General features: G+C 34.9%; 8 protein-coding genes across 12 annotated transcripts; 4 read left to right on the top strand and 4 right to left on the bottom strand.

The window, feature by feature from the left end:
• Nucleotides 1-7,711: 7,711 nt before the first annotated feature.
• Nucleotides 7,712-10,226, bottom strand: LOC147282284 (putative receptor protein kinase ZmPK1). Its single transcript, XM_086248593.1, has one exon. It carries the CDS (start codon nt 10,217-10,219, stop codon nt 7,823-7,825), a length of 2,397 nt encoding a protein of 798 aa, XP_086104719.1. The 5' UTR covers nt 10,220-10,226; the 3' UTR covers nt 7,712-7,822.
• Nucleotides 10,227-27,809: 17,583 nt separating this feature from the next.
• WCRKC1 (WCRKC thioredoxin 1) lies at nt 27,810-29,325 on the top strand. 2 transcript variants are annotated; one of them, XM_086247845.1, is made up of 5 exons: nt 27,810-28,376; nt 28,535-28,609; nt 28,852-28,921; nt 29,030-29,047; nt 29,139-29,325. In XM_086247845.1, exons 1-5 carry the CDS (start codon nt 28,072-28,074, stop codon nt 29,235-29,237), a joined length of 567 nt encoding a protein of 188 aa, XP_086103971.1. In that variant the 5' UTR covers nt 27,810-28,071; the 3' UTR covers nt 29,238-29,325. The 2 variants fall into 2 exon arrangements, with proteins under 2 accessions (XP_086103971.1, XP_086103972.1); XM_086247846.1 differs by having other exon boundaries at nt 27,811-28,376; nt 28,855-28,921.
• A 2,618-nt stretch (nt 29,326-31,943) lies between these two features.
• Nucleotides 31,944-33,544, bottom strand: LOC147282282 (Aha1 domain-containing protein). The gene is made up of 3 exons (XM_086247876.1): nt 32,469-33,544; nt 32,303-32,382; nt 31,944-32,177 (listed from the first exon to the last, which is right to left on the bottom strand). Exons 1-3 carry the CDS (start codon nt 33,345-33,347, stop codon nt 32,084-32,086), a joined length of 1,053 nt encoding a protein of 350 aa, XP_086104002.1. The 5' UTR covers nt 33,348-33,544; the 3' UTR covers nt 31,944-32,083.
• An 858-nt stretch (nt 33,545-34,402) lies between these two features.
• On the bottom strand, nt 34,403-38,030 carry LOC147282281 (DNA-3-methyladenine glycosylase (MAG)). Its single transcript, XM_086248832.1, has 6 exons — nt 37,713-38,030; nt 36,965-37,036; nt 36,727-36,850; nt 35,510-35,580; nt 35,039-35,096; nt 34,403-34,958 (listed from the first exon to the last, which is right to left on the bottom strand). Exons 1-6 carry the CDS (start codon nt 38,028-38,030, stop codon nt 34,795-34,797), a joined length of 807 nt encoding a protein of 268 aa, XP_086104958.1. The 3' UTR covers nt 34,403-34,794.
• Nucleotides 38,031-41,239: 3,209 nt separating this feature from the next.
• On the bottom strand, nt 41,240-44,857 carry SPC98 (spindle pole body component 98). The gene is made up of 3 exons (XM_086247207.1): nt 42,498-44,857; nt 41,949-42,383; nt 41,240-41,842 (listed from the first exon to the last, which is right to left on the bottom strand). The coding sequence occupies exons 1-2, from the start codon at nt 44,771-44,773 to the stop codon at nt 42,098-42,100; spliced, it is 2,562 nt and encodes an 853-aa protein (XP_086103333.1). The 5' UTR covers nt 44,774-44,857; the 3' UTR covers nt 41,240-41,842; nt 41,949-42,097.
• A 3,347-nt stretch (nt 44,858-48,204) lies between these two features.
• LOC147282279 (uncharacterized) lies at nt 48,205-50,486 on the top strand. Its single transcript, XM_086245946.1, has 2 exons — nt 48,205-48,348; nt 48,715-50,486. Exon 2 carries the CDS (start codon nt 48,753-48,755, stop codon nt 50,484-50,486), a length of 1,734 nt encoding a protein of 577 aa, XP_086102072.1. The 5' UTR covers nt 48,205-48,348; nt 48,715-48,752.
• A 5,367-nt stretch (nt 50,487-55,853) lies between these two features.
• Nucleotides 55,854-60,597, top strand: LOC147282278 (Protein with RING/U-box and TRAF-like domain). Its single transcript, XM_086249362.1, has 4 exons — nt 55,854-55,996; nt 57,553-57,855; nt 59,260-59,646; nt 59,826-60,597. Exons 2-4 carry the CDS (start codon nt 57,706-57,708, stop codon nt 60,144-60,146), a joined length of 858 nt encoding a protein of 285 aa, XP_086105488.1. The 5' UTR covers nt 55,854-55,996; nt 57,553-57,705; the 3' UTR covers nt 60,147-60,597.
• A 3,065-nt stretch (nt 60,598-63,662) lies between these two features.
• Nucleotides 63,663-66,228, top strand: LOC147282277 (Protein kinase superfamily protein). Of its 4 annotated transcripts, none has more exons than XM_086249361.1 (7): nt 63,663-63,759; nt 64,186-64,433; nt 64,519-64,645; nt 64,738-65,011; nt 65,357-65,489; nt 65,588-65,674; nt 66,100-66,228. In XM_086249361.1, exons 1-7 carry the CDS (start codon nt 63,663-63,665, stop codon nt 66,226-66,228), a joined length of 1,095 nt encoding a protein of 364 aa, XP_086105487.1. The 4 variants fall into 4 exon arrangements, with proteins under 4 accessions (XP_086105487.1, XP_086105485.1, XP_086105486.1 ...); XM_086249359.1 differs by having other exon boundaries at nt 64,174-64,433; XM_086249360.1 differs by having other exon boundaries at nt 63,663-63,761; nt 64,182-64,433.
• The last annotated feature ends 4,932 nt before the right edge of the window (nt 66,229-71,160 follow it).

The following is a 71,160-nucleotide window of genomic DNA, read 5'->3' as shown; positions in this document are numbered from 1 at the left end:
CATATTAGATAAATCAGAAAAAAAAAAAAAAAAACCATCTTATTGTGATACATTGAATTATTAGACGAGAGCAGTTCAAATCATTGAACTCCAATACTAAGTAAGCTTAATGATGTGTCCCTTTTTTTATCTTAGGATGGGGGATCGATTCAAACTTTGGACCTATATAATTGAGAGAGAGAAATACCACTTGACGTACTAATAGAAAGTTGGTGACATGTCCCTTATTTTAACTAAAATAAAAAATCCCTTAGTATAAGATCCTTGTATATATTATAATACATAGAAGTGGTCATCTAAATGATTTAATATATTTGAGGGACAAATGAGGGACATCCAGCCCTTGGATTAACACATCAGATGAAATTAATAAACATTAAAGTGAATCTAGCCCTTAGATACATTGTTCCTCGAATTAAATTCATTAGGTGAACATTTCTCTATAATATAAAATTAGAAAATTGAAAAAAAAAAAAATATACAAAGATACCAAGCAACCATTGAAAGGTCAAATTCTAATGGCTTAAAATGTTTACATTAAAATTTGATAAACTTTGCTAGCATGATGCAATGTGATTACATTTTTTCTTATACGGATGCATGTGTTACCTAATATCACGAGAGAAATTGACCATTTTTTTTTTTTTTTTGAAATTTAAGAAATTGACCATTAGAGATAACTTAAAAAAATAAATTATAAGAACGTTTCTATTCTCATTCTCTTATAAGTCCTCTCTTCTCATCTGAATCACGTTTAATAAAATGTTTAGCTAGAGTTTATTTTTTTTACATAAAATTACTTATAAGGATAAAAATAAAACAAAAACAAAATCCGACCATGGCAACAATTGACATAGATTGGTGAAAATAAAAGTATTCAACCTCAGAGAAACAAATAGAAGCACTCAAATTATAATTTACAGCTGAATACAAAATATTATAGTTAACATCAACACTTAAATACTAACTACTTTTTAGTTTAGTGATATTTCTTTTTTCAATATTAAAAGAGGTCTCAAGCTCAAATTCTTAAAAAAAAAAAAAAAAAATCAGCATTTAATTAATCCAACGACAATATTTCCAGTCAATTCTTTCAATTTTTTCTTTTTCATTTGTTCTTTTCAACATATACGTAAGGATATTCTAAAATATGAAGATGAAACATATATATACTTTAATATTCTCTATCAACTAGACTATATAAAAGGTTTAAATTAAACTTTATAGTCTACCTGGCCTCCACCTTTAAAAACAACAAAACATTTAAGTTTGAGATATGGTGAAAGCTATGGATGAATTCCTTGTGAGAATAATAACGGTGATGATTCTGGGATTAACAGTTGGTATCCAAGCTTTAGTGCAAGCTACTGATGCTCCTAACTCTCCTTGTCTTCCTCACCAAGTTTGCCCTCGCCATTTTTCTCCCTCTTCATTGGATGGATTTAAATTCGGTGGTTTCAAACAATCTGCAAAGATTTCTTTTTGTCTTGTAAGTTGTCCCCTTCGATGCCATCTAAGGATGAAAGTGAGTATTCGTGAGTACTTGTATTGTCTTGATAGGTGAGATATTGTTTGCATGAAGTTAATTTATCAGCCAAGATTCTACAGTACTTCGTATAAATATTCTTACTTTACTATCTTAATTTGATTGTGGACATAAATATGCCTACAAGTCTACAACACATATATAGGAGTGTTCATACACATAATATTAGGTATTTTGATAGATTATGTGAGATGGAAAATATAAATTCAGTAGATTTATATAGTATGAACTTGCATAATATAGGATAAAAAACTTGCATAATAAAGTTGCCTCTCCGAGCTCAAAAATGGAACATTCAAATGTGAGATCTCTCTCTATCACTCGATCTCTCTAGTATATGGGTTATAATAATAAAAGTGTTGGGTAAGAAGGAGGTCTAGTGTATTGGAAATCTCTTATTTACAGCTATCTTACTTATACTCAATGATAAATTCTTACAATATATTTCGACTTGACAGATGTACTACAATGTGCATTTTGTGGAAGATTAAATGAAAATCTGCTGCAACAAGCGCAAGGAAGAACTATTGCTAGCCACTCAACATTTTCCAATAAATACTTCACTTGTACTCGGAATACATCAACAAAAATTGATATGTATAAAATATTTTGTAATATTGATGAATTTTGCTTTAAATTCTTAGATTTATGATATGCCACATAACTGTATTGTCTTGTTATTGTAGATCTGTCTGTACTGGGCCTAAAAAGATATATAGTTAACACCGTTTTATCTTATTAATCTTATTAATCAATTAGCTGTAGAGTGCTACTATATATAAATATTAATTTCATATTATATTTGTATATATAGTTTTGTATTAAAATGATGTGTACATGTATTGTGTTGGGGTCTGTAAGTCTGTTATAATAAATTTATGAAATAATGACATGATATTAGCATTTCTATTCTAAAAGATCTGTAATCAATCCTGCATGAAAAATAAAAGTTGAGAGATGGTAGTTTTTCGACGAGAAAAAAAAGGAAGAGAGAGATGGTAATTGTTTTACAACATCCTCACTATTCCCGGTAAGTTGTTAAAATAAACATTTTGTTACTTTTTGTGAAATTTATTGTGATTTCATCTTAGGTTCCAAATCAAAATAGTGCTTTTATTATTTTAAAAGCGCTTTTGCCCTCCCAGAAGTAGTCAAATGAATCCTTAAAAACTAATACAAAGTTAACAAATCTAAGTTGAGCATTGCTTGCACAAATACAAATATGACATGAACCACTAATACATATCTATTAATATGTATTGTATGAGTCATATTTATAATTATAATTTTTTTTAAAACCTATTTTTCTTTGTAATCCTTGTTAAGAACAATACTTGGGTCACCCCTTGGGGGTACCTCAAGGTCACACAATCCCCCTAAATTTTAATTTCAGCAATATCGGCGCATAATCGGAACCGTTCACTTTTTAGACAACATATTAAAGATCATCTCTGAAAAAAAAAAATCAAATCAATCGGAAATCGTTTGATTATATAAATATTGTCAATTAAATAGAAAAAATAGATGATTTTCAATTACAGAGTGATTATTTTACCAAACCGTTGATTTTTTCTATTTAATTGACAACATAATCAAAAGATTTCCGATTGATTTGATTTTTTGCAGAAATGATCTTTAATATGTTATCTAAAAAGTGAACGATTCCGATTATGCGTCGACATTGCAGAAATCAAAATTTAGGGTGATGGGGTACCAGCAGCCACCCATCGTCCTATCCCCACCAGCAGCATCCCATCCTCGCACTACTGCCCCTCCATCTCGTCACTTCACCGTCGACGGATACTACCAGCAGCATTCTCTCTCTCTCTCTCTCTCTCTCTCTCTCTCTCTCTCTCTCTCTCTCTCTCCTTCACTCTCTTTCTCAATTTGCAGAACCACCGGAACAAGGGTGGCGCGACCTTGCCGACGGAAATATTGAACATGAAATTATAAAAATGTTAATTATAATATTATGGTTACATAAAATTATTAAAAATGACAAAAAAATTTATTTAAATGATTAGAAAACACATTACTCACAAACACCTTTTTTTTTTTTACTAATTAACAGTTGTGGTCCATAAGATTTGATAGAGCCTTTTCCCACAAAGAGAAGACTGAGTGCCACTAAACCAAATATTCATTCCGCCTCACAAACATCTTCGATATAAAAAATAAAGAAACAAGAATTAGCAGCTCAATAAAAAAAATGATAATAGAGAGCAGCCACACTTAATCCAGACTTTGGAATCCCAATCAAACTTTTTTTTTTTATTCTAACATTTCAACCAACTCTTTATTTAAAGGAAAAATTAGTGCAAAAAAATTTGACATTTACACAATTTTGCAGTTGAGGATGCCATATTTAATTTTTTTAAATTAAGCAGTCCTCTTTGGTTTAAGGTTCAATCAAAGACTCTTGTACACTTCCGACTTAATAGACGTTTAAAATGCATCACGTGTCTTCCATGTGCCCTCACAGCAGGGTATTTTTCGTCTTTTCACATGCCATTTACACTTCAAAACCCAAAAAAAAAACAGACTTCAAATCCTCCAAAATTGCTACAGCCATGCATATCAGGAATAGAAAAGCAAAAAGTCTGTGACTTTCACAGTGAATCTTTTCGATTCCACAGAGTGAGTTTGAAATCAGAGGGGCTGCTCATTGCGACGTTGAATCAGCATGGTTATCAATGATAGGCAACAATATTATTGTAAAGCTTTTGTCTGGCTGCTGGGTGATTGTCAATATTTCTTTATTGACAATGTGGGGTGAGTGTCTCGGGTCATGTTCTTGTAGCTTTACTGCGTTTTTGGCATTTGTCCCTTTAGTATTTCCAACTTACGTTCTTGGTGGGTCAAATAATTAGTGTAAATGTGGATTCGGTTGGTGTGGATTAAAGCCTGATTGTACTTTGTTTACATAAATAGTCTGCAGATTTTCCTTAGGGACTAATGAATTACTAAATTAAATGTCACGTTCTCAACTACAAAATTGTATAAATGTCAAGTTCTTTTGCTCTAATTTTTCCTTATTTAAACCAATTAAAATTACATAGGCATAATTTATATACGAAAACAAAATATATTACCTTAAAATTCTCTATCATTTAGACTATATAAAAGGTTTAAAGTTTACGAGTATATATCCAACTTTAAAACAACAAACATTTCAAGAGATAATGAAAGCTATGGATGCATTTTATTTGAGAATACTAATGGTGATAATATTTAATTTGGCGTTAGCGGTTCATATCCAAGCTTTAGTACGTACAAGCAAATGATGCTCCTAATTAATTCCTCATGTACGTGCTCCTCCTCAAATTTGTCCTCACCCATTTTCTTCATCTTCATTGGATGGATTTAAATTCGGTCATTTCAAAAGATCTGAATCACTAGTTCAGAAGACACTGATAATTTGATACAGAATTACTGAAAGAAATTTAGTAGAGCTATACCTGCAAATCCAGATATCTAAGGAGAAGCACTTTTCGAATCCCCACACTCTTGGCAGCCGCTAACATATCAGAGGGCAGACTAGCCCCTCGAGCATTTACCTCTTCCATAACCTCTTCAAATTTCATAATTGGCCCAAATTCTTCTTCTTCTTTATCATCCCCATCCCCTCCACCACTCCCACCTCCTCCTCCTCCTCCTCCTCCTCCTCCTCCTCCTCCTCCTCCACCATTTGTGTATTTCCCATTATCACCACTACCATCAAACATATTCCCGTCATTACCATCATCTTTGGTTTTTGATCCATACTCATTCTCCAAAATCCTAGTTCCCTTTCCTACAACAGCATCACCTACCTCATTTGAAACCGTTACTGCGCCTAACCCAGATTGTGATTCAGCCTGAGGCTGCTGAAGAAATCTAGGCATCCATCCCAAAACCAATTGGCAATGAGAGGAGTAGCTCAAACCCTTATAAGTCACTAGCAAGGCCCTCACATCTTCAATGTGCGATTTCTCTCAACACGCCCCCGCACGTGTGGCGTCATTTAAGCCTAACACGTGGACAATTTATATTGGGTGACGTGGGAGTACGTGTGGCCGTTAGGCGCATCACGTGGATAACTTGCTCTGATACCATGAAGAAATCTAGGCATCCATCCCAAAACCAATTGGCAATGAGAGGAGTAGCTCAAACCCTTATAAGTCACTAGCAAGGCCCTCACATCTTCAATGTGCGATTTCTCTCAACAGCTGCGACATACACATGATCACAAAATTCCGGTCTTTCTTCATGGAAATTGAATTCAGCCCATGTCTAAAGCTACTGTTCCTACAGAATACTTGCAAAGCTACCTCCTTTGCACCATTCCTAAACCTTACGCTATCAAAAATCAAATTCTGACTACCCATCTTCCTCAAAGCGACCTCGTTCCGCAAGGTTACAGCATTTGATATTCCAAAGCTCGAAGAACAACCCGCCATATTGCCTTTCAAGATCTCAAAAATTTCTCAGTAGATAATACAAACTCAGAGAAGTCGACGAATTATTACGCAATTGCCACCAACACAAATCCCTTAGCAAGCCATCCAATCAAATCAAATACAAAATAAATTTACACATGTAGTCAAAACTGATTAAAACCATAAATCTACAGAAGATGAAGCACCAATCAAAGTAATCAGTAATCACTCAACTAAAGAATGAGAAGTACAACTCTTGTGAAGTTCATACCTTTTGCAGATAAAGTTTGGTTACAGTGGGTGAACTCTGAGGCGAGAGATACTTGTGCGGGAAAACGGAGGAAAGTGAGGGGAAGTAAGTGAAAGGTAGCTTGTTTGGATGGCGAGAAAGTTGGAGGTAAAGTGCGGTGAGGCTTTTGGTATTCGATTCTGAAATGATTGCTGGAATGTGTTGGGGAGTAAGTGAGGGAGTGACTGAGGGAGGCGGAGACGCGAAAAAACGACGTTGAGTTTTTTGCTCTTTTTTTTTTTTTTTTTTTAATGGACTAAAACACGTTTCCTTGTTTTTTAATAGATACGAAACATGCCATTAGTAACGGATGTAAGTGTACACACTTCTCTCTCATCAGTCGTCCTAACGAGATAGATATATAAGTGTATATATGGATAGGTAAACTTTTTCTTAGTGTAACATGTGTATGCAAATCTCTCACAATCATTGATTTTCGTATTGGATTTTCATCTTTTCACACATGAGATTTCCCAAAGCCCAGCTGATTCATCTAGACTGTATAATCTTAAGATGCCATCAATCAATAATGATATCATTACTAAAGATTAATGAATCAAATTCAGCCAAACTCATATGTTCTGCAAAAACAGAAAAACCCAAATCCAAAAGCAGGGTTTTCCGCAAACACCAACCTGTAAGCACTGAATTCCCAGAAGAAGACCCATGCATCCACACCACCAACGCCTTTGCTTGTTCACTGGGCTGTCTTATATGTCTGTTGTGCTCTTCATTCTTCTTGCTTGATATTCTACCCCACCAAAAAGTCAATGCAATTCATATTAAGCTAATAAATCTAAAATTTAACGGTTTTTTTAGAGGCCAAATGAAGGCCTTTTGAATTTAGTATACAAAAACCCCGGCCAAAAAAATTTACTAAAAATTTCATTGGGAGAATTGTGGAATTTGAGAAGGAATTGTCAAGAATAATGCTATACTTACCACATTTCTTATACCACATTCTCATACCATCTCACGTGTCATTACTTTATTGGACAGAGTTTTTCTTTTTCTTTTTGGGTTTTTCTTTTTATTTTTGAGTATCCAATGTATGAATGCCATGTAAGTTGCCACATAAGGTGGTATGAAATTATGGTATAAAAATGTGGTATATCTAGCAGTACTGGTCAAAGGTGAAGAATAAAAAGCTTTAAACTAGGGCAACTGCACAAAACCCCCCATTTTCAGGCAAGCTCAACCATGGAAGAGCAGGGTTTAAAAAAAAACAAATCAATTTTAATTTTTTCTAATTAAAAGGCTAGTTGGCCTATTTCTTAAATTTATGAATATTTGTATATGTATTATTTTTTCGCAATATTTTGATTATAACTGAGTAATAATAACCAAGGGTTGTAATGGAATGACACTAATAACCCAATAACACTACGAAAACTTAAAACTTCTTATTGGAATCTTCTTATTGGAATCACAATTTTATTCAGCTGAAATGCAGGGATCGTTATAACTGATTACATTTTGTTTGAACTTGGAAATATATAAAATGTACATACTACATATTATCTACTACACATTTAGATTCTAGATTTATTCTGGTGTTCATCTACGCCTTTACTCATCATTTTCAAGTAGAAGTTCCACAACCTTACTCATGGCAGGCCTTGCAGTGTGATCTTCTTGTGCACACAAGAGAGCAACTTTCATCAATCTTTCAAGCTTCTTCTTATTGAATTCATGCTCATGGTGTAGTCTAGGATCAATTACTTCCTCGAGCCCTTCTTTTCTGATCTTTTCAGTCACACATTGTACCAATTGGTTGCATTCATTGTACTCTTGTGCAGCAGCTGAAAGCATAATAGAAGCACTCTTTCCATTCAGCAGTTCCAACAAAACAATCCCATAGCTGTAGACATCTGCCTTTGCATCAATTTTCAGGTTCATCATCCACTCTGGGGCCATATAACCTCTGGTACCCCGCGCCCTCGAAAACCCAGTGCCATGCATGTCCTTGATGCCATGGATATCTCTGAATAGCTTTGACATACCAAAGTCTGCCACCTTAGGTTCAAGAAGGTCATCTAATAGTATGTTTTGAGGCTTTACATCACAGTGAAGTACCCATTCCAGGCACTCCTCATGTAAATATGACAAGCCCTTTGCAGTGCCTAGTGCAATATTATATCTCTGCTCCAATCCTAATTCCAGATCTGAGAACAAGATTCTATCCAAGGAACCATTCTGCAGGTACTCATACACCAGCAGCTTATGCTCATTCTCAGCACAGAAACCCCACATTTTAACCAAGTTCCGGTGATTGATAGTCCCTATCACACTCACCTCTGCCCAAAATTCTGCATCTCCTTGCAAGACGCCTTCTAGCCTCTTCACAGCTACAACCCTTCCATCATCCAGAACCCCTTTATAGACAGTTCCAAATCCCCCTTTTCCTGCCTCCTGTTTGAAGTTGTTGGTTGCTCTTTTTAGTTCTGCATAGGTGAAACGTTTGAATACCATGGCTAAAGCCATGTAACCCATACTCGCCAATTCCTCATGATCCTGCTTTCGGAACACATACCACCATGTCAAACCGATGCAGATTGCTTCAATTATTGCGAAGGAACTTACAAATCCAATCAGGTATTCCATGTACCGATTTTTATTGTTCTTTTCCACTTCAGGATCACTAATTCTAAGGGTAACTTGCGCTTCTGAACAGTTCAAATCATATGTTTCTAGCTTCCTTAGGTCTTCAGAATCGCTTAGATAAAAACCTTTTGGGATCTTAATATGAATGATGCTGAGAATATTCGGCATATGAAATCCATTAAGGAGAAGACTTTTGGGAAAGCATTGTCCTCTTCCGTCCAGTGCATATCCAAATCCTTTGCATTTTGAATCTTTTAGGCATGAGTTTCTGCATTCTTCAAAAGAAATTCCAGACTTATAGGTCTCCAAGTCATATCCATAGTAATCTGTGTAAGGAAGCTGCATGAAGTCCAACTTGTTTGTATCAGCGGTCAAATTGAAGGGAGGTGAGCAGCCTTTGGACCAGTCTGAAGGATCGGTTAGGGAGAAACCAGAAGGGCAGGTGCAAGTAGGTTGTGGTTTGTAAGTGCAAACACCATATTCACCACACAAGCCTTGAACCAGGCAAGCATCAACACCATCAGGCAACCATGAGACTCCCCAAAGCCCAGTTGATTCATTTAGACTGTACAATCTTAAGATACCATCATAATCCATTGTTAACCGGCGCTTTGGACCAACCCCATAATCAGATGCATTGAACTCCAATAGGTCACTCGATAAAAATCTTCCAACCTCATTCAAAACAGCTACTCTAGAGCTATTGTAAGGTGTTCTGCCATAAACGAAAACAGTTGAATCTGTAGTCGGCCAATAAACACTCGAAAGTAGAGGGCCATTGTAGACGAGATATAACACACTATTATCATCGAATTTGAAATTATAGTATCCAGATAAGTATGTACCTTGACTTCTCATGGACACCAAGGTTGTGTTCTTGACAAGTCTCTGTGATGGTAGAAGTGTATCTGTGGGGAAATCAAAACTCTTCCAGATGACCCTCTTTGCTTGGTTGATCAGCACCAAATTTCCCGTTTCAAGAAGCTTAGCCTCGGTGCCTGCATTAGAGAAAGTGTTGGTTGACCATACAGTTGAACCAACCCCATCAGTCAAGATCAGATTGCCATTTCTGTGGAAGGTTAGCCTGGACCCTCTTACACTAACTGGCCTATCTCTGTTAGCCATCCAGACAACTGTTTTATTGACAGAATTGGTGAACCATATTGAATAACAAGAGGCATTGGTGCCAACCTTGTAAAATCCACTGGAGAAAGTTCCATTTGGTGAAACCAACAAGTCACTCTCCTCCTCAACTCTCAAGGAACTCCCCTGCCTTAAGCTTTGCAAACCCAGTAACCGTGCTTGACTCCCAGCCAACATGGCTGCAAACAGCAAAAGAATAAGAAATCTAGGATCTTCCATAGTGGTGTTTTAAAAATGATTTAGGCCCGAAGTTGGTCTTGGGCAATCTGGACTATTAGGTTGTTTATATGCCAGGAAAATGAAATTATGCAGAATCTTCTTCAATGTTTTTGTTTGACTATTACACAGAATCTTCCTCAAATAGGCAAGTCAAAATTTTAACATTTTAGATTAAACATCTTGGACCTAGACCAAACTAGGATTTTTCTTCTTTTTAAAATGCCTTAATATTTTTATTTCCATGGATAATTACAAATCTTTGAGATTCAATGACTCAGTCGTCACGACTGCCGGCTAAACATTAAAAATGCTTTGAAAATGGAAACATAAAAATTAAAAAATGTGAGGGAAGCAATAGTATCCCCATTTTCATTCCTTCCATATTTTTAATAAGAATTTAGGACCCGTGTCCATTGGTTTTGAAGACCTGATCTAATTAATTTATAGGTTGTCATTCTCAACCCAGTTTCTTTTTCAATCTGGAGGAAGTTGCGCAAGTTGTATATCTAATAATTTCAAGTCAATTTAATCAACTTATAAACTGCAACTTGAACACTTGATGTTTGGACAGTAAGAAAATGTACAAAACATGCATGCACAAATCACACACACGTAACTGACTTTTTAGACAAAAGAATTACAGATGCAGTCCAAGTTCAATTTTGCCACTTAATCGGTCTTTATGATCGTTATTCTAAGCAGGGGATTAACATCTTAATCCCCCTACTTAGAACCCAAATTAGAAGCTAACCACAACCGCCAGTCAAACCACTTGACCTTTTAAAACCAACCACCTAAATTAAGATTTCTAAACAAGAATCCAGATTCCAGAGTATATCAAACTTTAAAATAACACTACGATGAGCAAAGGGCTTACAGTGGGTGTCGCAACAGAGGCCTGTGAAACTCGAGTTTGGGTTGTGGGTGGTCAAATCCAACAATTTGCTTTTGGCTTGGGTTTAGGACTGAGTCAAAACCCATTGGTCAAAATGGGAAGAAAAAGGAACGAAAATAAGGTGAAAATGGCCGAGAGAGAGAGAGAGAGAGACTGAAAGAGGGTGAGCGACAAGCGAGAGAGGGAGGAGGGGTGTTCGTCGTTCGGAAAGTCGGAAACTTTGAAAAATAACCAAGTTTTTTTTGTTGGTGCTAAGCTCCACTTTTGTCTTCTAAATTGTTCCATCCGATGCAAGCGTAGGATCGATATTCAAAGAGAGTTATCATTTATTCTTGTATTGTATTGAGTTGTGTAACTTGTGTTCGATTAATTGTCGTTGGAAATCATCTAGATACCTACATGCATAAACTATTAATTGTATGAAGGTTGTTGGCAAAAATAGTACTACATGCAGTTGGTGTAACATAATATAGTTGTATTCATAAGTCATAACATAATATTGTGTATTTTGTAATTTTAAAGAGATGCATACCATACTAGCTCTAAGCCATCAAATAAAAGTGCAATGATTAAATGATGTAGACCTAAGTAAATAAAATGGTACAGTTCCTATAAATTAATTAAGTAATTAATGGTTGTTAATCTACCATTACAAAGCATGGTAAACATATGTCTTATTTATGGTATATATATGTCTTAGGTGCAACTTGTGCATATATATGTCTCTTTCATATTTCAGTCAAAATCCAATCAAACATAAGGGTTTAGTCTAAAGTACGTGTAGTCAAATTTGGACTATTCTTGGGAGACTTCCATCCGGTCCTTTAATTTTACAATTTAGTACTGACTAAAGCCTTATGATTTTTAAAATTCTAACTAAAGTCCAATAATATTATAACCATTCAATGTTACATAATATATTGATCCATTAGTTTATATTTTTTTTCACATATACTAGGCGCTGAGCGCTTGACGGCCATTTTTGAGTATTCGGTAGTGTATTTTTACTTCTTCCTCAAGTGTTGGTTTGTCGGCTTTATATTAGGTTTTAACTTTTTAGATTGTGGACTCCGCATAAAATCCAAGAGTTAAAACCTAACATACTACTTCTACAAACCTCATTCTATACCCTAAAAAGGTATGAGGTGAACTCATATCTTATACCCTCAAAAAATAAAAAAATAATGACATATATCTTTTACAAGGCAATGGTCAAAGGACTTTTGCCAAAATCTTAGAGTTAAAACCTAACATACAGTCTCCACAAACCTCATTTTATAGCTTAGGAGGGTATAAAGTGAACTCATACCCTATACCCTCAAAAAAATAAAAAAATAATGACATTTTTCTTTGACAAAGCAATGATCAAAATACTTTATTTAGAAAAAAAAAAGTATATGATTTTTTTTCAAATAAGAAATATTATAAGAACTAAACTCTACTTTTTTTTATTATTTTTTAAATCATGCTTGGCCCGCTTGGACTTTGAACCTGTCAAGTCCAAGCCCTTGCAGCTCGGATATAGTCCATTATTAGTCATGGTTGGTGTGGGTGAAAAATTCTCATGACACACGATGTCCATCCGATGCATGTACAGCATACTTCCCATGCACCGTACCATAGTCAATCAAGACCACACTCTCTCATGCATAACACAAATGAATCCTTCCACTAATGCCACAATCAGCTGAAGTTGAGGGCCAAGTTATCTAATTTCCTCTCACAAGACAAAGCGGCACAAATGGAGAAAGTGGCAGAGAAACTAACGGGAGGAAGTGGTTGGAGTCCAACCCTTGAGAATCTGTAAAGATTATATGATCTTCATTTCAAGGAGAAATTATTATGTATAACCGATATATTAACGCGTGGTATAATCAGTCTATGTGTTATAATATGAGTGGATGTTATTAATTATATACCCTACTAATATAAATACATCATCTAATAATATCCTTACATGTTAGATTGGTTATACCACATTGCGGTATATCAGTTATACCCTATAATTTTTCTAGTTCAAGGTACGGAAAGTCATTCCCGGCCTACAATTCGATTTTTGATCTATATATCTTGAACACAATCTGCCTAAGGCATCATAGAGTCTTTTTGTTGGTACAACCTTTCGCTCTCATTGTCGGCGATAAAAAAAATAGTGTCCCGCTTCTCAAAATCATCATAAAGAGTTGATGTTGGCAAATTTTCTTTTGAGGAGAAATTTGGCATCAACAGCCATGATTGAAGCATGGAAGAAGATATGCCATAAAGGTATATAAATATATATATATATAGCCTCCTTCTATTGAGGTATACCTCAACTTATTTATGTTGAGGTATACCTTGTTAGGGCTCACACGAGCCGTTTTGTGTCGATCTGAACCATTCATTTTTTACATTTCCATTGATAGATCATCCTTGCAAAAAATTAGTCAAATTGCAAATCATTTGTCTATCTAACTTTGATCAAATAAATGGATGAACCAAATATTTTAGATGAAACCGTCCATTTGTTTTATCAAAGTTAGATAGGCAAATGATTTCCGATTTGACTAATTTTTTGCAAAGATGATCTATCAATGAAGATGATCTTTGCGAACAGTTCAAATCGACACACAACGACTTGTGTGTGCCCCAAAAAGATTATACCTCAACATAAATAAGTTGAGGTATACCTCAATAGAAGGAGCATGTGTATATATATATAAGAATGTTTTAAAACTAACTAGTTAGAAAGTTAATACAAAGTTAATCACCCTGTTAGGCCCACCGCACAATGTAATCTCAAAATTCAAACCGTCTATTTTTTAGGCCATACTTCAAAGATAATCTCTGTAAAAAATCTCCAAAATCGGAAGTCATTTAGCCATTTAATTATGATCACAATTATTTATATGCTTTTATCGAAAACAGTGATCGTTCATTTATTTGATCACAATTAGATGACTGAATGATTTATGATGTAATTGATTTTTTGCAATGATGATCTATAAAGTAGGGTTTAAAAATGGACGGTTCGGATTTTGAGATTAGTTATGTGGTGGGCCTAAAAACATGGTTAGCTTCATATTAACTTTCTAACCAGTTAGCTTTAGAGCACTCCTCATATATATATATATATATAAATTTCAAAATAGGTATTTTTTTTATAATAAAAAAATGGGATCGTATATTTCAATGCAATTTAATGATTCGAATCGTTTACTTTTTAAGTCTCTATCTATTCAAGATCACCCTTACAAAAATTATAAGTGAAAGATTACATTGGTATTAAAAAAAAAAAAAAAAATTTTGAGATTGACAATATAGTGACCCTAACTGAGAGGCAAGGACAACATGTACATTGAAAGGCCAAATTTTAATTGCTTAAAATATCTACAAAAAATTTGGATAATATTGTGTTACATTACCATGACATCAATATGATTACTTTGAATAAAACTTAAGAAAAAAACTATAAAAAATTCTATTGCACTTCCAAATCCTCGATCGATCTTTTCTTATCCCAATCTCTTTGAATAAAATTTCAAATTATAAGTTTACCCTTACATAAAATTATTTAAAATGACAAGAACATTATTTGAAAGGGGGAAAAAAAGAAAAAAAAAAAAAAAAAAAAGGTTTTTGACCATGATAGTGATGTATTAATTGTTGAGAGAAATCCCACATTGAAGATGCGAGGGCCTTGTTAGTGGCTTATAAGGATTTGAGCTACTCTTCCCATAACCAATTGGTTTTAGGATGGATGCCTAGATTTCTTCATGGCATCAGAGCAGGTTATCCACGTGATGGGCCTAATGGCCACACGTGCTCTCATGTCACCCAATATAAATTGTCCACGTGTTAGGCTTAAATGACGTCATACGTGCGGGGGCGTGTTGAGAGAAATCTCACATTGAAAATGTGAGGGCCTTGCTAGTGGCTTATAAGGGTTTGAGCTACTCCTCCTATGACCAATTAGTTTTAGGATGAATGCCTAGGTTTCTTAACAGTTACAGTCAACATGCAGAGTTGTTTTGGCTCTTGCCATAATTATGATTAAAATGTAGGAGCACTGTGTGTGTATTTTTTTTTTTTTTTTTAATTTTAGTGATGGTTGAATTAAAAGCAAGTGGGTGAGATCTGAGTTAATGACGGACGAAAATATATAGAAGCACTCAAATTATAATTAGCAGCTGAATATCTGGCAAAAAAATAATAATTAACAGTAAAAAAAAATTGTAACTAACAGCAGCCACACTACATCCAAAGTCAATAATCCCAATCAAACTTCTTATTTTTTATTTGTTTTATTCTAGAATTTCAACCAACTCTTTATTTAACCAAATAGAATTACGTAGGCATAAATTAAATATGCAAGCAAAATATATTACCTTAAAATTATCTATCGATCAACTAGACTTATAAAAGGTTTAAAGTTTATGAGTATATATCCAACTTTAAAAAAGAAAATATTTCAAGAGTGGATGAAAGCTATGGATGCATTTCATTTGAGAATACTAATGGTGATAATATTGCTGGGGTTAACAGTTCTTATCCAAGCTCTAGGACAATCAAATGATGCTCCTAATTTTCCTTGTGTTCCTCCTCAAATTTGTGCTCACCCTTTTTCTTCATTTTCATTGGATGGATTTAAATTCGGTCGTTTCAAAAGATCTGCTAAGCTTCCCTTTTGTCTTCTAAATTGTCCCATTCGATGCAAGCGTAGGATGAAAGAGAGTTATCATGTATTCGTGTATTGTGTTGAGTTATGTTCGATTGATTGTCGTTGGAAAGCATCTGGGATCGATCACCTACATGCATAAACTATTGATTATATGAAGCTTGTTGGCAAAGATAGAACTATATTTGGTATAATATTCCTACTCCACTATCTTAGTTTCCTTGTGAGGTATATAATTGTATGTATTCATAACATAATATTAGGTATTTTGTAATTTTAATGAGATGCATACCATAATAACTCTGAGCCATCAGATACAAGTGCAATGATTAAAATGATGTAGACTTAATTCCTATTATTCAATGTTTATTAATCTAACGTTCCAAAGCATGATATATATATGTCATATTAGAAAAACTTAGAGCAAAGAAATTCTTACGCGTATTTGATGTATATGTTTCTTTTACAATAATTGATCATATGATCAACCAGCGCTAGAGAAGTAAAAGAGAAAAGAGTGTTTACACTTGCTGCAGACAAACATTAATTTGTCCTAAAGTGCATCTAGTGGTTTACATTGTATATGTCCATAACACCCATGTATACTTTCTTGCATCTTATCCTTAGTAGGTATAACGTACTTTCAATATGGATATTGGTTTTTAATCTAGCTTTTATTTTCTAATCACATGCACCTATCACACACACACACACACACACACACACACACATATATATATATATATATATATCTAACATTCTCATTTTGCTATATGGGTAACTTTTTCTTTAGAGTAAATTTTATTTTTGGTCCATGTGTTTTAAGCCGAAAACACATTTGGTTCATGTACTTAAAAAACTGCCAATGTAGCATGTCTTTTAATTTCAATAATTTTAAAAACGCAGAGATCAAATGTGTTTTAAGGTCAAACCACAAAGACCAACATCATTTTTTACCCTACTTTTCTTTAATGTCCACCATAAAATATTGTAAAACCTCCTATTTACAATTAGTATATATACATCCCATAATAAATTCTTACAGTTTATTTCTGCTAGACAGACTTGAACCATCTGGAAGATATATTATACGAAAATCTGCCATAGTGAGTGAAAGAACTACTAGCTAGTAGTGAACATTTGCAAGAAGACTTCACATGTAATTTGAATAGATTGATATGAATAAAATATTTTGTATAAAGCTTTAAATTCTATAAGCAATGGCGTGATATATATATACATAATTGTTTTAGTCTGTAAGATTATTGTATATCCTACTATATATCGATCTTATTTTACTACAAGTGTGGATGTTGTACGTTGTGGTTCAGAAAAAAGGAAATACCAAATAAAACACTATCAATTAAGCATTTATTTGGTAAAATTTTTAGTTTATCTATGGTATTCATCACGTGTATCTTTAGTATTCAATATTCATATATTTGGTCTTCATTATTTGTACCTTTAGCGCGTACATTACATTCCGTCAATATTTTTAGGCTCAATTACAAAATGCACCCACCAATTATAAGAGGTATTTCAAATTGGTTTATGAACAAAAAAAAGTTTCAAATTAGTACACTAACTAATGAAAAGTTACAAAATAACACATATGTTACAAATTCCGTCAATAAGGGCGTTAAATGCTAGTGTAGACATTGCTAATATGAATTTTTTGAATAATGTGAACATTAAATTTACACCACATGGATTAATGATAACAAGTTTAAGGGTTTAAAAGTTTTTGTAGTTTTTTTTTTAAGTTTTTTTTTTTTATCAGTATGACATTATAAATCCATGTATAGCAAATTTGGTGTCCACATTATTAAAAAAATTCACATCATCGTTGCCCAAAGTGGCATTTAACTGTCTTTCTTGATGGAATTCATAACAAATGTGTTATTTTGTAACTTTTTATTAGTTAGTGTACTAATTTGAAACATTTTTTTGTTCATGAACCAATTTGAAATATCCCCCATAGTTGGTGGTTGCATTTGTAATTGAGCCATTTTTATTAAATCATAAGGTTATTTTTGACAAAAATTAATCAATATATATAGAGTTTTTATAAGAGTGGTTTTTTTTTTTTTTTTTTAAGTTCAAACCAAAAAAAACTATGATCGACCGGCCCACCTATAAAAACACGGTGACAGGCTGGTCCACTTTAATGAGCCGAGCGCTCGGTACTTTCATCGAGCACTCGGTATCATCCACTAAGCACTCGACACTGTCTACTGAGCGCTTGATAATTGTGCACTGTCAGGCAGTGGCAATGATTGCCACTGTGCGACAGTACGTAGCTATTTGAATTGCAAAAAACACTTGTGTTATAGTACTGTTATTAATTGCCATTGTCGCACAATGGCGATTTGCCCAGTTCAAAAAAGAAAAAAATCCCCCACCGAGCACTCGATACCACTTAGCGCAAAAAATACGGAACAGACATAATGTGAGTTTTATTTGTATATATAAAGTGGACCTACTTATCATTGAAACTTTTTAAGTAGGTTTGTTTATCATTGAGGGCTGTAAAATTGACTTTTGAATAATTGACTTTTTTAAAAAACGCTAAAAAAAGTTATAAATAACTTTTATTTTTATAAAAAATACTTATTTTACACTTTAAATTAATTAAGAAAAATTAAAGACTAAAAGAATAAAAGGAATAATAGTTAAGAATAATAACAGACCCCCACCATCCAGCCCCTTCCTCTTATTCCTAGTTGCCTAAGACCGTCGTGCTTCATGTGCATTATTGGTCATGGTTCCCATGCATGATCGAAGCATGAAAGAAGAGATGCTGAAAAAGTATATATGATAATGTATATATACATATACATAGAAAAATTTCAAAAGAAAACTTTTTTTTGATAATATCAAAATGCTACCGCATGGTCCGCATATCTCCATGCAATTCAATGATTCAACCCATTTATTTTTTAAGTCTGTTAAAAATTATCCTTACAAAAATTGAAACAAAATTATAAGTGAAAAGTCACTTTGGCATTTAAAACAATAAAAAACTGGCAATACAGTGACCCTTGCTAAGAGGCAAGGACTACAACATGTACATTGAAAGGTCAAATTTTAAATGCTTAAAATATCTTTTTTTGTTCGGAAAATGCTTAAATATCTACATTAAAATTTGGATAAAATTGTTTTACATTACAATGACGTCAATATAATTACTTTGAATAAAATTTAAGAAAATAAACTATGAAAAATTCTATTTGCACTCCCTAGTCCTTTCTCCTCATCTCAAGCAGTCAAGCTATTTGAATAAAATTTAAATTTTAAGTTTATCCTTACATAAAATTATTTAAAATGACACATGCAAATATTATTTGAAAGGAAAAAAAGAAAAAAGATCGATTTTTTTTTTTACCATGCATGGCAGTGATGTATTGAGAAGGTAGCAAGTTAGCAACGGTTACAGTCGACATGCAGAGTTGTCTTGGCTATTGCCATAATTAGGATTAATAAGATTTAGGAATATTTTGTTAATATTGGATTTAGGTGTTTGTGAGTAATGTCTCTTTTTTTCTTTTTTCATTTTAGTGATGGATGAGTTAAAAGCAAGTGGGTGAGATATGAGTAAATGATGGATGGATATATATAGAAGCACTCAAATTATAATTAACAGCTGAATCTGACCAAAACAAAATGTAATTAAAAGCTGAATAAACAAAATAATAATTAACGTACAGCGGCCAAGTAATCCAAAGTCAATATTTCCAATCAAACTTCTTCTTTTTCTTTTGTTTTATTCTAGCATTTCAACCAATTTTTTATTTAAACAATTTTTTATTTAAACTAATTAATATTACATATGCATAAATTAAATATGCGAACAAAATATATTACCTTAAAATTCTCTATCAATTACTAGGCTATATAAAGGATTAAAGTTTACAAGTATATATCGAACTTTAAAACAACAAACAGTTCAAGAGATTATATTGAAAGCTATGGATGCATTTCATCTGAGAATACTACCGGTGGTAATATTTCTGGGATTAATGGTTCATATCCAAACTTTAGTGCAAGCAAATGATGGTCATAATTCTCCATGTGTTCCTCCTCAAGTTTGTCCTCCCCTCGATCTTTCTCTTCTTCTTCTTTTGATGGATTTAATTTTCATCGTTTCAAAAGATCTGCCAAGCTTCCTTGTCATTTTCTAAGTTGTCTCAACCGATGCAAGCGAACGGTCAAAAATATTATTCAAGTACTCACTTTTTGTAAAGACTTGTGTTTGATTGTTTGCCGCTGGAAAACAGCTAATCACCGACATGCATAAATTATTGATGGTATGAAGTTTGTTCACAAAGATAGTACTATTTTTGGTATTAATATTCCTACTCTACTATATATATATATATATATATATATATATATAAGAATGCTCTAAAATTAACTAGTTAGTAAGTTAATACAAAACTAACTACCATGTTAGGCCCACCGCACAATGTAATCTCAAAATCCGAACCGTCTATTTTTTAGGCCCTATTTCAAAGATCATCTATGTAAAAAATCTCCAAATTCGGAAATCATTTAGGGGGGTGTCCCCAACTTAGATTTCATTGAATTTTAAAAGTCCAATGAAATCTAAGTGTCCTCAACTTAGATTTTAATAGATTCCAATGAACTTTAGGTGTCCTCAACTCAGATTTTAATGGATTCCAATGAAATCCAGGTGTTCTCAAAAAGTCATGGATTTCATTAAGTGAAGGATTTTAATGAATTTGGATGGATTTAGATGGATTTGAATGCATTTTTTACACATAACAAATTCCATGAGAATTCCACCCAATTCCTTTGGATTTTGATAGATTCTATGGATTTTAAAATCCATTAAACTCCTTTGAAATCTGAGTTGGGGACACCCCCCTTAGTCATTTGATTATAACAACAACTATTTATATGCTTTTATCGAAAACACTAATCGTCTATTTATTTGATCTCAATTAGATGACTAAATGATTTCCGATTTAGTTGATTTTTTGTAATGATGATCTTTGAAGTATAACCTAAATAATTGACGGTTCAGATTATGAAATTAGTTATGTGGTGGTCCCAAAAGCATGGTTAGTTTCGTATTAATTTGCTAACTAGTTAGTTTTAGAGCACTCCTCATATATATATATATATATGGATCATTCTAAAACTAACCTGTTGGTAGGCTTAAAAATGTAGTTAGCTTCGTATTAACTATATATATATATATATCATTCTAAAACTAACATGTTGGTAGGCTTAAAAATGTAGTTAGCTTCGTATTAACTTGCTAACTAATTAGTTTTAAAGTATTTTTGCATATATACATATATGTCTTATTAAAAAAAAAAAAAAACTTCAAGCATAGTAGAAGTACAATTAATTCTTATTTACAGTGGATGTATATATATAATGTTACTCTCAAAATAATTGATCATGTGATCAACAAGATAAATGTGAAAAGATTGTTGTGTGTACTTGTTGCATCCAAAAATTTCTCCCTAAGTGCATTTAATAGTTTACATTGTATACGCCCGTACCACCCTTACTTTCTCCTATCTTGTTATAATCAAGGTTCAAAATATCGGCCGTGAGGATATTATCGAGATTCTAAAATAAGGAAATATCGATATCGGTCATTGTCCATAAAAACAATAGATATTGGCTCCAAAACACATAATTTTTTAATGAAACTTCAGAACATATTAAATCAATCATCAATCGCATGATTTAGACATATAAGTATCATAAATTTAGGTCTATATGATAAGTGTATGATATGTAGGGAATATTATAAAAATATAGTTATTATAAAAACCAGTAAACTATATAAATACAAGTATTATTAGTTTAAATTATAAACCATTTTTATATACATGTTTTAGTTATTATTAGAATGTTATCCCTATTAAATTAGAATGTAAAATTGCAATATTTTACTAATAAAAAACTCCTAAAAAAACTAGTAAATTTAGAGCCAAACTCCTAATATTATTTTTAACCCAAAATTGGTGGTAATATAAGCCCAACACTCATTAATCAATGAGATAACCCAAACCTAAAATCTTTACAAAATAAGTCCTTATGTGCTTGAGCACAGACCAACGTGCGAGAGAGAGAGAGAGAGAGAGAGAGAGAGAGAGAGAGAGAGAGAGAGAGAGAGAGACTCACCTTCACAAAGCACATAGCTGCTAATTGAAGGTTCCTGCTCAAAGTTTACTGCCACAACTCTCAAAAATTGGTGCAATTTATTGAAAGTTTTAGTTTGGGGTTGAATGGGTTTTGATATTCTAATGTTAATTCATTGATTAGGATTCTTAATTAGTACATGGGTATGGAAAATTTGGGCTACTTTGGCTTAATTTCTCATTCTTCTCCCTTATTTTCAATTTTTTCCTTTGAATTTTGGTGAATGTCGGTCCAATATTGGGGATTTTCGATATTTATCGAAAATATAGCTGATATCGGCGAAATATCAGGGATACAAGTGCATATTAATTTTGCTTCACCCCACTATCGGTATCGGCGACTCCAAAAAGCGACATTTCGGAATGTCAGCCGATAATTTGAACACTGGTTATAATGTACTCCAAATACTTCGCTATAACATATTGGTTTTTAATTCTGTATTTTCCAATCACACCTATCATCTTTATCTAATATTCTCATTTATGCTATATCGATGAATTATGTACTCTATATCATAAAGTTACCACAAACTTGACCAGTCGCTTAAGAATCACTCTATATCAAGTTTCTGGTAACTAACCATATTCTTGATCATGAGTTATCACTTACTTGACCGATTATTGAAGAACTACTAACTTCAGATCGATCAAGTTTCCGGTAACTCTTTGTAATTAATAGGCCTATTTCAAATTAAAGTTACCACTTCTTGATATGTTGCTCAAGTATAAGTAGTAAGTTTCCATCAAGTTTCTTGTCACTTACCACTTTCTTGATCTAGTGTTACAACCAACTTGAGCCTGTCTTCAAAAAATGGTAGCTCTCTGTTAAGTTTGTGGTAACTCTATAAAACATAAGCATTTTTTCATAAAGTTACAACAAACTTAACTCTGACTTACCATTTCTTGACAAGTTGCTCAAGAACAATGTAACTTCTTGTTAAGTTTTTGGTAACTAACCATACTCTTGATTAGGAGTTACCACTTACTTGACCGATTATTGAAGAACTAGTAAGTCCGAATCAAGTTTGTGATAAGTCCATAAGCCTATCTCGAGGACTTACCACTTCTTGATATATCGCTCAAGTAATTGGTAACTCTCGATTAAGATTCTAGTAATTTATCACTATATATATTGATTGTCGGCTACCACTTACATTAGCGTTTATTTAAGAACTAATAACTCTAGATCAAGTTTTGGGTAACTTACCAAATTCTTGATTGCTAGCTTGTTAGCATTTACTTGAGCGTTTATTCAAGAACTTATAACTTTATATCAAGTTTGCGATAACTCTTCGTAGTAGGTTTATTTCAAAAGTTACCACTTCTTGATATATTGCTCAAGTAATTAATAGTAAGCCTCCATCAAGTTTCTTGTCACTTACTACTTTCTTGATCTAGAATTACCACCAACTTAAGGCTCTCTTCAAAAAAATGGTAACTTCACAAAGTTTGTGGTAATTCTATAAGATATAAGCCTTATCATAAAGTTACCACAAACTTGACTCTGACTTACAATTTCTTGACATGTTGCTCAAAAACAACGTAAGTCTTTGTCAAGTTTCTAGTAATTAGCCATATTATTGATCAGGAGTTATCACTTACTTAACCGATTATTGAAGAACTAGTAACTCTGGATCAAGTTTGTAATAAGTCTTCGAAATAGGCTTATCTTGAGGACTTACCACTTCTTGATATATCGCTCAAGTAATTGGTAACTCTCGATTAAGATTCTAGTAAGTTACCACCATCTTGATCGTCGGATACCACTTACATGAGCGTTTATTCAAGAACTCATAACTCTTGATAAAGTTTCGGATAACTTACCACATTCTTGATCACTAGTTATCACTTACTTGAGTTTATTAAAAAACTGATAACTTCAGATCAAATTTGCAATAACTCTTCGTAATCGGCTTATTTCAAAAGTTACCACTTCTTAATATGTGGCTCAAGTAAGTAGTAAATCTCCATTAAGATTCCTGTAACGTACCTTTGGTTACCAAAAACTTGACATAAAGTTACCTTGTTCTGAAGCAACTTGTCAAGAAATGGTAAGTGTTAACTTTTTGTTGACGGCGTACAATGACTCTAGTCATTGTAAAATTTTTGCATGTAAAGACTATTGTATTTGATGTATATTATAATGGAGAAGATTCGTGGGGTACGGTGTGAGAACAATTACACTTATTAAATCACTTGACGATTCTTATCTATTATTTCTAAGATGATCGATGTTTCTGTTTGGACAGAGTTTAATGAATGAATTAGGCTATATACCTTTGAAAAAGAAAAAAAAATCAATTAACGAATTGTAATCATCCGCGCGTTAATGCCATTTGTCCTTTATTGAACGGTTTGTGCATGGCAAATTGAAAACAAATTAGTATCGTTTTCACAAATAATGCTAAGTTTACTGTATGATGCTATTAGATTACAAAGGTTATCCAATGAATTACGCGCGATCTTATGGTCCACACCACAAACATAATGACCCTAGCTAAAAGGCAATGACTTTCAGTAAATTAAACAGTAAACACACTCAACTTGAACAGTTTGGAATGGCCATATTTATTAGTGTGCAAAAGAACAAAAGGCCATATTCTATCAAAGCTGTAAAGCATCGTGATTACTTTAAGGTGATCCTAGAGAATTAATGGCCTTTACCAAGAGACATAACTTTAAGTCGTCAACCAATTAAAAGCTAGAGTTAGGGAAAGTCCTTTTATCAAGAGAGTTCTTATGTAAAACTATATATGGATGAATTTCGTGCGAGAATGTTGATGGTAATTGTGATATATGATGATGTTTGGACTGATGATCATTCAAGTTCTGGTGCAAGCAAAGATTCATGTCAATCCTTTTTCATATATTGAATGAATCTAAAATCCGTCATATCATAAAATCAGCTAAACTTACTGTTTGTGTTACATGCTGCCAGATTGGATGCCTGCGATACATTCATAAGTATCATACATTCGAAGATTGTTTAGAGATGTGCCCAATAGATTGCTTCAGTAGGGTCTAAATCTCATAAATGATGGTACCAAGTTGATGAGCACACATTTTAGATTTGACTGATGTAAGTTTTCTTACCCTGCTCTCTTCCTTAATCGAAATAGAAAGTACTGTTCTCTTATCGGATATATATATATATATGTTATATTGTTTGTGTATGTTATATTTTAAATAAAATTTCACATAATTAATGGTTCAAATTAACAATCAGACATATTGTGTCTTGATCATCACTCGATCATCACATCTTTTGAATTTTTTATCGCCTCCTATCCTATTGCATCCCTTTATTCCGTTGATTTATATGTTCGTACAAATGCAGGGCTATACATTGCACTCCATGGAATTTTCTGAATGAGATTTAATTGTTCATATTTTGTCATGGTAACAAAGCTTACTCGTTTAGTCAGACCATGGGTCGCCATGAGGCCATCCATCTCCACTGGCATCCCTTTGTAATTAGACCATCATCATCCATTGACCTCTGTAATCAGCTCTAGTTTTCGAGTAGTTACTATTTCAAATCCATTTCTAGATCTAGTGCCAGTTCTCCAATTCTAGTCTATTACATCATTTCAACAAATTCAACATGTTGTCCAAAGCATCATGAGTTTGTTGTTCAACCACAATTCTTACAGTCTTTGTTTGGTGATTATATATGTATTCGCACATTTAAAAGTTGGACCATAATTCTTACAACCTATATATTTTGCTTCAACAGATGTGAAGGATGTGGAAAACTATTTTGACAATACGTTACAGCGAGTGCAAGAACTACTAGCTATAGCCTTTCTGCTTTTTATCAAAAGACTTATCACTCTGAACGAGTGAACATAACTATGTACAGTTTTTTGTTTTATTTATGATTATTTTTTCTGAATTTTTTATTTTCTTTCATTATCGGTTTATTTTTCAACTCTCATAATACAGCATGTGTCCTTTTTACCAAAAAAACATGTGTCCTTGCCAAAAATAAATGATAGAAACATCGGCAGGAATTAGCTGCACTCCTTCCCCACGAAGCACTTATAAAAGTATTTTTATAACACCAAAAACGATTTTGAAAATGTTTAATATTTGAAAACACATTTGGTGTCGCCAAAAACACTCCCAAACATGGCATGTCATTTAAGCACAACGCAAAGTAAAAACTTTTTTACAATTGAAGTCTTAAACATTATATACATGACAATCACGGAATCACCTAATTGGTATTAGGATCGGAGCTAAAATTTTGGGAGCTCAAGACGCACCATAAAAAGGGAAAAATTTACAAATAGAACACATACTTTGATGATTGTTTTATTTCAGGACATTAATTTTGTTTTGTGTTAATGACTGACACATACTTTCATTTTGTGTCAATTATGGACCATGATTTTTTTTTTTTCAGTTTTTATCTCAATTTTGGTCCGACGTTGAACCTATCAAAATTCCACCAAATTCAGAAAAATTATACTGGGTTTAAAAATATGCATCTCCTCTTTACAACCATATAAAGATCACCCAAATCGGATCTCTACAACTTCAGATAATCGGCCCCAAAATAAGGTACCTGAAATTGTCCGATTTTCCAAATTTTTTCTTACTTTTCGGGTTTCGGGTACCCTACTTTTGGGCCAATTATCTGGAGTTGTAGATGTTCGATTTGAGTGATCTTTATATAGTTGTAAAGAGAAGATGCATAGTTTTAAACCAAGTATAAGTTTGCTAAATTTGGTGAAGTTTTGATAGGTCCAATGTCAGGCCAAACTTGAGATAAAACAGGATTTTTAATTAACATAAAATAAAAGTATGTGTCATTCATTAACACGAATCTAAATTAATGTTCTGAAATGAAACAACCATCAAACTATGTGTCTTGTTTGTAAATTTTTTTCTCATAAAAATGAGGCCCTCGATTTTTCATAAAAGAGGGTTTTCAAATATTTTCTATTTTTATTATATTTAGAAAAGGTAATTAGGTATGGCCCTTTTGGACTTTCCACTGAAAAGATAGATTATTTATGGGTTTAATAAATACATGAGTATTTTTGAATTGGGCTATTCTATTTTTTGAATTGAAGCTTAAAAATGTTATTTACATTAGTTGGACTTAACATAATATATATGGATTCATATGATTGAGAAAAATTTAGACTATACAAACTTAAGTGAAAAATAAGGTAAACTACAAAGATTATAAATGTATAATTTGGCTTTATAATAATGAAAAAAAAAAAAAGGGCATAGGCTCAAACCAAAGTGCTAGTCGAACATGATCAGATTATAGTTCGAAGACCACATGTATTGATTCATGTTATGCCTCCTAGTGTCGAGCTTTAAGGCACCACATTATTATTAATGAACCTTCCCCAACCCAATATGGAACTCAAATGGACAATTATAAAATGAGTTGGAATAAAATAGGCTAATCTTTTGATAAGCGCTTATAACTCATAAAAAAAACCAACTTTAGATCTTCATAACTAAGCCTTTTTCTGCACTGATCAAAGACTTTATAATCATTGTGTTGCTCGAACCCCACTTGTATATGCTCAAAGTCCATCATGTAGTACTCGAACCCCAAATTTAATTAGAATTTTAAGACCGAGAAAAATATTAAACATCTTTAATGGATGCAAAATGTGACTTTTCAAAAGTTCCCAATTTCATTCAAACCCCAAAACGTACGAGAATGATAATGGGCTGATGTTTTGGGTTCAAACCCTATAACTCCCCAACCCACAATTCACAAAGTGAAAATAAGCCCCAAGGTGTGGCTGTGGGCCCCGTACGTTGTAATTGTATTGATCTTTGATGCATTGCAATTTGCCATCCCAACTCTTCTTTTGTTGTGGATAAGCTTTCCATGGAAAACCATTTCTGCCCGTCTTTCGGATCAAGACAAAGAAAACCCTTCGAAAAGCAATCTTCAACTCCAAATTAAAGCTCAAGTAGCCAACCACATATATAAAACCACACCATTTTTGGGCACCAACTATGATTAATACACCACCCATCTGACCCATCATCCTAAAATTCTCAGCTCCTCTAAATCAAAAGGCTTTTCTAGCATTCTTCTTTCTTGCAGAGTATATAAGAGAGAGAGAGAGAGAGAGAGATGTCTGTTCTGGCATCCAATTATCACATTATGTGTAGAGAAGTCCATCACAGAGAGCATCATCAGCATCAGCAGCAACATTTTTGGAGCGGTGGGGGTAGTTTGTTGTTGCCAAAGGCTTTTGGGTTTTTTCACAGAAGCAGAGATGGCAATAAGAAGATATTGAGGAGGGACTTGAAAGCAGAGGCCTTTTGGCCAGAGTCAAGACCCACTTTCGTTGAGATGGAGCCCATCAATGACTCTGATCACCTTGATCAGATTTTGAGCCATGCACAAGAGCTCTCCCAGCCCATTCTCATTGATTGGTCTCTCTCTTCCTTCCTTCCTCTTTTTCATTTTGTCTAGATAAATTAAATATCTTACTTGGAATAAAAAAACTAGAATCAATTCAAATTTGAATAAACAAAATTTGATAGTGATTGTGAATTTTAGGGTGGTATTTTGTTTTCCCATTTTTTGACAGGATGGCAGCTTGGTGTCGAAAGTGCATCTACTTGAAGCCTAAATTGGAGAAATTGGCTGCTGAATATGACACCAAGTAATTGTCTCTCTCTCTCTAACACACACCAAACACATATTTTGAGTCTTTTGACCATCACATCCATGCTTCATAGGACATGCAGTACCCATCGAATTGTCATCCTTGCCATAAGTTAGAGCAATATAGTTTTTTATCTAAAAATTAGAGCAATATTAAATTGCAAAAATAAGAGACTATTTCATGTTCTGAGACCAATTACTTATAGTTGCAACAAATTATATGACATTTCATGTACACAGCAGGATCAAATTCTATTACGTTGATGTCAACAAGGTACCTCAAACACTAGTGAAGCGTGGAAACATCTCTGTACGTCTGAATTTCACCCCATGCATTACTTTCTAATTTTACTTGGTCAATAAGTTTTGTGTTATATATACTCTTTTATTGATATTCTTTCGGTCTCTGTTTTCTCAGAAAATGCCAACACTTCAGGTGAGATTTTGCTTTGTGCAGCAAAAATTTTCTTGGTTGTAGTGGAAGACACTGCGAAAATTTCCTAAAATTAATTTTAAACACATTGCAGGTATGGAAAGATGGGGAGTTTAAAGCAGAAGTGATTGGGGGGCATAAAGCATGGCTTGTAATCGATGAAGTCAGAGAAATGATCAAAAAATTTGTGTAGAGTTCATTGTTTTAATGTCTCTCTGTTCTTGTAATCCATTTTTGTTTTCTTTTGGCTAACCTCAATTCTTTTAATCTTGTTTCTTGTATACTACTGCACTAAATTATAGTGAAAGAGCAATCTGTACAGTCGATTTTCTTTCCATACTTATAAAGATTAGACTCCAGTTTTCTGCTCAATTTTCTGTTTGCTTGGCTAAGCAGTGAGTAAAAGAATGCTATGTCTCTAATCTCTATGAATCGACTAGTTTGACATCCTACTGAAAAATGTGCAAATGAGGTCGTTTCCTAAGAGTGGCCTCATCGGTGACATAGCTGAGGAACCAAACATTCTGCAGAATTGAGCAATAGCAAGGGAACCAAACCTCCTGGACAGACCAAGCACTTGCAGAGTCCCTGCCATGTAGGGCTGCCAAAGTCAATGTCATTTTTGACAGTGGAAAATTTTGCCCACTTGTTCTTAAGATGCGCTTTTAAATATGCAGACACTTGACACATAATGTGTGGACAATTGTGAAGGGAAACATAGGGAGGAAATTAGGAAAACACAGAGCAACCACACCTAAAGAGGAATCAGACCAAAAGGCCACATTTATGACGACACAGCAAGTTTCTTGTAGTTGTGGGCAGCAACAAAACCCTACGCATAACGTTCAAGTGCTTTATTGACATGTAGTGATACAAAGGCCAACTACACGTCAAATTGTGTGGCCTTCACTAGTTTCTAATTCTCAAATTGAAGGAACTCCAACAATCACTTCAAATGATCCATCTATCAGCCTCATGCTTTCCAAAGTACCAGACACTATGGACTTTGGAAGCTCAAGAAGCCTTTCATGATACAAATGTGAAATATGGATTGGTCAAAGTCATGAGAAATCCATAAACATCAAGAAAAAACCAAATGCTCAAGTCAAGAACATATCTAGTAGTCAAATGACAATATGTGGATGTAAACAACTAAACCATGTTAGAAACAAAATAAATTTCATTAAAGCTAATTTTCGAGAGATCAAAATTTTCAGTCTTCATTGATCACATCACTAGATGGATGGTAAATTCTTCAACTGTTGTATGCAACCTGATCCTGAACATCTAGTTCTGATTATTTTTATATGCAACCCCATCCGGTTAACAAATTCTCAACCTATTCATCATGTTCACTTATCATCATCTATAATATGCCTCCTCTTTACTTAGCATGTCAAAATCACTAAGGAATCTTATTATTAGTGGCATATTGAAATCACAGGCGGATCCATAATGGGGTGTAACAGCAACATAAAACTAATTCATTTAACACTAATTACTACTTCACCTCATACTCTCTTAGCACTAATTACTGCTCCACCATGTCCTCATTACATTCACGTACCCCATTTCAAAGCCCTTCTTCTCCCTTGGAAGCCAGCATTGCACTCTTTTAGCACTAATTACTGCTCCACCATGTCCTCATTACATTCACGTACCCCATTTCAAAGCCAGCATTGCACCCTTCAACAGGTTTACAAATATTGAAGATTAACACTAATATGATACACTTGGCTCCCAATACACTTCCATGCATCAAATGCTCTCCATCGAACACCTATCCTTGTAATCTCACCAAACTAAAACCTGATATTTGGGTCACATGCTATTAATTATCCTATATCTAAGTGAAAGCCCTCTACTCTTGGCTCCCAATACACCAAGCACAACCTCAACTCATCAATTTGTGTCCCTAATTGCATCCATTGTTCTCGACCTACATTCATAACACTCTTTGCATACATACCAGCACTGTCCTACAAAACAACCTAAAACTTTATCCTGATAGCTAAGAAAATGCAAAATCCCTAGAAGCAAGAAGTAAAGACACAACATTCAGCAACAGCTAAAAGCCTACATCAAAGCCCTCAGATAGGGAATTCCACAAGCTCAAAGCATTATAGTCGGTGTACTGCTTCATGGAAAGTCAAAACCCAAGGCACTCAGATATTGTATCTCAAGATCATAAAATCCTGACACAGCAATCAACCTCAAACAAAACAATAAAAAAATCATTGCCATTACAAGGCCTGCAAGTTTTCTGACAGAATGTTCTAAGGATTCTTCTACCATACCAGACACATATGGATGCAGGGGTTATAACCCCAAAAAACATATTAAGTGTTATGAACCCTACCACACTAAACAATCCTGTAGCTTGTACCCTGTATGCAAGAATGGCCCAGGTCCTAAAAAATTATTTACATTCAACAACCCAAATTCAAATTGCATGCTTGCAGGCAACATAACGTATTCATCCCTCTAATATTCTTTCCCAATATTAATTGGGAATAAACAGGTAAGAAGTTGCAACAAGATAGCAACTACATATGTTTATCTGGTAACAATAAAGTCAACAAGTAACAAGCATACTCCAATAATGTAACACCTATTTAGATGACAGAAAAAAACCATAACAAGATGTTTATTTGCCACCACAGATGTGGAAACCACAGCTCTTCTTTAAGGCACTAAAAAAATAAAATAAAATAAAATAAAACCGATGCATCTAGCTGTGCTGAAAGCAGTGTTGAGATTAAGAAGGACAAAAATGAAGCGCATGGCAAAAGTGCGAATACTGATTCCCATAACAGAAATCTTTATCATTCATACCAAGTGCCACAATGATTTAAGTCATTGAAATCGCGAGGAATGACAAAACATTTTTAAAAGACAATCCACCCACATTGACCAGTCTATCAATGACAGTGCATAACATTAGAACAGCAATAGACTCTATATCTAATCCCAACATTGAACTCATGCTTCCAAGATGATCAAATTCTACACTCTTAAGAGAGACTCTACTTAAAAATCTTAAATACCAAAACCAAAAACTGCCCTTATCCTCTGGAAAATAAGATCCCGCCATCCTCTCTCCGTATTCTCTACCACAGTCGCGTTCCCATAGCTGCATAACAAACACACAAACACAAAGCAATGAGCTTTCCACCAACACAACAATGAAACTGCATAATAAATCTCAACTAAACTGAAAATTTAGAAAACCACATTAATCAAAAGCTCAGAACCAACCTGTCTTCCTCAGGAACATCTGAATGCGTTAGCTTGACAACAGTGAGCCCAGGTTCAGGCTCCTCAAATGTAAGTCTCACCTGCAAAATTCAAGCAAAACACATTCAATTCACAAGTTACAAAACCAATCAAAAATACATTAAAAAACGACAAATGAAAATATTACCGTCGATTGAATGCCATCAGGCCAGCTCCCAAACCTCCATCTCTGCACAATCAACTTCCCATTCTCCAACTCCAAATTTGTGCCCGTCACCGACCCATCAAAAATACTAAACTGCCCTCCAACCTCCTTGCTTATCTGGGCATTGCTCTGTGTAAAACCCTTCCATCTATTCTCATCCATCAAAATCTCAAACAAATCTTTCGCCCTGCAACTAAACTTCTCCGTCAAAGCAATAGTCTTGAACCCTTTCTTGCTCTCCTTTTTCTTCACCTCCTTCTTCTCCACCGCCACCTCCTTCTTCGCCGCCACCGCTGAACTCGTCGAATTTGAATTACTCTTCGGCGCAATCTTCTTGGCCTCCACTTCGTCCTTGGCAGGTCCACCTTTGGCCATACTCTGCACATACTCCCTAACCTTCTCCAGAATCAAAGGCTTCCCTTTAGCCACCATGGCCTCCTTAATCCTCTTCCCAACTGGTCCCTCATCCTTCACCGAAATCTTCAGTTCTGGGTCTTCATCGGCATTCTCGTCCGCAATGTACGGAATCTCCACAGCCCCATCCACCTTCAGCAACGATTTGCCGTCGGAGTCTTTGGCCTCACCTTCCCACAAGATTTTAACGCTGATTTCGTAGCCGGGTATGATCTTACCCTTGCGGACGTTGACGTAGGCCTCGCCTTCGACCTTGTCGACGTTCTTGGTCTTGACGTAGAGGTTGCCCTCGCCGTCGAGAACGGTGAGGTTGGAGAGGAGCTTGGTGAGGAGGTCACGTGACCAGCCGAGGCAGTCGGTCTCGGACCAGTGCCAGTTGTGGACGTTAGCCCCGTCTGGCCTGTCTTCCACGATCCAACGCTTGTCGCCCTCGCCGTACTTCGCCATTAGAGAGAGAGAGAGAGAGAGTGACTGTGTATTTGGAGAACAGAGAGGGTTTGGGATGTGAGGTGAATGAGGAAGAAGAGTTGGAGGTGGAGAGAGAAATAGAGGTTGGGTTGGGGTGGGGAAAGAAATCTGGAGGGTTCTTCTTGTGCGAGTGGAAGGGTCTAGAATTAGAGGGGAGGCTCTGAGGCTGAGAGGCCAAATAAAGTGGGGAAGTTTATTTTAATTTGGATTAGGATTTAGAAGGATCTGGAAGTCAGAGTGGAGCAACCAACTCACTTCTATTTGAAGAAAAGTGAAACCCTAGTCAACTTTCTATTTTTTATTTTCCAAAGTTTTAGATGTCAAGTTGTTCATGAATTAAGTTTGAGTTTACTGATTTGTAGAGAAAATGTGGGATCCAATTTTTGTTCCAAGTTCCAACACAATAGGAGAGAGACCATCTCATTCCATCATGTTCTCCTACTCTCTTGTGTTATAATGTACAATTACAATTACATTCCAAAATTTTAATTGGATTTTGAGACAAAATTCTCATAGTAAATAGAAAATGTTAGAAAATTAGGTCAACGATAGATAAGTCTAAATAAAAAATACCATGCACAAAAGAAATTCAATTCACTTTTAAGTGTCCAGATAAATTTTGCATCAAATATTCGAACCTCATGTCACTATTGAGTACCAACATCTCATTATGTCCCTTAGAATAATAATTCTATCTTTGTACCAATATCTATTTTGGTACAAAGGATACCGAGTATTATTGAAAGAAAAGAATAATATTGCAAGCACCAAAAATAAAAATCCTTAATTTTTTTTTGGTATGAAATATCCTAAATTTTTTATACCAGCTAATTTGGTAAGCTTTAACTTGTTCACATTTGGTCATTCTTTAACTCTTGATCTTAAATATTGTGAGTCATCTACCATTAGTTAGTGCCTAAAGTTTGAGAAAACTTTTTAGGTATAGTGCTATGGGAAGAAAAAAAAAATGTAATACCACATGGACTAGAATAAAATTCAAAATTTCAGATCATATGGGACAGCTTGAGGATAAATCCACCAGACCTTCTCCCTCAGTTGTCTAAGATCCCAAATAGTTAGATAATAGCTTGATCCATGAGTGTAATTCGTTACTAGCAGATCATGGTGGCATGGTTGCTTCATCAGAATTAAATCTAAATGTCCTAAAGCCCCCAAGTCCCACATTAATCAATTCTGCAAATAACTAGGTTAGAATTGAACTCACACAATTCTTTCTAGTTCACAAATCAGAAATGGAGTACAACCTATTTCCAAAATGGCTGTATGCATGACTATGTACAAATCACAAAACAAAAAGGATAGAAGACACAACTATACATATCTAAATTTTATATGACGTTGAATGAAACATTTTTTCTCCCTCCTTAAGTTCCTTAAGGAATTCCTTGCTGCCAATAACTTAAGATCAGGGTGGCCTGAGTGTGTTTTTTGGAGCACTTATCCAAGGGGTACCTGCAACTGCAAATCTCCACAATGCATTGACATGCTCAGGTAAAGCATATTCGATGCCCACACGCGGACCAATCAACATCTTTTCAGGCTCTGGACCATCTAAGATTTCCAGACCACCTGGCCAGAGTCATTCATTATTCAGAATTGCACAAGTTCGTTTAGATTAAAAGATGAATAGGGGCAATTACTAAACGTACCAGGAGTATATAGGGGGTGGCTCGACCATTCTGTAGAAAGTCCCAGTGCTTGACCAATCTGAACATAAAAAATGGTAGCTTTTAACAATTCAAAAACAGCTAACATAAAGAAAAGTTTGTGCAAATGAAATTAATAACAATTCAAAAAAGTTGATCTGATTTTGCAAGAACAAGAACATATATAAATATTTCAGTAAATTGTATTAAATAAATAGTTGTGCTCATCATTCTATTTTGATACAATAGTCATACATTTAACCAGAATTTATAAGGAAAGAGAAAATGAAGTCAAAAGCAAGTTGCATATGAGCCTGCTTTTTAAAATTAATGAGTTCCTATTTTGATAGGATCAAAAGCACTGCACTAACACATCCGAAAAATAGAGTCGACCAGCAGCCACTAATACAAAAATTGTACCAACAGAAGAATGCATTAGAAATTTAACAAAGAAATTTATAAAAAAATGCTGACCTTTCCAGGTCCGTTAAGAAGAACAGGCTTATAAGTCTTCTGACCCCGACGCTGCTGAATCGTCTCCAGTCCTATAATGATTTCAGTATGCAAGTGAATAACACTCATCAAGAGAAATGGGGAGAAGAGAAGAGAATTCTAAAGCTTTTTCTCTCTTGGCCCACTTTTTCCTGCCAGAAAGTAGAGAGATTCTCATAAAAAGTAAACTTGTGCAATATTTGGTTTTCAAGTACTCCAAATATACTCTCTAAGTACTACAGATTTTCTCTTTATTGCTTTTCTACCCATCTGAACAAGAATCACAGAAATTAAAAATCTTCTCTCTTCTCTTCTCTTCTCCCATATTCTTTCTCTTATCTTCTCTCATTTCTAGAATCGCCGAACACATTGTCGGTAAAAGATGTAGCAGGGCATGTTATTTCTGTTTTTTTTTTTTTTTTCTTCCTGAAAGCAGTCATGAATTGAAAGTAAAAAAGGAGGTCCTTTTAAAAAGTCTCAGGTAGCAATCAAGAGATACATACAGGGTATTGAAGACTGATACTACATATCAAGGATACTCAACATATTGTTCCCTCTTTTTTTGTAAACATTTTGACAAATTCTGATCATCTATACCATGACAAAGAGTAATCAGAAAGGTCTTAGGACAAAATCTCAAGCTACTAGCTTCACACAGTAGTACTTCTTGTCTTTCAAGTACATTTCTTTCAGCTAAGCACCATTCAAAGTTATTTTTCTCTTCCACAATGCTATCAGAAAAGAGGTCCAGATGACTGCTTTAAACTATTACCACTCAAAATGCTCACCTCACTCACCAGCTTTCCCGACCCTATTATTTCTTTTGTTTTTTAATATATTGCTCAACACGCCCCCAATATTCCCAAAATACTACTAAACTTAACCCTATTTTAAAAAAATTAAAAATAAAAAAGTCTCTTCATTATCCATCTTACATAGTTTGTCAAGCAACATAGTTTTAAAAAAAAAATACGGTAACGGTGTCCATATAATTGTAACAATGGTTGGTTAAGAGCTGTTGTACATACAATTTATAGATTTTCTTCCTTTGCTGGCATGAAGATGGTAAGACAAGACCATTTCTTTCCATAGACACAAAGGCTAGGAGAATAGAAATACTAGCAAATGGGAGGATAAACACAAGGGTACCTCTAGTTCATGATAGTAAAAGTATTATGACAATGTCTATGGAAAATTACCACTAATTGGAGCACAAGAACGTATTAGAACGGCAGCCCCAACTCCCTCCTTGTCAGCAACAACATTCAGCATTGTATGAAGGCCATAGCAAAGATAAACATATGCATGCCCTCCGGGTCCAAACTGAATCCAAACAACCAATTCATCACAAATGCAATTATCAATAAATCAATATGAGTTCAAATCATTTGATCTATCTAAAATTTAAGATCATAAAAAGTAAAGGCAGCATCTCACAACGGGGGCTGTTCTTGCCGTTATGCCAAATCGACCGTGACAAGCTGAATCATTTGGTCTATAAGCTTCTACCTGTCAGAAGGCATAACACAAAAAGAAAGCAATGCAAAAAACATAAGCTCTTGTCCTAATACGAAGAGTTTCATTACCCTTTACCAAGCTACCAATACCACTAAGACCACGTTTGGTGGCTAGGATTGGATTGAAGAGGCAAACTTGTAACTTTTATGAAAGTTGAAGAAGGAAGGCGGATTAGTCATGAGGGACACTTATCCCTCCCCACAAAATGGTGGGATATCAACCCCTTATCACTAATCCATCTTTCTTCAACTTGGACAAATTTATTAGTTAGCCTTCATTTCTTCCTTCAATTTACCTTGAATCTAGTTAATAAACTATCCAATCTAATCTTGAGCACCAAACGAGGCCCAAGCGAAGAAAATCCCAAAATGGGAAAAGGAAGCATTGTAATTTATGTTTCTTATTCTGATTACGTGTTTGGAAAATATAAGGAAAATGTGAGCATGTGAGAAAAAAATGTGAACTCATTTAGAGACTATGAAGCTTTTTGGCCCAGTCACAAAAGAGTCCATTTTTTCAAATTTGTTTTCCTTTTCCTCGTAGCATATAGAGGGTAATAAAAACCCAATCGCTTAGAAACTCCATTTTCTTCTCGTTTCCTTCATTTCCTCGGGAAACAAACAGAAAAAAAAAAAAAAAATTAGAGAGAGAGAGGAGTGATTATCACCTCAGTAATCTGAAGAACAACATCGTCTCTCCTAAGAAACTTGCCGAGCAAACGTGGGGCGAGGTCTAGGGCGTCAATTTGGAAGAATGTGAAGGGCAAGATCATCGCTTTTTCGAGAGGAGTGTCTGGTATTGGGATTGAGTAGGATTTGGGTTGGGGTTGAGATTGGGGCTTCTTAGCTTTGGCCACCGTAGTAATGTTCAACTGTTCGGAACTTCGACTCGGCCGAGTTTTATCGTCGTTGTCCCCGAGTTGGGTGGCTGGAATCGGTCTCTTGGGTTTGGCGGCGACTCGTTTGAATCCCCGAGTTCTCTTCATTTCGTCTCGTATGTCCGCTGGGTTTTGGCGGGTACATGTTCATAGATGTTTTTTTTGGCCAAAATGTCGTTTTCTTTAGTCAAACCACACTTTTTTTTTTTTTTTGGGACATAATTTAATTTAGACACATAACTATATAAGCTATTTCAACAAGGTACATGAATTTTAAAATATTTCAAATATACACCTGATCTATTATCTAAATTGAAAAATGAATTTATGTCCATTGATTCGTTGAGAGATTAGTTAAATGACAGCTTGGTTTTTGCTGACCGGAATTACTTGGCGATGTGACGCTATCTCAGCAAACATTTCCCGTCAAATAAGCGACACAGGCCCACAATTTAATAATAATAGAGAGAGAGAGAGAGAAAGAAAGAGTTTGTGGGCCCGTGTCAGGGGTTAGGTGGACCTGTGTCGCTCATTTCCAGCCAAATGAACGACACGGGTCCACCTAACCCCTAACACGGGTCCACAAACTCATCATCTTTTTCTTGCTCGTTGAACACAAGTGAGGGATTTATATTCGAATTTGGGAGAAAACGTGATGTTTTTTAGAGACTAAATGGTCATGAGAGCGTTCGGCGAGCGGGAAAAAGGTGATGGGTGTGTGGGCTCGTGTTAAGTGGACATGTGTTGCTCATTTGGCGGGAAATGTATGCTGAGTTGGTGCCATGTCGCCAATTAATCCCCGTTAACAAAAGCCAAGCTGACATTTAACTGATCTCTCAATAAATTGATGGACAGAATTTTATTTTTCAATTTACATAATAAATCAGGTGTATATTTGAAATATTTGAAAGTTCGTGGACCCCATTGAAATAGCATATATATTTATGTATCTAAATTGAATTTATGTCTTATTTTTTTATAATCGAGGTGTCATGGGCTATTTTTTAGATTTTATTTTTCTTATTATCTGGCTCCAAGAGTCGAACTAACATTTTACGCTAGGTTTAGGATCAAACGACTCAAACCACACTTTTGATTTATGTACTTTCACACAAAATTTTCTTTTTGGTCTTTTTGTTTTTTTAAAAAAAAAATTGACAATTTCAGTTTCATTTAATTTCTTGACAGTTTTGGAGTAACATGGGCATTTTAGACATTTCAAAAATAACCACGTCACCATATTAGGCCTTCCACTATGGTAAACCCATTTTTTGTGACCCAAAACCCATTTTGGGTCACAAATAGTGCTGTGACTCAATTCTCACTGCAATGAATGGGTCACAGTGTTTTATACATATTTAAAATATGCCTAATATTGATTAAGTGATGTTTAATTGATAATTTAAAATTTAGAGTATAATAAAAATTATTCTATTGGTCTTATTTTAATGAGATCTTTAAAATAAAGTCAATATTGAATATATTTAAAATAAGAAAATTTCATAAATTAGACAACATAATCTTACAACATCAGGACTTCAACAACCATAAAAAACAAGAACAACATGATGATTTAAAGAAAAAACAAGAACAACACGATGACTAAAAAAAACAAAAACAACACGATGATTTAAAGAAAAAAAAAACATGATGATTCAAAGAAAAAACAACACGATGATTCAGTGGGTTGGGGCAAGTGGTGGGTTCCCCTCTCGGATCCAGATGTGCTCAATCAAATTGGTTTTAAGGGATTCATTGACATTTCAGTCCCTAAGCAAATTCCGACGAATATTCATCTCAAGTAATGATGATGGAGCGGCACCGGTCGGACATGGTTCTACACTTTCGTATTCAGCTTCTGCCCTTCTAGTGCTCACTTTTGGGTCTATTGGGTCATCCCTACAGTCATCCTCAGGGAATAAAAACTTACCATATTGGCATCATTTGCACCGCTTGCGCGCATTCGCTCGGCCTCCAATAAGCAAGCATAAAATTTGTTGCAATCACGCGCAATATCTTTGAATCGTGCTTTAACACCGCCAACCTTACGAATGGGTTTACCCCCCATGTTACGCTTGAAAATTTGATAAATTTGTTCCCAAAGCACGGCGGCTCTATTTTGGGCACCAAGACAACCGTCGGGAGACCTCTCTAGGTATGCCATCACTAGAGCTTCATCTTCAGCTACTACCCAAGCATTTTCTCTAGGAGCCATGACAAAGAAAAAAAAATTTGTGCAAATTTAGTAAACAAAGGTTGTAATTTGTGATGAAAACATATGAGTGTTGTGTGATATATATAAACCCATTTGAAAATATAGCTGTTGGAGGGTTTGGAGAATTTTTTAAAATTTTTTTGAAATTTTTTGGCAATTTTTCGGATACTATTTCTATTTTAAATGATTTATTAATTATTTGTTTAAAAAAAAGATTTGGGTGATCTGGACCGTTGATTATCAACGGTCCATTAATCTAGGCCTTTGATTTCTAACCGGCCCATCTAAAAAATAAATAAATAAAGACAAACAATGGCAGCCGTTGATCACCAATGGTCATTTAATATGGACCGTTGGTGACCAGCCAAGCAAGCCACGCGTCAACAAAGCAGCAATGCCAAGCATGGTCCACGAGAAAACGCATACCAGCAATGCAGTGACGTGATTCCTTCTGTTCAGCCGACAAGAAAAGCAGGCGGGGCCCACCACCTTTTCACCAGCAGCTGCTTCTCTCTCCTCACGTGGGTGGGCTTCTGCTGGTTTTGGGTCACAGCCAATTTGGCTCAAACTGAGACCCGGATTTGGGTTACTCCCTCTTTTGGGTCACATTTTCTGGCCTATAGTGTTAAGGTGTGACCCATTTGGGACCCAAAATGAATTTTGGGTCACATTTTCAGGTGGCATAGTGGAAGGCCTTAGAGGAGCTCCACTTTTGGGCTATTTGAAATGTCCAAGATGTCCATTTTCGCCAATGTCTCATGTCCAAGACCAAAATTAAAATAAGATGACAAAATGAAAATTTTGTGGAAGTAGGAGAACAAAAAGTGCGTCTTTAATATTTTTTTTTTATTGTTATCCTATTATTTTGTTTATTTTTGTTATCCCTCCAATGTAAAAAAAAAAAAAATGAAAACTAATCCCACATACTAGAGTCAAATTCAAAAATAAATAATGACCTTGGAGTTTTCAAACAACAAGAAGAACGATGAAAACTCATGCCGCATGCTAGAGTCAAATTCCATGCCTAACAGATGTTAAAGGAACCTTTTGGAGGGTAATGTTTTCTTGTTAGATTGTCAACCTACAACACATTCGAATAAGATTCTACTTTTTAAATGATAAACAGTTAAGACTTAATAACTTAACATGTCAACCTATTTGACAATAGAACATGTCCGCTATTTTAGGTACACATGAATGTACAAGCTAACCACAATAAACTGATACAATTTGTTCCTCCCTAATGGCCAGCACTCACCTTCAAAATATTTCCCACAATACTCCTTAAGCTCCTTTCGGCATCCGCATGAGAATTCAATCTGCAGCAACAATCAAGTTCTCCAACAAAGAGAAGAGAACAAGTGCATATGTTTGAAGGTACTGGGGACTATTTTTTACATTGCAAGGGAGGCTTATTGGTTAGGAGAAGGAAATTACAACAGCAAATGTAAGTCGAAATGCATGAAAATGCAAAATGTTATATAGCACTCATAGTCTATCATTCATCTAATACAGAACTATGATACAGATATACAAGCTCTGAAAGGACGAAAAGCTTGCAAAACTGTAACTCACCAAAAACTTGTTGAAATATCAGCTACGATACGTGTACACTATCACATTTCACACCCTGATCTAATGATACAATATGCCTTGAAGTCAATCGTAAAGTTCCACGCAGGCCATTAGAAGAAGCAAGCACCATCTGAAAATATTACAAAAAGGTAATTAGATGTTAGTCCTCAAAAAAAAGGTCAAATGCAATCGGAACATCACCAGTAGACATCAAGGAGCTAAAGTTTTCTCGCTACCTAAAAATCAAGCAATGTAAAGTGAATTGGTTGGTCCTGTCAGCCAGCTACAGCATCACACGAGCATGGGCAGTTAATGAACTGAATGGTTTGTTCATGCCATGAATTGCAGATACATTTGCTTCAACTCGTCTGTATTGACATCTTTTCTACACAGTAGGATGCAACTGGCTATAAAATTCAGTGAAGTCAAGCCGAAACAGGAGGAACTTTAGATCAACATGCTGCTGCATGGGCAACTTAGAAATAAAATCCTCAAGCAATGATGAATATTCTTTCGCAAGTGCATCTAGATCTTGTCCCATATTCCGAAGAAATTCACCTGCACGTTGTGTGAGAGCCTTCCTGCCATCACTAATCCAGGACCCAGACTCAGAGGATCTATCATTTAGTTGCTTTTTTGTTTTACTCTTGTCCCGAGAGGATTCCATTGTTCTGCAGAAAATCATCCAACATATTTTAACTTATTACTTTAAAAAAACAAAAGAAAGAAAGAAGGTACCATTATATGGTTCACAAATAACGGTGATGATACAGAAAGAATAGTACCTAGCTTGCAACTCATTAATCCCTTCAGACAATCGATCTGCATGACTTCGGAATTTCAATATAAGATCAAACAAGGCAAAGAGTGAGGCATAAAGGGTTTGGGAGCGTTCTCCAAGGAGGGATTTCTCAACAATTGAATGGAGGTACTTTTCATGTGCAGCAAGTAGATCATCAAGGTCCTTGGCCGCCTCCATTTCATTCAAAAAATTAGACCATGACACCTCCAAGACTTCAAACATAATATAGTATTGCAAGTTTGAGACAAAATGATTCATCTCATCCCAAAGAACCTGGCACCGTCTCAAAGTTGAAAGCAACTGCAACTTAACTGCATGCTGCAGTTTCATGAAGGAACGCGAAGTGATACAATTTGGTTTCATTGTCTTCCAAGCACCAATAAGAGCATGCTCCCCTCGTCGAAGCTTCCACAAGAAATTAAAAACTCTTAAATACTTTGTCATCACAGACTCTGTAAAAACAGTATCTAAAGGAACTCTTGCATCATATTCCAATGAAAATACATCCCAGCCCCTATCTCCAGTTCCATGTGGCATCATCTTTACCTTCAACCTATCCAATATGTCATGATCATCATACTGCGCATTAGATGATCGGATTGCAGTTTCCAGCAACCCAGCTAGCTGAAAAGAGCTTATAGTGTTAGCAGGTTCAGAAAGCTGTGGCCCAACAATATCCATTAGATACTGAACAAAGTCACCCTGTCCAAGCAGTAAATAACGCTTTATTGCAAGACAGTGCTCCTTGAACTTATACTGATTGTACATAACATCCAACAAATGCTTATCAACTCTCTTTGCTGCTCCATCCACCAAAGACTCAAGAGCATCAGTTTCACCATATCCAAGACCCCATCTTCTTGTCGTGGTACCAGCGGCAGCAGCGGCTTCTGTTGCAGCATCAGCCCAACCACGATCCTCACAACAGACACGAAGGAAATTAATTGACTTTCCAGTCCTTAGAATGCGTTGAGCAAGAGATTGTGAAATAAAAGAAGGAAGCATCCCAGCATGGAGCATGTAACCTTCCCTCCAAAGAGACTCAGCTTTCACTGGCTGACCCACAACAAAGAATTCCGCAAAAACATCTTCTAATTCCCCTTCCAAAACCCAACTCCTCACCATCTCAAATAGTGGAGAACACACCCGCCGGAGTAAGCGCCCCATGAACTCGTGCACCAATGGGTCACCATGCTGGGCATGCAAATGAATAGCCCCAGCCATTGCCCCACCCCTTAACACCCTACATTTATCAACCAAAACAGCCATCAACCTCATTTTCACCATTGGCTCTGCAAACCAAACAGACAGCCTCCTCAGTGAAAGATAATTCCCCGAGCTCGCTGTCTCAGAAACCAAAGGAATTGGATTCATCGACTGTGCTTCAAGCACTGCCAACAACTTATAGTACTCTGAGAGCTCATCTTGCAATGCAGCACAAAAGGCCTGCCCAATGGTTCCAACATCTTCAGATGGAAACCCATCCATACTCTCTGAAATATACCCTTTAACCTTCCTAAACAACCACCCCAATTCACAAAGCTTTTGAACCATAATACGAGTTGCTCTTGGAACCTTAACCAAATCCGACAAAGTATAACCATCAGCATTACTATCAAATTTCACATACTTTCCATCAATTCCTTGGCAAGCATACAACACATCTCTCACCAAAACCTCTTCAGAAACTTCATTCTCTTCCTTAATCAAATTCACAAACTCCCTAAACGCAATTTCGCGGAGATTTTCAGGGTCTTTCGAAACTAACAAAACGCCATTGTTCCAACCCTTTTCTCCATTTTCCGGGCGGGTCAAAACCCTCGACTGTTTGCCCAATTCCGCGTCGCTCAACGCCAAATTGGGCAACAAGGCCGAAGAATCCAACTGGGTTTTCACATTTTTTCTATCCTCGGACACGATTTTGAGCAAATAAAGGACTGCCCACTTGTTATTTACGCTTCCTGGTCCCGTTTTCGACGCGAATTTAGTGTAAAGGTCGGCGAAAGTGAGGGCTTGCGAGGACTTACCTTGAGTGGCGAGTCGGCGCTTGGTGGACTCAGCGATGGCGGCGGCGTCTGGGGCGACGGAGGGGGTTAATCGGCTGGAGAGCAAGCGAATCGCGTAGCGGAGTGAGCTCTGGAATTCGGGGGAGTTGGGAACTGGTGGTGGGTGAGATTCGGAGGTGGGGTTTTGCGAGAGCAAGCGGAGGACTAGCTCTCTTATCAGATCCGCGACTTTTTGCTGGTCTTCTTCTTCCATTTTTGTGTGCGAGAGAGAGAGGGTCTTGCAGAGAAAGAGAGAGTGGGGATCCCTGAGACTGAGAGAGAGTTTTGGCAGAGTGAGTTTGAGTGTGACACTGTGACTGAAGAAAGGGGTTTTGATTTTGATTTTTTTTTTAATGGGTGCGGAAATGATATAGCTTCTTTTTTATATATTTTTCTGAAAAATGCACTATCTTTTTATGGGAAAAATTGCATTATTAATTAATTAACAATATTGAGGAAAATCTTTGGTTTTTTTTTTTGTTACAATATTGAGGAAAATCTTCAATACCATGAATATAAAATGAAAAAACTTTCACACTTTTGAAAAACATTTTAAATTTTTAAGAAATTAAAAACATTGATCAGTATTTTGAGTTGCTTATTCTTGAGTTAATTTCAAGTATTTGGAAAAAAAATAATTAAATTCAAGTATTTCTGACTTAATTTTACCAAAAAGTAGATTACATTAGTATTAAAATGTAGAGTTTTTTTTTCATTAATGGTGCGTTTGGATGAAGTAATTTGAAACTACTAAGGAATACACAAATGACGGAATTAAAAATGACGTGATTTAAAATTCTAGAATTTGTAAATTCTCTTGTTTGGATAAATGTAATCATAATGGAATTTAAATACGAAATTTATAATAGTTTTATAAAAGAGTGCTAGTTATAGTGGCAACAATAAAAATGATGTTTGTGGTAAGTTGACGATGGTAGTAGGGGTGATGGCCCACGGGCGGTGGGAGAAATGGTGGTGGCAAAAATTGGGGTATTGGAGGTGGTGGCAACGGCGACATTGGCGGTGATGGTGATGGTGGTGGCGACGGCACAGCGATGGTGGTGGTGATGGCATTAGTGATGGAGGCGGCGGCGGCGGTATCAGTGTCGGTGGTGGTAGTGGTGGTGGCGGTGGCGGTGTCAGTGGCGGCGACGGTGGTGGCAATAGTGGCGGATGTGGTGGTAGCGGCGGAGGTGGTGTTGGTGGTGGTGGCAGCCGGCAGATGTAGTGGTGGTGGCGGTGTCGGTGGTGGTGGTGGTGACGGTGGCGGCGGTGGCGGTCGTAGTAGTGGCAGAGGTGGTGGTGGCGGCGAAGGTGGTGTCGGTGGTTGTGGTGGTGATGGTGGCGATGGAGGTGGCGGTGGTGGTGGTGACGATGGTGGTGGTGGTATTGTAATTAATTGGCAAGATAATGGGTAGACACGACTTTTTTTTTTTTTTTATAAAAATTGGAATTTTGAAAATGACACCAATTTATGTGGAATTTAAACTTGGAATTTACAGCTTTTAAATCCCAAGTTTTTTTCCACATAGAATTTACAAAATTCTATATTTATGGACCCAAACAAGGAAATTAGAGCATGTAATTTCTTAAATGCTGAGTTTTGTTTAAATTTCAAGTTTTTTTTCTCCATCCAAACACACCATAAGGGTTGCCTCCAAGTCTCCAACTAAAAGGAAAAGTGCGCATCTTGTTATTGATGTATATGCTTTATGAAGAAAGATGAATATCCAGACTTATCCACAACTTTAGCAATGAAAGGCAACCTTCTGGTGCTATTTTCAAATTAAGTGGCTGTTATAGGAGTGTCTAATTGCTCTTATACTCAATAAACGAACACAACACTCGGTCTTTATATTCCAAACTTGCAAAGTGAGAATGACCTAACTTCTTAATCACTCTACATTGTCCCTGTAATATAGAAAATAGCTAGCTAGGGTTAGACATTCTACTTAACTAGTTGAAAGATGTTCATAAGTTAATCGAGTTTGCATCCGTATGGTATTTTCCCTCTCATCCATTTTTTAAGACTTATCAATTTATCAATTATATTTTTGAGTTCTATGCTGTGACTCAATTTTAAGTATTTGTCACATTGAAACATTTGAAACAACTTGACAAAGTATATAGACAAATAATGATCTTATAACACTACTACATTCAATGTGGAGGCAGAGCAACCACTGTCGGGGCAAATAAGGCCTTCTTGGTGCCTTTTTGAAGTGGTCAAATAAATCAGGTAAAAAAAATTTCAACCACATGCTGTTCAACATCGGAGACAACTATAGAAAATTACAAACTCACTTAACAAGATAAAATTTGACCTGAAATTAGAGAAGTTAATGAAGATCACATATATTAGTTTAGATTATGTTAATAAAACCATAAGGTCCATTAACAATTCCAATAGTAAATAAATAAAATTAGGAAGCATTATATTACTCTATACGTTTTTCTCTTCTTTTATGTTCACTCTACACTTTTTCTTTTGGTAAATAAACTTTTATTTATTAAAATCAATTAAAGAGAGGCAAGCATCAGAGAAATAAAAAAGAGAAAGAAATACAGATCGAACTTCCCAAAAGGAAGCCAAGTAAGCAGACCCAAACAGGTCATCAAACAAGCTGCAAAAGGAGCAGCAAGACAACTAATTACTAACAAAGTGGTGCACCAAAAGCAATAGAGCATCCCACCAAACAAATCTTGAAAAAGGGCACGCAAGCAAACACAATGAGTCTGCATTAAAGCTCATCAGAACAAGAAACAACTGCATAAGGACTAAAAGGAGGAACACTCCAATAGTCCAATCCCCCATCACATGAAGGTCAGCAGAAGAGGTTAATCCTGACTTAATTAAATTAAAGACTTTAATATGCTTCTAATCATATTATAAATGCATGTAATTCAACAGAATAGTATATAGGAGGTTTGGCTTCATTCCTAGAAAGTCTCCAATGTATACGCACCCTTCTACACTGAATAGACAGTAGTAGCTAGACAAAATTCTAAAGCTTTCTCTAAAGGTATGGTATACCACATCAGCATAAGAATTGAGTCCATATGACTTCACTGACAGAGCACTCAAAGAATAGGTGCTCATGGCATGGCTTTCAGGAGCTGCAACAAAGAATAATCCAAAGGATACTTAGAGTTGCAACCAATGTTTCGACATCACTCTCCATAAATTTTTGTGTCTAATACGATATATAATTATGCTCGATTGGATGTGGCACACAAACAGATTCTTGCATTACTTAAGCTCAATAAATTTGTCTCCATCTTGAACCTCTCTCTCTCTCTCTCTCTCTCTGTGCTTCTCTAGCTCCCTCCCTTTATACCCTATTCTTTCTCTTCTTTTATCTTTGCTTTGTCTCTGCAACAAAGAATCCAAAGAATGCTTACGTATATTTGAAGTATTATATTACATAATATTATTTTGTTATTCATTAATTACTTCTCTTGGAAGCAATGCTTGTTTTTATATTTAATTTTAATTACAGTTGATTTCAAAATGACCCCATCTTGAGCTTGAAAGGCTGCAATGTAGAAAGAAAAGAAAAGGATCTCCTCTTTTTCCCTTGCTACGCCATCTCTATTTGCATATGCATATATATGTGCATGTTGAGGAGCTCATTTATCTGTTTTTCTTTGCTACAGGTGCAACTACTTCGATACATATATATCTCTCCACCTTTTAGTATAACACTATTTATTCTGTATTAATTAGCTCCAGAACCATGGTAGGATTTTCGGTTTATGGATTCGATGTCATTTATGCCGCTATTTGAGGTATGAAAACTCTACTTGTGTTTAATTTTTTGAGCTTTTAAGGTTTAGGAAGAAACAACATATGAATATTATATTACAAGAATTTGTTTAATTTTAGCTCGGACTTACCAATATTTTTGACTGTTTTTGATATTGTAATTAAGAGGATATCACATATTTGGTTCACTTATTTTATACACAGTTTATACACAGTTTAGATCGTGGACCAAAATTGAACTAGATATAAAATAAGTAGACCAAATTTGTAATTTTCTTTTTGTAGTGGATAAGAATCCAAATAATGCTTAGTTTATATATGATGTGACCTGCTAATTCTAGAATTTGTGCTCCGTATGGTCCAACATGAGCGGTTGCATGATTTTTCAGCATTCTGAATTAGTAATTGGAGAGAGCGGGACAGAGAGATGGAGCTTCAACATTTCAGTCATGATCATCCACTGATGTTGAAGGAAATAGAGAAGAAAAATAAAAATGATCGGCTAGTTGTTTGCGTTGGGTGCGGGGACCCAGTGCTTGGTCCTAGCTACAGTTGCAACCAATGTTCCCACTTCACTCTCCATAAATCATGTGCGGAGCTACCCCCTGAGATGCATCACCCGTCGCATCGCCAACACCCACTTAGTCTCATAGCAAAAGCAGGTTACATATGCAATGCCTGTCTCAAAAGTGACTACTTGAACGCGCTCGGATTCCGTTACCGTTGTTCCCAATGTGACTTCGACCTTGACCTCAAATGTGCTTCCAATTGGCGCAACATTATTCAAAGTGACTGTCACGACCACAATTTCACCGTCTTTCGTAAGCGAATGCCATTGCGTTGTGATGCCTGTGGTGGAACGGACGAGAATGACACCTACTATCTCTGCACCATCTGCCAGCTCCTGGTCCATTTGGAATGCACTTCATTACCACGCCACATCAAAACAACCGGCCACCAACACCGCCTTGTGCTCACCTGGCTCCTTAAAAGCATTGATGTACCTCGACCAAACCAAATGTGTAAGGTCTGCAATAAACCCATGGGCGAAAACCAGGCTGATTATTGTTGTCAACGTTGCAGTTACATTGCTCACTATAGTTGCGCGATCAACAATATTGAGGACGACGTCCAAGATGAAACAACTGCACCAGGAAAAGAGATTAGCAGCTCTATGGAATCAGCTCATGCGCAGCAGTTCAACCATTTCAGTCATCAACATTTCTTAGTCCTGACCACGGATCAAAATGAGGTGGTGAAAGATGAGGATAGAATAAATACTTGTGAAGCTTGTATCCGACCCATCACAGCAACAGAGGTTTTTTATAGATGCACACAAGAGTGTCGCTTCTTTCTCCACAAAACCTGTGCTCAGTTACCTACAAAGAGGCATCACCCAGTAATTCACTCGCACCAGCTCACACTCCTCCCAAGGGCTCCTACCATTGGCAACGTGTTCAGGTGTAGGCTATGCAGGACTCTTTGCCAAGGCTTCGCCTACTATTGTGACAAATGTGACTTCTTCTACGACCTTCAATGCAGTATGCTTCCAGACTCTCTTACACACGAGGCTCATGAATTACCCCTCTTCTTCAATAACAGCACATCAAAATATAATATCGATCCTTGCAAGGGTTGTGGTGTTGATACTAAATACGGTTTCCGCTTCAGTTGTACTGCAGAGTACAACATCTTCGGCCGGCAGAATCGACGTAGGGCTTGTTTTGAATGTCCTTCCGATAGTAAGTTCCATCTGTGTGTTTCATGTGCTAAACTACCTCTTACTGCAAGGCACAAATACGACATTCATCCTCTCAAGCTCACCTATCATACGGTTGAAAATGAGCTGCGTGAATATTATTGTGAAATATGCCAAGGAACACGAAATCCAAAACATTGGTTCTACTACTGCAAAGATTGTGACTTCGATTGCCATCCTAAATGTGTTCTGGGGAGGTATCAAGTCAAGTTAGGAAGCACTTACAAGCATGATGCTCACCGACACCCTGTCACCCTTGTTGATAAGAGGAAGAGCGTCATTCCTTTTGATAAGAGAGACAACATTCTTTCTTGTGAGGTATGTGGTAAACCTTGTGAAGGATTGGTCTTTCAATGTTCTCAATGTAATATAAATATGCATCGAGAATGCATGTGTTTATAAAAAATCATTCTGAAAGTCATTTGTAGCGAAAATTCTAAGTTCTTCCAAATAAAATGTGTCTATGAACTCAAGACCTACTCTGACAAAGAGAGACAGATTGGTGTTATCTATTAGACCAAATGGTCATTGACAATAAAATTTCTATCTTGTCGATATATATATATGTTAAATGAGTTTAATTTCTTTTTATATAGTTATCTGTAATGTTCAAAACATATTATTCTGACATATTGAGTGGAGAAATTATTCTGACCTCGGATTTAATTGCTTTATACCCAATAATTTTCCCCTTGTGAGGAGAGGAGAAGAGGGAAACATTATTTTTTTTGGGTCACAAGAATAAGAGACTTTAAATATGTTTAGGGTAGAGATGGCAAAAATCCATTCAACCCCATTTACTAGGGAATTTTTGGGTAGGGATGGCAAAAATCCCCATTCACAAGGGGTTATATGGGTCACAAGAATAAGAGACTTTAAACATGTTTCTAGTAGCCTAATAAATTCATTTGAAGTGTTGAATTCTAACATCTGTTTATGATATTTTGACGGAATGGACCAAAATGACAAACATCAGAAAAGTTTGTGGATCATAATAGCGAAAAAAAAAAGTTTGTAGACCAAACCGAGAGAAAGTGAACAATAACAAGAACCAAATTGGTAATTTCCTCTAGATAGTAATAAACTCATTATATCTTTGTAACCAAAAAATAAAAAATAAACTCATTCTCTCTGCATAATCATATCATAGCTTAGTAGAGTATTGTTGATCTCTTACATTGTCCCTGTAGTTGAAAGATGTTCATAATTTAACTGGGTTTGCTTTGCATCCGTACGTATACGTGATATTTTCCATCTAAAGCATTTTGTAAGACTATAAATTTATCAATTATTTGAGTTTTATGTTGTGAGTCTATAATTCAATTTTCAGTATTTGTCTCATTGAAACATTTGAAGCAATTTGACAAAGTAAATAGACAAATAATGTTAAGTAAAGATCTTAAGCAACTAAGGCCTTCTTGGTGCTTTGTTTGAATTTGTCAAAAGGCTTCAGCTCTTCAGTTTTCAAATAAATCAGGTAAATTTTTTCAACTACATGCTGTTCAACACCGGAGACAGCTAGAAATTTACAAACTCAGATCAAAGTACATCTGAAATTAGAGAAATTAGTCAAGATCAAATATATTTTTAAATGATGAATTAATTAAACCCTAAACGATATCAAAAGTAAGATACAATTAGGAAGCGCGCATTACATTACTTTAAATACTTTTTCTCTTTGTTTCGTTTACGTACCTTTATACTTTCTCTTTTGGTTTTGGTATAAACTTTATTAATTAAAATCAATTAAAGAGCTACACAGAGGCAACCATCAACAAAAAGAAACAGAGAAAAATATGTAAAAAGGTACATTATAACATTATATTAAATTGTTTAGATATTTTGTTATTCATTACTTGTCTCAGCAGCAAAGAATCCAAATAATGCATATTGTATATATGATCTGACCTGCTAGTTATTATACAATTTATGCTCTGTATGGTCAAAACACTAGCACTTGTTATTTCTGCATTCTGAATTACTATGACTTAACATGCAAGATCAAAGTTCATCTGAAGAGAAATTAATCAAGATCAAATATATTTTTAAATGATGAATTAATCAAACCCTGAACAATTTAGAAGAAAAGTAAAATTAGGAAGCCAATTAAGTAGGCAGACCCAAACAGGTCATCAAAGAATCTGCAAAAGGAGCAGCTAGCAGGACAACAAAGAGTTGAGTCCATATGACTTCACTGCAAGAGTATGGCTTTCAGGAGCTGCATGTGTCCTTATTTCTCTCTTGACAACAAAGAATGCTCCACTTCTTAACTGAAAAGTGTTTTTTTTTTTTTTTTTTTTTTTTTTTCTGTTTTTAACATGTTTAATGGTTTTATTTTCTTGAAACAGAGGTGTAATATTGAAACTTCAAACAGACTTTGAGTATGACAATGGAGGAATTTGAACAGGCTTAAGTCCTCAAGCTAGAAAAAAGCTTTCTCCAAGGTATATATACCACTCTGCATATATAAGAGTTGAGTCCAGATGACTTCACAAGTTCACAGTAACAACACTCAAATTAAGAATAATCCAAATTAAGAATGCTTTTGTATATGTAAAGTAGATTATAATATTATTTGAAATGGCTTAGATATTTTGTTATTCATTATTGCTCTCGGCGGCAAAGAATCTAAATAATGCTTACGTACTGTGTATATGATCTGGCCTGCTAATTATACAATTTATGCTCTGTATGGTACAACATGATGAGCAGTTGTTTTTCAGCTTTCTGAATATATTACTAATTGCTGAGAGAGAGAGAGAGAGAGAGAGAGAGAGAGAGAGAGAGAGAGAGAGATGGAGCTTGAACATTTCATGCAGTTGCAAGCAATGTTCCGACTTCACTCTCCACAAACCATGGAAACAACTACTGCACTTGGAAAAGGAAAAGAAAATCATGACCCCGTTGATGATGATCGACTCCAAACATGATATGATACTTGATCATGTGGACCAATTGGAAACAGAATCAGCTGCGCGGCAGAACGTTAATGATTAATGATGATGATAGAATAAATATTTGTGAAGCTTGTATATATCCGACCCATCACACACCAAAAGATGCCTTTTATAGATGCATAGATAAGTGTCACTTGATGCTCACCCACACCCTGTCACCCTTGTTGAGTAGAGAAAGAGCGTCATTCCTTTTGATAAGAGAGACAACATTCTTTCTTGTGAGGCATGTGGTAAACCCTTTTGGTCTTTAAATGTTCTCAATGTAATATAAATATTCATCGAAAATGTGACTGTGAAAGAGATTCTGAAAGTGGTTCTGAAAATCATTGTGAAAGTCATTTTAAAAGTGTCTCTCACAAAGGGAGACGAGCGTTATTTACTAAACCAAATAGTCATTGACAAAATCTCTCATTATAATCTTTCTAAGTTTAATTTCTTTTTATATAGTTAAAACATGTTATTATTGTTGTGAGAAATTATTCTGACCTTGGGTTTAATTTCTTTATACCCAATAATTTTTCTCTTGTGGGCAGAGAACTAGAGAAGAGGGAAACATTATATATATATATATATATTTTTTTTTTTTTTCTATTTTTGTTTTGTCAGTTTAGTTTTTAGTTTTCGTTTCTTTGGGCCTCATGTTGGGCTTCGTTTGTTGGACTTTATGCCTTGCGTTGGTTAGGCTTTTTAGTCTTGTTGGGTTGTCGGCTGGGATGTTGCTCTTTGTTTCTTGTTTCTTGTTTCATGTAGCCATGCGTCCGTATGAAATTGACTTTGCAGCATTTACTGAGACCCAGGCATTCAAGTGAATGAATTGCAAGGTAAACTTTAAAATTTTTAACCCACTTTGTACTCTTTTCATACTTTTCATACAATGCAAAAGATAATGATTGCAACATCATAATGGTCATTATTGCTGTATTTATTACTTTTGTTTTTCCAGAATGTGACCAAATATTCACACTACAGTACTACACTACACTCAACTTATTTATTAGCTTTGTTTTCTCCGAATGCATACACACCAACCTACTTCACGGGATACCCCATTTTTCCAATTTAAATTGTGGGAAGATATCTGCATTGCCAGTTTCAAAAGGCTCAGATTTGAAATCGAAGAAATAATTTGCTAATAGTTTATGCAAATTTTGGTGCTTAATGTCTAAAACGATATCCTTTTTTAAGGTTTAAGATTACAAATTTTGAGTTCAGAATTTATATGAAAAAGATAATTAAAATGACATAATTTCGGCCCATACAACCAAATATCAACAAAAAATGCCCTCTCCTACCTTAGAAAATATTTGGTATATGTATCTTGCTCTCATGACCATTCTACTAATTCATTATATATAGTGAAAGTCTCAAACAAACTTAAATCTCACGTGTCCCGTGTGATTATGAACAAATAGTTAAAATATTGTAAACAAATTCATGCAAACAATATTATGAATAGGTGCAATAATAATTAATTTAAATTAAAATGTTGGTATCAAAGCAAGACTTTCTTGCACTCAGCATTCAAATTATGATGACCATGATATGCTGGATTATATGCTAACAGATGGAACAAGTCGCATACACGTAGTTTGAACTTTGAACCATTGCTATGCTTACCTAATTATTATTCTTTTTTTTTTTTTTTTTTGGGTTCAATCAGATACCTAATTATTCTAATTACGTAGAGCATTTTAAATTATTGTTGCATAGTTTATGCAGATATTAGAGCAACAACAAGAGATAGGCCAAATTTTAAACTTACCCAAATGGAATAAATTTATTATCTTTGCATCTACTATCTAGCATTCTAGCATTGCTCCAAAACCAAATATAATTTGATGGTCCTAGAACCAAGGTGGTGTGGTGAGTGGTCCATGTTTCTGGTGAAGGCTGAAGCTGAAACCATTATCAAGTGTCAACCTTATTTGTATGTATATATAGCATGGGTTGGTTGGTTGAAATTTTAGAGGACCAATCCCCTCCAAGGCACCCAATAATTTTGGTCTCACAAGTCACAAGAAAAGAGAGGTCACAAATTGCCACTTTGAGCCAATAAGTTGTCCCATGCACTTCCCTTCCTAAAACCATAAGGTGGGAAGAATTGAAGAAAATATTAAGTGGGATCACAATTTTAGACTATATTAGTCAATCACATTAAGTGGTAAATGATTGATAATTATTTACGATTCATAGTAATTTATGTAAGAACTAAACTCAATCCACTTAATATACTAATGTGATATAAAAATATGGTTAGTCACTCTAATATTACTCAAAATTGAAAGTATAAAGTGCAAAACTTCTAAAATAATCAGTAAATTTTGGAACTTCTAAATTTTTATTTATCATTTAGGGATTAAAAGTGAGTTTATAATAAGTTAAAATTTCATTTCGAATTAATGAATGTATTGAGCTTATTTGATTTTAAGTTATAACTCGTATATTATTGATCTAATTTGAATCCTCCGTCCTAAATCATAGAGAAAAAAATTCAAGGTTTCCCTCACTTAAAAGTTAAAACATTGGAGAAAATTGGGGGATTGGGAAATTTCAAATCTCATCCTAAAGAAAAGGTGAACCCTATTCTAGAAATTAAATGGATCATCGACTCATCGTGCTTGACAAAAAGAAAAAATAAATACAAAAGAAAAAAGAAAAAAGAAAAAAAAGTGGAATATTCAAACATCGCGTGCGGGTAGAGGCATCGGTCCACGTTTGGGTAAAAAAAACAGGGAAAATAAATTAAAATAAATAAACATTTGAGTAAAATTAAAAGGCGACAAAGAGAAAGCAAATATTTTATTTTCAAAAACCATAAAAAACGAAAAAAAATTAAATAAAATAACAGAAGAAAGACACATTTATAGTGATTCTGAAGCATACAGACAACAAAGACCATCGATGGCTAGCACCGATACGAGCAAGGCACTCTTTTTCTTCAATTTCCATATCCGGGTAATACGCGTGTTGTTGTTGTTTCGGGGCTCGCGGGGTTCTATTTGTTTATGTTTTTGTTTTTGTTTTTGTTCTTGTTCGTAAAGGTTGCAATCTGAATTCTTTGTCTGTTTTGCTAATTTGGAGCGAGACCCAGTTGTTATTTTGCTCAAACTGGTGCTTTGTGGAGGCATTTGGGTTGGAAATCTCAACTGGGTATCTGTGTTTTGGTTTGTTCTTTGTTCTACGTGTTGTGCTTTTGTTTTTTCTTTTGATTAGTAATGGTTTTGGATGCTTGGGATGGGGTTTTGTTTTCATTATTTTATTGCTTGCACCTCTATGTTATATAAAGGGAAAGTTAGTTTTTGGCAAAACACAGTTTGAGTTTGAGGGTGGAAATTTGTTTTGGAATTTGTATGTTCTCTCTCTCTGAATTTTCTTTGATGAGTGATTATGATAGGAAGGTAAATTTTGGGGTGTTTAGTCATTTTGGTGAGAAAGGGGTTTTTATTTTATTATTGCAATATTGAATTGGGTTGTGTTTGTTGCGCTATTATGGTGTCATTTTTTGATTGATAGTTTTGATTATATTGAGAAAGCTGGTTGCTTAGTTCTCAATGACGAATCGATTTTGCTATCTTGTAATGTTTTTCATGGAAAATTTTGAACTTTTTTTTCTTGGGGATGAAAATTTTTAAACTTTTCATTGTTAGTGCAAATGAGAAAAGGGGTTTTAGACAAACCCAGTTTTGAATTGATCTGGGTTTGTTTTCATCTTGATGAATTTGTTTATAAATCTGAAAATCTGGTTAGCTGTGTGACGATGGAAAAAAATGGAAATGGTTTGGTTTATCATGATTTCTTTTTAACTTCGTTCAACTCTCTCATATCACTTTTTATGCTGAAAGACTTTCCATATTTTAATTTAAATGGTTTCCATGGTGCATATTTCTTCTCCATAATGTTTTTTCTTCTTTTTCTTATGAATTTGTGTTATTGCTACCATAATAATTATCAATGATGAAATTTGAATATTGATTTGTAAACTAAAGTTATTTAAAAGTGTAGTTATGTTAAAATTTCTGAGATTCATGATATACTTCTACTTTCTAGAGGGTCTTGACTGCGATATGCAGGTCTACGAATTCTTGAAATTCTCACTGGTAAAACAACTTCCACAATTTATCTCAGTGTGCTGGGGGTTCAAAAGCTAGAAGAGCACATTGAAAGCTAATATAAAAAAGTGTAGATATTATATGTGGAAGGTCGACCATAGGAGATTAGGAATTACCTAGCTGCCAAGCAAGAATCTGTTCTAAGTTCTTTAGATCAGAAAGAGACTGTAGGTTGCATCAACTGGCTGACTTGCTCATACTTCATTAGTTTCTTAACAGTGTGTTGAGCTGAACAACCATTTGCCATACTGTGTCCATTCCATAAATAAATTTTAATAACCTTGTTTACTTTGTCTTTTGTGTGGTATTTGGACCAGACTTGAATGTTAGATCCTGTAGCAAGTATTTCATTTATAGCATGTGATATACTTCTAAATAATTTTTATTCATCTTGTTTGACAGAGATAGGATACCATTGGAGAATTGAGAGTGGAATGGTGGGCAAGTAGAATATAGTTTTGGATCTTGTGAGCCAGATTTGAATCATCTGTGGCTCCTGGGGTCCACTCTTGCAAAGGAGTTCTTGAATCCTGCCTAACGGTGTCAGATTATGACATGGCAATGGCAAAGTCGGAGGCAGGTAGTATACATAGTAAGGCTACCCCTGGTTCGGGTGGAAAACATGGTCTTTATTCAACCAATGGTGTGCATGAGTTACTTGAGTGCCCTGTGTGCACATGTTTAATGTACCCTCCTATTCATCAGGTACATTTGCAGTTCAGACATAGAGATTAAAAATTGATCCTACTATTTGAAAATTTGTAACTTTTGCCTATATAGCAGAGCATTCAGTGAACATATTTGCAATCATGACCTTTTTTTTAATCACTCCTCTATAAATGTTGTATACATGTATTCAAATGCTGTTGCAAATCAAATATCATTTACAGTCAACTTCCTGTCATCACTGAATAAACTATAGGATTCCATTTATTGTTTAATTAAAAAAATGACAAATGAGAATAAAGAAATTGCTGGCCAAATGCACTGTTGGGTTAAAGCCTTCAAGCATATTAGCATAAAGGTAATTACTCCCTCCCCCCCAAACCAACCAATAAAAGAAAATCCTTGAAGTGTAAGGGTGAATTGAATTGTTATTAACTTATGCCTTGATAAGAAATGGATATGTTGGTACCGTAGGGACTTTTTTGGTAAATCCTTCTGGAGGAGACTAGTTTTCTTACTTTTCTTGTTGCATATGGGATAAAGAGAAAAAAACAGAAAGCAATGATTGAAGGGAAGGAAAAAGCTATGGGTACGTACGCAGCAGTGCACATGATGGGGATAATTGTAGTAGATTAAATACTTTTAGTTTGGATGGTGTTGGGTATTAGGCTTAATAAGTTTTGAATCAGCTCGTTGTGAAAGTAGCTGTTAACTGTAGGTTCTTGTGGTGGAGTGGATGGTTTAAGGAAGGGAGATGTCTTGGAAGTTTGGTTGCCTAACATAAAGTGACTCTTGTAAGGGGTTTTGAGGGAAGTGCTTTGTGTTGGTAGTAGAATATTGTTTTGGCATGATTTGTAAACTTCTATTGCTTTTTTTTATTTGGAATTTTGGGAATGACAGTTGACACTAATGCCTCGAAACATCATCTTCATATATCTTATTATTAGTTAATTTAGTTTACATGATAAATCTGTGATGCTTCTTTGCTTTAGCTTCATCTGAACTTAGTTTCAATATGTCAAAATTTATAGAACTATCATCCCCTCCCCCTTTCTCGTTTCAAATGCAAATAATGAGATTGTACTATGCCTTTGTAGATGACCCCATCATTTTTGTTATTATTGTTCACTTAATTTAGTTAATTATTTTTATTATTATATGTACTATCCAAAGTCTTACATAGTTGAGTCTTAACTATTTTAACTTATTGATCTTAATTTTTGGGTTTGCTATTTGCAATGCCCTGTGGGTCTTTTATTTAAGTATTAAAAACGTTTGCTTATTGGCTTTTGGAGGTCATATCCCCTTGAAGTGCTCAATTTCTCTCACCTCGTCTGTAATTTTCTTATTTTGTTTTAGTTGGGCCTGGGGATAGTGTTTATCATCCGGCATCACATATTCTTTTTACTCCATCCTTTTTGTTCTAAATTTATTATTTTGCAGTGCCCAAATGGCCACACGCTATGTTCGGACTGCAAGGTTAGGGTGCACAATTGTTGCCCAACTTGCCGCCATGAGCTTGGAAATATACGGTGTTTGGCTTTGGAGAAGGTTGCTGAATCATTGGAACTCCCATGCAGATATCAGAGTTTAGGCTGTCATGATATTTTTCCATACTTTAGCAAGCTCAAACATGAGCAAAATTGTCGATTTCGTTTATACAATTGCCCTTATGCCGGATCTGAGTGCTCTGTTACGGGTGATATCGCAACTCTCGTTATGCATCTTAAGGATGATCACAAGGTAGACATGCACGATGGGTGTACCTTCAACCATAGATATGTTAAAGCAAACCCACATGAAGTTGAAAATGCAACTTGGATGCTAACTGTAAGTTTTTTTTTTATTTTTATGCTTTTCCTTTACGTTTTCTAACATGTTATAATAAAATTTATAGAATTGGGTTGTTTATTTTATTTTGATCCATTTTTATCGATTTTCTAGACAAATTAATTTTTCTGTTTATATGAAAGTCTGACCCACATCTTGAATTCTGTTTTCACTTGCAGGTCTTTAATTGCTTTGGAAGACAGTTCTGTTTGCACTTTGAGGCTTTCCAGATAGGTATGGCTCCAGTTTACATGGCTTTTTTACGATTCATGGGAGATGATATTGAGGCTAAGAAATTCAGCTACAGTTTGGAAGTTGGTGGAAATGGCCGTAAGCTAACATGGCAAGGAATTCCTAGGAGTATCCGTGACAGTCATAGGAAAGTTCGTGACAGCCAGGATGGACTCATTATTCAGAGGAATATGGCTCTCTATTTTTCTGGTGGGGATAAGCAAGAACTAAAGTTGAGGATTACTGGCCGAATATGGAAAGAAGAATGAGATCTGGATGTATGATTGGTGTTTAGGTGTACAGTTAAAAAGTCCGAGACTGGCTAGGGTAGCTCCACGTGGAAGCGTTGTCGAAGTATTCCGATTGGGTTTTTTTGTTTAAACTTGGGGTTTATGTGATTGAGCTTGAGGGTCTTTTGCAAACCGATTTATCCGCTGACTGCTGCCCGGTGAGATCAGAGTTGCAAGTTAGTATTGGAAATGGAGGTTTGAATTCTTCAGTGGGGTTGATGGAAGTGCAGCAGATGCCCATGTTGTTAGCATCAATAATTTATTTTGTTTATGCTTTACCCTCAAGACTGACACGAAGTCCTTAGCTTCTTATGTATCTAAATGCATCTATTGCCATATGCTTGTTGTACCTATGTGTTTATGATATAGTGTGGCCATTAACACCGTATGGCCTGAATTGGTGATGAATCAATTCAAGAGCTTTTCTGCTTTTGCTTGGCTCGTTCAAAAATGAAATTTGGGCAAATGAATTGTGTATGATATTCCTTCAATATCAGCTTGATTGAAGGATACTGCTTGTTGAGACAAACTGCTTATCTAATATCAACATAAATATTCAAAATATTGGAAATCTGGTACTACTAAAGCTTACTAGGACAACAATTTGTTCTGGAATAACAAAGGCAAGGAAACATACACTCTCAATTTTGCCACCATTTGTTAGAGAAGAAGTAATTACTTAGGGGTACAAGACTGTTGGTATTTGAATATTGATAAAGAAAAATTGTATTTTTTTTATATGAGTTTGAAGAAGGAAAAGAACGAATCACGTGATGACGTATAGATCATGTGATCAACTTTTAACGGATGTTATGACGGTATTGATAGAAAATCTTTAATTGACCCAAATAAATAGTCGGAGTCCTCAACTGGAACAAAATGAATGTTGTGTCATAAATTGCAAAATGAGGTATAGTTGAAGTCATTTTGTTAAAATTATCCCTTTTAATTTTTCATCTCTCCACATTGAATGGGCTCTTTGGTTCATATTTTTTTTTTTGGTCTGAGGTTCATATTACATTTATCAGAGGAGAAAAATACGTATTCATCGAATTTAATATCTCTATATATAAAGCAAATAGACCTCTTAGGTGAAATTTTAATTACAACCCAAAAAATCTCTCATTAATTAACCATGCGGGGGCAATTTCTGAAATTTGAATAATTGGCCTAATGGGGATGTTTTCTTTATTTATATAGATATACATCACCCTAATAATGGAAAGTTAGGCTTAGGTCCCTCAATATAACAATGTTTAAACAGAAGCCAAAGCCAGCGGAAATTTTAAATTCGTAATAGTCCTTTTCTGTCAAGTATGATTTGTCATGTCTCAAAATATATAATATATATTATTCCTCAAAAATTGAAGAGTAAAAACTAGATGACCGAGCATAATATGAAGAATATAAAAGAAGAAGATGAAAATAATTTTATTAATATATTTACCGTGTCTTCAAAATGTAATTTGAAGAGGAAGAAGATCGAAGAAGAAGAAATTGAAGAAGATCGAAGAACTAAAATTGAAGAAGAAGAAGAATAAAATCGAAGAAGAAGAAAATTGAATGAAAGCAATTGGGTTGATTTAGCAAAGTCTATAAAAGGAAAGTAATTCATAGTGATATCATGAATATGAGTTTTAATTGTAAATGAAAAACGGTTGGGTTATGCCCAAAGTCATGTATGTCTTTTGGGTGTATATATAATTATCTATATATATATATTATACAATACACACAATAATGCCATACTTAACAATCAAAATATGATGTATGTCTCTTGGGTGAATATTATCGATATTCTTCTTCTTGTTCTTAAATTGGATGTGTATATGGATGTGCATTTATACGTGTGTGTAGTGCTGATGAAATTTTAAAGAAATTGGTAAGGGTGTATATAGTGTGCAACGAGCATGGTGTCTATTTAAGGATACAAGTATACAACCATTGCCAATACCATCAAGTAGTGAAGAAGTACGTCCCCTTTCCCATGTACGGTTTACATTAACCACCACCAAACCAAACGTCGCACTCTTCACCCAAATTTTTTTATTTTTTTTAAAATCCATTTATTAGTTGTTGGGCTTAGTAAAGCCCACTGTTTTTGTAAAATTTGGGCCAAAGTAGGCAAGCCTACTTATCTCATCTCCACTCTTCCAACCTTGTCCACCAAGCCCTTATCATCTAAATTAATATTTGAACAAAAATGGCAAAGCTCTCACACCCCCCATTAGCAACCTTCACAACCTTAATTTTCATTAGTATTTCCACTCATGGGGCTGCCCTCACCACAACTGACTATGATGCATTGATGCTAGTGGAGGAGAACCTAATTGCGAGAGCAGTCCCAAATGCAACAAATCAATTAGTATGAGAGATAGTCATCATCAAGTCATGCCCGACCCCACCCCCCAATGCAAAAACAACGTAGAAATGCTCGAAAATTGTTGACCCTTAGTTGGAGGCATTGCCCGAGGAGTGTGGTTGTTGCTTAATGTTGATGCAAGTTGTACCATATATAGGTACCAATTTATAATTGAAGTCAATATTTGGTTATGCAACTAAAAAAATTGGTATTTATTGAAAAAATATAATAAAATCAGCATTGTATGGGTGGCCAATGATTGAACTACAATGATTTTCTTCGCAATCAAATTTGGTAGCTGTAAATCCCAAAAACTAAAAACCTCCCAGCAAATAAAAAACTTGAATTTTGCGTGGCCAAGTGTGGGCCGTTAGATCAACACATTTGATTAAAAAGAAAAAAATAACAGCAATGCAAATAAGGAATAGAGAGACGTGCAACGTGGGGGCACGCAAAGGTTGTTTTTAGCGGTTAAAATCCCACAGAGCCGAGTTTCCCGCGAAACAAAGGAAAAAGCATCTGCCTCTGTTCTCTCCCAAAACAGAGAGAACCCCATCTCAGAGAGATTTAACACAACATTTCCTCTGTTTCCTCTGTTTTTTCTCTGTCTTTCTCTCTCTGCTTCCTCACCCTTCCATTCTTCCTCTTCGATTCCCAGGTGAACAATTCTCTATTTTCCATTAATTTCATTGTTTAATTTATCATTTCGATTCAACCTCAATTTCTTCAATTTGTGGTACATTGGCAAATGCATCTAGCTGTTATTGCTTCTATGTGATTGATTTGCATTGTGAAAATCTCATTGTCTTTTACATATAACATTTGGTAACAATCACCCTTATGATTGGTTCTTTAATTCTTCTCCATCAATTTTCTTAGATCTTCATTTTTGATGTTGTGGGCTCTTGCTATGTTTTGTGGTCGTATTTCATTTGTTCATGTACGTGTTTATAAATGCCGGGTGAAGAAGTACCCGATTCGAATGCTGATTTTGTCCTCTTTTTGAGTGTTTTTTCAATCATAGTTTGAGGTGGGAATTTTTGGAATTGCAGGAATAAATTTGTGCCAAACCTCATACATTATCCGTTACATGGGTGGTTGAAGTTGAATTTGTTGTGCCTACAACTTGAACAATGCTGTGCTGCGGGGGTGCGGAGGAGGAAAACTACGGCCCACCTGCGAGTCAATACACTGCCCCACCCAGAGGTGGGACTACATATGGAGGGGGAGGTATTGTTTTTCTTTCCTTTTTTGGTCAATTACATCGATACTCAAACATAAAACTTAAACCTTTACTCACCAAACCATTCTCTCAATGTCATTTGAGCTATTTGAGACCCATTATGTTAGTGTTAATTGTTATTTGTTAAAGTACAATTGGACTCAAGTGACAAAGTTATAACAATGCATTGTACACTTAACTTTCAAATGAAGACCTCTCAAAACCAGAACTCTGATACCATGTTAGGCGACCACTAAAACCCAATAGATCAAACTTTTAGGGAATGTATAAACAATGTATAGCTAAGCTAACAAAGTCCATCTATTCATATGTCCAGCATTTTCTCAACCTCCATGCACGTTTGTTTCACTAATTATGCACCTTGTCAAGCATTATAAACCATTTCATTGTGTGTTACACAGGCAATGACAGAGGAGGAGAGCCAAGGAGTTCCAACATGGTCAAAAGTGGTGCTCCACAGAAGGCCTTACCCATTGAAATACCAACAATGCCATTGGATGAATTAAAGAGGTCAACGGGTAACTTTGGCCAAAAGGCTTTGATAGGAGAAGGTTCTTATGGCAGGGTGTTCTATGCAAAATTGAGTAATGGTAAGGATGCTGCAATAAAGAAGTTGGATACGGGTACATCACAAGAGCCGGACTCCGATTTTGGAAATCAAGTAAGATTCGGGGGCATAATTTTTTCTACTAGAGACGATGATGCTGCATTTTTTTCACTTAAAATGCTGTCTCAATCTTGTGCAGTTAGCAGCAGTGTCAAGACTTAAGCATGATCATTTTGTGGAGTTGATGGGGTATTGCTTGGAGGCAAATAACCGAATATTGGTATATGAGTTTGCAGCAAAGGGATCTTTACATGACACATTACATGGTATAGCCAGTTACATCTTTTGTTTTTTCATTTTGTTTCTGAATTTTTTGTTGAAAATCGATTCACCTATTTGTTCTTTCAATCCACTGCAGGAAGGAAAGGAGTACAAGGGGCTGAACCTGGTCCAGTTCTAAGTTGGAATCAGAGAATTAAGATTGCCTTTGGTGCAGCCAAAGGCCTTGAGTATCTGCACGAAAAGGTTCAGCCTTCCATCGTTCACCGGGATGTCAGATCCAGCAATGTCCTACTCTTTGAGGACTACACTGCCAAAATCGCGGACTTCAACTTGACAAATCAGTCATCTGACACAGCCGCACGACTGCATTCGACTAGGGTGTTGGGAACATTTGGCTATCATGCTCCTGAGTAAGCCTCAGTTCTTGTTTTCTGAAATGTTTGATATGATTCTACTACCTACTTTCCTTTAACCATTTGCTGAGCATGAATAGAAAGAATGTTACTAATTTAAGAAGTCGTACATTAGCTTTAGTTTGATGCATTCCGTCCCTGTAACGGTTAGAAAAAGTGATAGCATTTGTTACATAACATGCGTACAGTCTGAAAATATAACATACCAGACTGTCTAATAAAAGAAAATTTCACAAAATATGTAATATATTATCTCTAGAACCAGAATTACATAATCTTTCTTGAACCAGCCATTGTGATATGTTGTAAAATTATTAATTGCTTTTTTTTTTTTTTTTTCAGGTATGCCATGACAGGGCAGATAACTCAGAAGAGTGATGTTTACAGTTTTGGGGTTGTTCTACTAGAGCTTTTGACAGGGAGAAAACCTGTAGACCATACAATGCCCAAGGGGCAACAGAGTCTTGTCACTTGGGTATGCATGTTTCTCACTACTTTGGTCTCAAACTCTCTCAGTTGCTTTTAGCACCACTTTTTAAAGCCTCTAATCTGAATGCATACAAAACATTGCAGGCAACACCAAGATTGAGTGAGGACAAAGTGAAGCAGTGTGTTGATCCCAAGCTAAACAACGACTGCCCACCAAAGGCAATTGCTAAGGTTTGATTTAGCATCCTTCCTCTTAACAATATTAGTAGATTTACTGTGAACAGTTTGGGGATGAATAATAAAATCCTATGCACACATGTGGCCGGATTGAGCCAAATAGGCCTGATTCACGCCACTTTAAAGTTTGATCTTTAAACTCAAAACTAATTGGCAATAAATTGAGAGACTCAAAATTTATACATTGTGATGCAAGACTTCAAATAACCGATGTAGGATTTCTATTTTATTAACACATTTGTAGTTGTAGATCTCACATTTATTAGTGATGTGGTCCAAACGATTGGAATCCCTTATGTTGCACTAAGGCAGACCTTAGGCTATTGACCTTGAGTTGGTTCCAGTTACTATTCTTTATCTTTTTTCTTTTTTTTGTTCCAGAAATATTTTCTGACATCAATTTTCATGCAATGTCTCAGTTGGCAGCAGTTGCAGCACTGTGTGTTCAGTATGAGGCAGACTTCAGGCCAAACATGACGATTGTTGTGAAGGCTCTACAGCCACTTCTCAACTCAAAACCTGCAGGCCCAGAGACAAATGCCACCTAAGTGAACATATTCCACCACTGCAAACTTGTCTTGTGTGCTTTGTAACGCATCTTTCTTCTTTGTAACCTGTTCTCATTTTGCTCCACTGAATCAAAAGACACTGTCACAAGGAAATGCTCTGCATTGTCATGTATCTTTATTCAGTGCCCGGTGTGAGATGTTTACATGATTTGGTAGATGGAATTGTGAAACTTTTATTAAACCGGGCAACCCAGTTATATTCTAGTTGAGTAGTACTGGAGACATCAACTATTATCTTAACTTACAAGTAGAAAATTAGTTTGTATCATGTATCAATAAGTTTGGTAACTCGAAGTTAAGAGTGTTTCTAGCATTATTGTAAAGAAGAGAGATATATACCACAATATTAGAGATATATGAACAAATATAAGTTCACAACAACCAGTTATGTGAATTTAGACAAACCCTTTGTTTCTTTGGTGAGATACATGTGGCTGTCACTTGTCAGAGAGAGAAAATAACGAGTCCTGAAACCCATGGGTTGGACCAATTAATTATGAAGAACTGATTTCTTGCCTACCCATGCCCAAGTGGCTTTTACATATATAAGGCCTACAATAAGAGGTTTTATTATCCTGGCCAAACCAAACAAGGGATTCTTTGATATTGCCTCATTTTATCATTAAAATATTGGATTTTAAGGTTTTTCTCTTTTGATTTAATCACATTTCTTATTTTTGTATGTCCATTTTGTGCTTTTTTATTATAAATAATGAAAATAAATTAAAAATCTCTAATTTCAGGCATTTATTACTCCTAATTTTGTTTGTTTTTATTGTTGTAAATTTATGACACACCTGCATCAAATTCAAAAAAAAAACTTCCATCGTTAGCAATTATGAACATATAAATACGCAATTATCATGCACACTTAAACACCTTAAGAAGAAGTTTTGGAGAAGATATATAATTATGTAGGTGCATGCCTTTGAAAAATGATGATATATAACCATAATGCAACTTTTAAAATTAAAAATTAAAAACTAAAAACTAAAATGGAAAGAATTTAATAGTCATAATCATAATTTTTAGCAATTGCTTAAAATATAATATTTATTAATTTAAAATTAAAAGTTACCATTTGAAAACATAAGAGCAGTATGAGAATGCAAAGTATTAGGTTCACTGAGCCAAAACCTATAAAAGAAAAGTAATTCAATATTGTGATAACATTAAAAATGGGTTTAAATTGATATTAAAAAACCCTTTAAAAAAAAAAAAAAAAAGAGGTCATCAGTAAGGAGTAAAACTTCAAAAATTTTGATCAAAGAGTTTGAAATGCAACCCTTTTAAACCCTTCTGTAACGATGGAATGCAACATTTTCTTTCGAGTGTTTGAAATTGATGGGAATGAAATATGTTCATTAGAATACCAAAGAAAATTTTATTTTCCCCACGTATACAGTAGTTATTAGAGAAATTCTATTTACCCCCCAACTCCAAAAGTTTCAACTTTAACCTACATATTGTAAAGTTAAAAGTAAGAATAAGAGATTATACATATTCCTTAGGATCCAAAAACCTTCGTTGTCGGGGTTTTGAATACCAATAGGAAATAAATCAAAAGTAATTTGACATTAATAAAAGTTTACACGATTGTTAAGTGCCAAAATCACAGGTTAGCATACTCTTAACAAAAGTTTTAAATGAGGGACAAATTTTGGGCAACTATACAGGACGATGTATAAGTATGGTTGAATTGAATTTACAAGTACTGAAATCAATAACCCATTAACTAGCATTAAACCATTAATGAATAGTACTCAATTTCATTTTACTATCACAAGAGAATAATTGAGTTTAAACCAAGTGAATAATAGCACATGATCTGGCATGAAACCATTTAAAATAATTGAGTAATTTACTCAAGGGAATAAATGACAAAAAATAAAAAAGAATCATTTTCATGGCCTCTCCTGCATGCATTGGATTGGCCCCATTGGTATATACTATATAACTCCATGGGTTGCTGTGAAATTTGTTTGAATTTCATTTGAAAAGAGGAGTACATCCATATGTTACTTGACAAAAAATAATTTAGGTACTAATGGTCTTTTGACTCTTGTAGTTTTAGTCCCATCAAGACTTTTGTCTTTGGTATTGGCCAAAAAAAAAAAAAGACTTTTGTCTTTTGCATTAATTCATCCATATCTCTAGAGTCTAGACCATGTATAAGATCACTGAACACGCCAATTTGATAACTCACAATACCTTCTACTTAATTTCAACCTCATGTTTCAACAAATGACCACACTATGCCCCATCCTAATTAACCGTGGGGATTGATGTCAACACCATCTCCATAAGGGACAACAACACTGAATCATTACTATAACTTTTATTTTTTTATTTTACTTTCTTATTTAATTAGTTTCCAATAATATGTGCCTTATTGTGGTGTGTAATTAATTCATAAATATCTCATTGTCGGAAAAAAAATAAAATATTGGGATGATTCTTGTAGGATGCTAATTTAGTGGCAATAGGATTTACTTTATGTATAATAATGGAGAATTTTAAGTATCAGCGCAAGGACAAACATTGTTTGGCATTTGAATGCACAATAGGTTTTTAAACTCAATCCATAATAGGGTTCATTATTTTAAGGTGTATAATCTGTTGATCGCAACTTAGGTCTTAGGGTTTATAATTTATCTCTTGGGTTTATAATTTAACTCAAGAATAAACTCTAACCCTTAAGTATTGAATATGTACATTAAAAAAAAAAAAAGTAACATTTTATAGCGTTCGAATAGTGCATATTTTAAGACTATGAACATTTTATATAGAGGGTAATTTTCTCGTGCTAGATATCTAACATATTATGTTGTTAAACTATCAATAAAAAATTACGATTAAATACCAAATATCAATAATTTTTCAGTAAAGCAGCAAGACACAAATTTTTTTTTAATTTAGGTACTAACCTAGAGTAAAACATTTTGGATTAAGTCACAAATCAGTTTGTTATACAGTTGTGATTGTCGAACAGTTACAGTTGTAATTGTCAAACAGTCACAGTTGTGACTGTTTAAAATTTATAAAAAATCAAAATTTTTAAGGGTTTCATACTTTTAATTTAAGTTTGGAGGATAAAGTCCTATAATCCAAAAACTAAACATTAAAGTTTAAGCCTTACAAATATTGAAAAAATAACAAATCAATAAAAAAGTTATGACTGTTAGACAGTCACAGCTCGATATAACCATATTTTTTAAAGTTAGTACTTAAAGTGAAATGACATAAATATTTTGGTAGTTTAAATGAAAAAACATTATAATTTGGTACCTAAAGTCAATGGACCTAACTATCAATATGAATTATATAATTTTAATTTAAGAAATATGAGTTTGAAGGGGGTTTTCCTAATTTACTAATTTAGAAAAGATTTCAGCTAATTAATTATTTTAATTGACAATCTATATTTATGTCAAACACAACCTTGAGGAGAGTTAAGTGAGCAACCGCCTTAAGCCCGGAAATGTTATAGACCCCTATATATTGTGATAGGCCTAAGTGATATAAAAAATTATTTAAAGCTCCAATCCAAAAATAAGAATAGTCAAATTAAAAAAAAAAAAAAAATCATGAGAATGCATATAGTGTTGGAAAATTTAGTATTTAATTATTAATTTTGTTATTATTGGATAATTAAACATACAAAGAAAGTGTAGGAGCTAATGACCTATTTGCCATGTGTCATGTATGACTTACAAGTTATTTCTTGTAACTTTGTGCACAAATTTGGAAAAGAGGAGAAGAGGAGGAGAGGAAAGGGAAAAGTGGCTGATGGGATCGGGTGGTGGACTTCTGTTTTCCTTTATTTTTTTACTTTAATTAATTCAGTTAATATTGTATATAAAGGCAAATTTGAAATTGTTGAAATATGAGGTATATAAATCTATTATGGTGGGTAAGAATAGAATTTATATATAAAACGTTGAAAATCCATTTAAAGTGGTGCTCCCAATTTTTGAGTTGCATCGCTGGGCTTTTGGCAATATGATTGGGCAGTTGAAAAGGACCAAAACGATAAAATCCTCATAAATTTTAAATACACCCACCTATTTTGTTGAGTTAATCCCCTCTAATTTTTTTTTTCCCAACTCTATCTTTAAAAGACTTAACAAACGAAAAAAATAAAAAACAAAATATCCCAAAACCCTAAATCCACAACCCAACCTCAACCGGGCCCACCCCTATCACTGTCCCCTCTCAGATTGTCAAAGATCCCACCCCACATCAGCATTTCCCCTCACTCCCTCCCCTCGCTCTCCTCTCCTCTCTTCTATATCTTTCTCTTTCGCTCTCTTTTATCCCCCCTTTCTATCTCTTTGAGCCCAAAAACTCATGCAACTCATGTAGTTTGAAGGTTCATACATACTAAATCCCCTATTTAAAAACTATTTATAAAGAAAAGTCCATTTTGTTAAGAAGAAAATGGATCACATGTGAGCACAACTCTCAATGCAACCAATAATTTGTATCGTCTATTTTTTATGTCTCAATTTAATTATTATCTTTACAAAAAATAACCAAATTACAATTTAATTAATTATTCTAATAAACTAATCATGATGGTAATCAAATAATCAAAAGAGTTATGCTTTTGTTGATTTTTTCTTTTTTTACATGAACGATTCTTAGGTGAGATTTTTAATAATAAGACAATTGGATCGTTGGACCACATTGCTTGGTGCCCCAACAGTGCAATCACTTTTGCTTCTTATACAAAATGATCCATCTTAACAAATGGAGACTCCATATATATATACAGTACATATAAGACCCTTTTAATGTGAGATTCATCATTTATGGGTAAATAAGGGATCTATAGTGGGATCTCCCATCAAAGACAAATCAACAAATCAATATATAACTTAATATGACACAAATTATCTTTTAAGTTAA

The sequence above is a fragment of the Dryas octopetala genome, chromosome 6 (genome assembly GCF_963921425.1).
Source record: "Dryas octopetala chromosome 6, drDryOcto1.1, whole genome shotgun sequence".
Lineage (NCBI taxonomy): Eukaryota > Viridiplantae > Streptophyta > Magnoliopsida > Rosales > Rosaceae > Dryas > Dryas octopetala.
Note: the sequence above shows the minus strand (reverse complement) of the source record. Positions and strands in the feature narration are given on the sequence as shown.

Coding starts and splice junctions, on each gene's coding strand:
- LOC147282284 (XM_086248593.1), bottom strand. CDS start 10,219: ATGGAAGATCCTAGATTTCTTATTCTTTTGCTGTTTGCAGCCATGTTG.
- WCRKC1 (XM_086247845.1), top strand. CDS start 28,072: ATGTCTGTTCTGGCATCCAATTATCACATTATGTGTAGAGAAGTCCAT. Junction 28,377..28,534: donor CAGCCCATTCTCATTGATTG/GTCTCTCTCTTC, acceptor ATTTTTTGACAG/GATGGCAGCTTGGTGTCGAA. Junction 28,610..28,851: donor GCTGCTGAATATGACACCAA/GTAATTGTCTCT, acceptor TCATGTACACAG/CAGGATCAAATTCTATTACG.
- LOC147282282 (XM_086247876.1), bottom strand. CDS start 33,347: ATGGCGAAGTACGGCGAGGGCGACAAGCGTTGGATCGTGGAAGACAGG. Junction 32,383..32,468: donor CTGATGGCATTCAATCGACG/GTAATATTTTCA, acceptor TGAATTTTGCAG/GTGAGACTTACATTTGAGGA. Junction 32,178..32,302: donor GATGTTCCTGAGGAAGACAG/GTTGGTTCTGAG, acceptor TTTGTTATGCAG/CTATGGGAACGCGACTGTGG.
- LOC147282281 (XM_086248832.1), bottom strand. CDS start 38,030: ATGAAGAGAACTCGGGGATTCAAACGAGTCGCCGCCAAACCCAAGAGA. Junction 37,037..37,712: donor TTGTTCTTCAGATTACTGAG/GTGATAATCACT, acceptor GCCTTCTGACAG/GTAGAAGCTTATAGACCAAA. Junction 34,959..35,038: donor CCACCCCCTATATACTCCTG/GTACGTTTAGTA, acceptor GACTCTGGCCAG/GTGGTCTGGAAATCTTAGAT.
- SPC98 (XM_086247207.1), bottom strand. CDS start 44,773: ATGGAAGAAGAAGACCAGCAAAAAGTCGCGGATCTGATAAGAGAGCTA. Junction 42,384..42,497: donor ATTAATGAGTTGCAAGCTAG/GTACTATTCTTT, acceptor GATTTTCTGCAG/AACAATGGAATCCTCTCGGG.
- LOC147282279 (XM_086245946.1), top strand. CDS start 48,753: ATGGAGCTTCAACATTTCAGTCATGATCATCCACTGATGTTGAAGGAA.
- LOC147282278 (XM_086249362.1), top strand. CDS start 57,706: ATGGCAATGGCAAAGTCGGAGGCAGGTAGTATACATAGTAAGGCTACC. Junction 57,856..59,259: donor TGTACCCTCCTATTCATCAG/GTACATTTGCAG, acceptor ATTATTTTGCAG/TGCCCAAATGGCCACACGCT. Junction 59,647..59,825: donor ATGCAACTTGGATGCTAACT/GTAAGTTTTTTT, acceptor TTTCACTTGCAG/GTCTTTAATTGCTTTGGAAG.
- LOC147282277 (XM_086249358.1), top strand. CDS start 63,663: ATGCTGTGCTGCGGGGGTGCGGAGGAGGAAAACTACGGCCCACCTGCG. Junction 64,434..64,518: donor ACTCCGATTTTGGAAATCAA/GTAAGATTCGGG, acceptor AATCTTGTGCAG/TTAGCAGCAGTGTCAAGACT. Junction 65,675..66,099: donor CACCAAAGGCAATTGCTAAG/GTTTGATTTAGC, acceptor GCAATGTCTCAG/TTGGCAGCAGTTGCAGCACT.